Below are 72,089 nucleotides of genomic sequence, written 5' to 3' on the forward strand. Positions count from 1 at the left end.
CAAAATGTAGGTAAAAAGGATCTGACCAAAAGGCAATTCAAAAGAAACCAATGCCAGTCCTAAACCTTAAATGATTAAATCCAAAAACAGAAGCAAATGTCCAAATAACCTGAATAAATTCAAAACAATACTCACAAATAAAATGCATTCCACAACAGTCATTGATGCTCTACTAGAACCATCTCCATAATCTCAATATAAAGGCAGAGAACAGACATACAGAAGTAATTATTTTTTCATTTTGTAGAGATCTGAATTTTTAAAAACTTTGAATGATAGTATTTGCCAAGTAAATAATATTAATAATAATAAGAAGAAGAAGACAGGGAAGAAAACATGCAGGTCAGAGAAGTGTTCAGCACATGAATATCAAATCCAAATTATCAGTTACTGAAATAAAAAGGAGCACAATGTTTAAATCATACAGCTATGTGAACAGACTAATATAAAAGCAGAGGTCGGTCTTTTCGGTTTCTCTTAAAAGTTAGCATTTTTAGTCAAAGTCCATATTCCCTGATGGTGCCTTAATCTTCAGTAAACTTTCCCGGTTTTGTTTTGTGCACAATCAAAGTTGTGTTTTTAGCTTTCATTTCAAAAAATCTATAGACTTTATCTATGTACAATTTGTATATTAAAGCAAGTATGTTGCTAGTACTAAAAAAAGAAATGTTGGGTGGATTTTTATTAAATTTGAATTTCAGGGGCAGACAAACTTAAAAGAGACACTAGGATTTTTTTTACAAAATGTCAAACTTGAATTTAGAAGGATGCATAAAATGAAATACAAACTGGTAAGTACTTGATCAGAAAGTGATTTTTGTGACATTAAATATTGAGAAAAAAACTGCAGAAGGAATCAAACACATGTAGGTTTAAATCATTTGCCAGGAGTGTAAAATAAACACCAACAGGAGGGAGATTAAGTGCTGACCTGAAAATCGGAGACCCAGTAATCCTATTACAAAATTTACACTCAAAAAACTGTGAAATAGGACATGACTTTAAGATAAAACACTGCATTAAAATATCTTCAAATTCACTTAGCACCATTTAATTACGCATACCACTCCAAACACTACCACTTCCCAGTCAGCATCTGTATGTAATGTAGTAAAGCACAAGCAGACTGTGAGAACAGAAAGTGTTGGATTATATCTGAGTTACTTCCCCTATGGCTAACTTTATGTAGTTTTGATGAGGGTGAGCAGCAGCAGGGAACTGTTTATTTGTACTCCTAATATAATATGTTGTATTGGAGTAAACACTACACTGACATGCATTATCTGATACAGGAAACATTCCAGTATATAACTATGCTCCAGTTAAATACTGGAAATACTAAGCTGAATAGTCACATCACAATTAGCTGCACATTATTCCAGTGCATAAGAAATCACAGTCAGATGAGGCCAAGAGGAAAATTTCTCTAACAACACACATGGAATCAGTACTTTCTCAAACTGACTACTCTCTAAGGCTTGTCTACACTTTGATATTCCTTAAAGTCATGAGCAGAAGAGGAAACGTGACACACCCTAGGCAGAGACTAACATTCACAATGAATAAACTTCACTTAAGTATGTTAAGTATGGAAACATGATTGTCACAGCCCAAATACAGGGGCCATAAGACACGAGGTAGAGACCCCATAACCACAAATGTTTTAGGCATTTCCTTACAATAAAGCACAGGGTTACATATACGCATTTTACACATGAACAAAGTACATAAAGTACACAAAATACAAGAATTGCAAAAAGTACAAAGTACACAAATTTCCCTGAACACTGAAATATCTGTGCAAGGAAAAAGAGATGGTCCACTGTTCCACAGCCACATTACTTCCATTAGATGTTAGCTGTTACTGTTGGATATATTTTACCCTGGCATAAGCTTCCTTAGAAAGGCTAAAGATTTGTCTGTATATGGAGCATTCATTCTTGTCCATCATTTTAAAAATGGCAAGCACCACTCAAAAATATCTGTTGCCTTTAACATTCTCAGTTACCTCTCATGCACACCTTGCAGCCTTGCCACAGAACATTTTAAGCTTCACAGTGATCTTGACATGGATCCAACCCCAACCTTGGCTTCTGCCACTGCCTAGGAAAACATATAAATTGTTTTTCACATTTTTCCTTCCACCTCTTGACTTCTCATATGATGAGGTCTTTTTTTCCACAAACCTTAATAAGAACAACCAGAGCTATATTCTTCCTACCTTTCCTGAATTACTGACTTGCTTTGTAGAACTTTGTCATGGTCAAAAGAAAGTCATTGGTCATACGTGGTGCATTGGGTGAATAATAGTACTTTTGCACTTTGTTAAGTAAGACTTGTGATATTTTATTTGTGTGGATACTAGTGTAGCCCTCTTGCGCTGCCTTTTCTTCTCAAGCAGTGTGCAAGACCCTGAGTTCTTTACTTTGGTGTTGCCACCCAATAGTTACATTTACTTTCAACCATTTAGTTCATTTGGCTCATAACAAATCACACTTTTCACTCAGTTTAAAGAACAGAAAACTTTCTCTTTACTTGAAACCAAGAAACAAACAAACAAACATTTGCATATTATAACTATGTACAGCACGAAAAAAAACCACAAGAATGACAAACTATTTTCAAAACTATATGCCATACTTTCAACACTACTCGTGAGCTCACCATTAGTACCTATACCCTTTTAGAGCAATTAGTCACTCTGTTGGGGGCCCCAAACACAGCTTGGGTGTGTAGTGACCAACAAACAAAACAGCACTGGCCCTTTCACTTGAGCTTTACCTCAAGCCACAGAAATCAAACAAAAATTAAAAAAACACACAGACCTTGGGTGGATGAACTCTTCCCCCTTTCCCTCCTTTGGCCTTTCGTCTCACCCCTGTCTGGTATAGGGAAAAACTCAACAGCGGGTTGCACTTGAATCCTACCAACTTTCTCCTCATTTATTTCCTGCACGCTCCATTTACCCCTGCTGGACACCTTCTGTCCAATAGTGCCTGTTTGGGAATGGTGTTCACTTTCGTCCCACTAAATCGTTTGACAACTTCGGCTTTCTACCTCTCTCTCTCTCTTTGTGCACCAGGGTTTTGCCGTATGTGTCTTTTTTTTTCATTTTTCTTTTCTACGTTTCAATATAATATAGTTGCCATTTCACTTTTACTTGACTTCTTGCTAACTTCTTGCTAAAGCTGTCTTCTTATAGCTGTATCTCACTTCAGCTTTCTGCTAAAGTTATCCTTTCTTTCTTAACAGGATTCAACTCTACTTCATCGGTGTCCCCTCTCCCCTCATTAACTTCTGTTTTCCTCCAGTCATCCCTTTTTTCTCCAATCCCATCCCTGTATCTACCTGACACTAACAGGTGTTAAGCTAGGCTTTATGCCTCTGCTCTGTCCTGGGTTACAATTCGCAACCACACTTATTTTAATTATGACATTAATTTTATTAACAAAATACATTCTGCAAAATCTAACCTTCCCCTTCTAAAGTTTATATGTCCCCATCAGACTACTTATTTAACTTCTGCCAAGAGGGTAAGGCTCAATCCCAGCACAGCAACTAGCACACAAATGCACAAGTCGAGTTGAGCTTATAGGCTTCTGAGCTTCTGGTTCCTCCAATTCACCTCTAATCTGTAGAATCATTCCTTGATGTATCAAGGTTAAAAGCACATCGATTGGTTCTCCCATGTGTTCATAGATCAATTGAATAACAATTTTCACTACCCTTTTTGAAATACCGGTCTGAATATCTCCACCCCTAGAAACACTGGGAAGAAGGACATCTCCTCCTTCTAAATGATTGTTTTCCACAGCTTCAGAGACTGAGTGTGGGTCATCATCACTTTCCTCTTCTGGCAATGACTTTGGTTCTACATCATCCTCTGCTTCAGTAGAGGTATCTTTCGATGACTGAGACAATGTGCTTAGCTGTCGTAAACTATTCTGGAACCACTCTACATGGTTCATAATGCTCTTCCACAACTTAATCAGATAAACAATCCTCCGATTCGGAGTCAAATGCAATATTTGTACTAGCCATTTTCTGTACTGTGCTCTTGTCACAGGCCTCCGACTGATACTGTTCATTTCAGAATCTTTTAAGAGCCTCACTCACTGTCCTATAGGCAAAAGATGATCTCTATGCATGTTCTTCAGACCTCCACATTCTGTCTCAGGTTTAATGTGGTATACAGCTAAACTGGGTAACCTGTCCACCACTATATAGGGGTCAGTTTTCCATCTATCCTGTAACTTATGTTTTCCAGTGATGCCTACATTCTGAAGTAAGACTCTGTCACCTTTTTCCAGAGGGCGCTACTTCACTCGTTGATCATATTGGGCCATGTTTCAATGATGCAATTGATTAGCTGTTTTAGATGTGAGTTGGTACGCTTGCTGCAACTCATCCCGCATTCTTTGGACATATTTCTGATGACTAACATTATCCTTCTTATTCTTGGAGGTGCAAAAGCAAACATCTATCGGCAATCGTGCTTCACATCCAAACATCAGAAGGTATCAGAAGGAAACTCCTGTGGCATCATTTTTCATACAGAAATATGTGTGTACTAACTGATGTGCTAACTCCATTTCTCCTTCTAGAGTGGATCAAGTGTGCCAAGCATTGATAACAGAGTGCGGTTGAATTTCTCAGGTTGTGGATCCCCTTGAGGATGGTATGGAGTTCAAAATTTTTTTATTCCCATCATGCTCAAGATGCTTTTAAGTGAATAAAGTTGTGTAAACAAAACTATATTGTAAAGCTCATACAGTTAGGTCCATAAATATTTGGACAGAAACAACTTTTTTCTAATTTTGGTTCTGTACATTACCACAATGAATTTTAAATGAAACAACTCAGATGCAGTTGAAGTGCAGACTTTCAGGTTTAATTCATTGGGCTCAACAAAAAGATTGCATAAAACTGTAAGGGAACTAAAGCATTTTTTTAACACAATCCCTTTATTTCAGGGGCTCAAAAGTAATTGGACAATTGACTCAAAGGCTATTTCATGGGCAAGTGTGGGCAAGTCCGTCATTATGTCATTATCAATTAAGCAGATTAAAGGCCTGGAGTTAATTTGAGGTGTGGTGTTTGTATGTGGAAGATTTTGCTGTGAACAGACAACATGCGGTCAAAGGAGCTCTCCATGCAGGTGAAAGAAGCCATCCTTAAGTTGCAAAAACAGAAAAAACACATCCGAGAAATTGCTATAATATTACGAGTGGCAAAATTTACAGTTTGGTACATCCTGAGAAAGAAAGCAAGCACTGGTGAACTCAGCAACGCAAAAAGACCTGGACGTCCACGGAAGACAACAGTGGTTGATGATCGCAGAATCATTTCCATGGTGAAGAGAAACACCTTCACAATAGCCAACCAAGTGAACAACACTCTCCAGGGGGTAGGCGTATCGATATCCAAGTCTACCATAAAGAGAAGACTGCATGAAAGTAAATACAGAGGATGCACTGCAAGGTTCAAGCCACTCATAAACTTCAAGAATAGAAAGGCTAGATTGGACTTTGCTAAAGAACATCTAAAAAAGCCAGCACAGTTCTGGAAAAACATTCTTTGGACAGATGAAACCAAGATCAACCTCTACCAGAATGATGGCAAGAAAAAAGTATGGAGAAGGCATGGAACAGCTCATTATCCAAAGCATACCACATCATCTGTAAAACACGGTGGAGGCAGTGTGATGGCTTGGGCATGCATGGCTGCCAGTGGCACTGGGACACTAGTGTTTATTGAAGATGTGACACAGGACAGAAGCAGCCGAATGAATTCTGAGGTGATTAGAGACATACTGTCTGCTCAAATCCAGCTTAATGCAGTCAAATTCATTGGACGGTGTTTCATGATACAGATGGACAATGACCAAAAACATACAGCCAAAGCAACCCAGGAGTTTATTAAAGCAAAGAAGTAGAACATTCTTGAATGGCCAAGTCAGTCACCTGATCTTAAACCAATTGAGCATGCATTTCACTTGTTGAAGACTAAACTTTGGGCAGAAAGGCCCACAAACAAACAGCAACTGAGATCCGCTGCAGTAAAGGCCTGGCAGAACATTAAAAATGAGGAAACCCAGCATCTGGTGATGTCCGTGAATTCAAGACTTCAGGCTGTCATTGCCAACAAAGGGTTTTCAACCAAGTATTAGAAAATGAACATTTTATTTCCAGTTACTTAATTTGTCCGATTACTTTTGAGCCCCTGAAATAAAGGGATTATGTTAAAAAATGCTTTAGTTGCCTCACATTTTAATGCAATCTTTTTGTTCAACCCGCTAAATTAAAGCTGAAAGTCTGCACTTTAACTGCATCTGAGTTGTTTCATTTAAAATTCATTGTGATAATGTACAGAATCAAAATTAGAACAAAGTTGTCTCTGTCCAAATATTTATGGACCTAACTGTAAAGGAAAGCTAGCATCATATTTGACTGTGTGTATTTAAACAGGAGTTTAACATGCAACTACCTTTTTTGGACAGAAAGATGCATCAACAAGTGCATGATGAGTAATTATTTTTCTGAGGAAGATAACATTGGGATAGAAAGAAATAAACTGAAGGATACTGGGAGATATTAAAATATTAGGCTAAATATTAATATAGTGTTATAAATATTGTGAAAGCTTTAAACTCAGATAAACTAAACAGAGTTTGCATTCTTGTAAGACAATATAAAGTGCTTGGGACATTTTAATCCACGTGTTAAAAGTAGCCTCACTGACAAGTAACAAGGCCATTGGGGAGGATTTTGAAGCATTTCTTGGACATCTCTGTCATGGTAGTGTGAAGATGTGGGTTCTTCTTCATGCTCCCACTTTCCTTTTGGGAGCCTTTTTGAACCCGACACCATCATTAATGCAACCGATTGTGCTGAACAATGAGGACACCAATCTGCATATAGACTAATATTTGAATCATTCAGGTCAATTGTTTTATTCTGTTTTAACTTCTAGTATTTGATATGCCTAGTTTCCCTACAAATAAACATAAGCTTAAACCAAAATATTATTTACTGAGAGTCAGAAGTTCTGTAGGATAATAACCCATGGCTTAAGTTAATAGTGTTAAAACCTTTTCAGGGTAGCTAGTTCCAGTTATGTAGATAGATAGATAGATAGATAGATAGATAGATAGATAGATAGATAGATAGATAGATAGATAGATAGATAGATAGATAGATAGATAGATAGATAGACAGACAATGGGTCAGCCATTACAGTGGGGATTACTGAGAGCAAGATTAAGTGTTAAATCCTTTCAAAGGTAGCCAATATTTATTGAGGATTAAGGAGGTACATCTCACAGGATGTACATATAAAACTAGGTTAAAAAGCTCAAGAACATTATTTACACATTTTCAAGGATGACTTTTCCACCACTAAAAAGAACCTTATGAAGCTAAAGTGCCTTTCGTGGATGGTTTCACGATAAAACGTGATATAACCAAACTCTACTGGGCAATGGGCTAGAAGAGCTCTATAAAATAAAAATAACAATTTATTTGTTATATAGACCAGAATCACACAAGAAATGTCTCAGTGGGCTTTAACAGGCCCTGTTTTTTTGACAGACCCCCAGCTTTGACTCCATAAGAAGACAAGAATAAACTAAAAAAAAAAAACCTTGTAGGGAAAAAAATGGAGGAAATTTTGGGAAAGGCAATTCATAGAGAGATCTCCTTCCTGGAAGATTGGATGTGCCATGGGTGTACAATACACAAAGCAGAACACAAGTAATCCTCTTTACAGAACTAGATGGCCAATCCATCTTTGTCACCTCAGAATTACAAGTACATAGCAAAATGCAAGAACAATTTGTACTACTTAATAAATACATAAGTATCACATATGAGGATACAGATTTGTTCATCCATCCATTCATTATCCAACCCGCTATATCCTAACTACAGGGTCATATGACTGTTCATATACATCAAAAATAGAGTAGAAAGTAATTAACATAAATGAAAAATAATATCTGTCCATCAGCCAGTCGTAGAATCACTGCTAGATTATGGAAAAGGAGTCAGACAAGCCAGACACAGTAGGAGTGCTAGAGATCTCAGTCAGCTAGTTGCCTCCCCACTACTGGTGATTCCACAGCTAAGTTAGCGCTGGGCCAGTCTGTCTAATAAAAGGACCCTTCTGCCCCATGATTCCATTGCTCCTTAATCAGAATGGACTTTTCCAAAGGCAGGCAAACAACTTGACAATAGAACAGCAGCACCAAGTGCCACATGAGGGTACAGAGAGGAGAAACAGAATAGGGACTAGTTAGTAATAGTTTATAAATATAATACTATAAGGGGCTTCGCCACCTGCTCGCTTCGCTCGCCAACCCCATATTTGGTTTTCCAGATACACACTTTTACAACATTTTTTTTCTTTGAATTGTTGTTGGTTCATTAGTTTCACTTTTATTTCAGAACTTCTGTAAAAACAATATTTGAAATCTTTTGAATCCCAATATGCTGAATCTTTTAAATGAAGTCAGTGAGACATGTGTTTAATGACTTTGTACCATAATTCAGGATAGGTTTTCTCTGTTTGGAATTTCAGCACAGACAAAACGATCTACATCATCAGCAGTTAATCTTTTTTTTTTGCAAAGTAACCAATAAATGCATGTAAGGTAAACCACGTTTTTTGAAATTCTCTGACTTGAACTTCAAAGCCTTACAATATTTACATACTTCTGACATATCACCTATGTCCATATGTCGATTTCTATTCGCCTTTTCGTTATTTCTCCCAGTAATGATTTCTTTTTTTGCACTAATGCGATGCTTGCTTTCTTTTTTTTACACTTTCGTTTATTTCTGCTTTCATATTCTGTAACCTGCTCTGCATGTGTTTGCCCCCTTGTTTTTTAACCTCTTTATGACGTGTTACTTTGTTTTCTATTCTCTTTTATTTCTGATCTCGCTTTGTCCTGCTTTTTTTTCAATGGTGATTTTTTTCCCTTTTTCGAGTAATAATTTCTGTTTGTTTGAGCTACTGTGATCTTTACTTTCTTTTTTTGCACAGCTATTCATCAGCTCTAGTCAGGGCATGCAAAACGTAAGTAGTGAGTCTTAACCCTGGATTTAAAAGTGAAAGGGAACCTTTTACAGTAGCAGGCAGACCATTCCATAGTGTTGGTGCCCTGTAACTAAAATCTCAACCTTCCACTGTTATTTTTTTAATCCTTGCAATCATAAAAAGACTGGCATCTTAATGTGCACTTTGGTTTGTAAGTAATGATAAATTCAGATAAATAAGTAGGTCTTTAGCCTTTTAAGGCTTTTTATGTTAAGAAAAGAATTTTGAAATCTGTCCTAAACTTAACCAGGAGCTAGTGTAAGGACTTAAGAACTGGAGTTATGTATTCATACTTTCTTGTTCTTGTAATAGTTCTTGCAGGTGTATTTTGAATTACTGTACAAAGCACGTTTTGAGTAGTCAGTGAACACTGCATTGCAATAGTCAATCCTATGAGAAGTAAATATATAAATTATTTTCTCACTATACGAGTACTACATACTTAAAAAAGATCTTAATATCTTTCCAACATTTTTAAAATGGAAAAAAAAACATGTTTTGGGCAGTTTTGTAATGTGTGGTTTAAATGACATGCTAGTGTCAAAGATAATGCCTAGATTGCTGGCTAATTCAGTAAAACTAATAGTGATTTCAGCTGAGTTAAATAATGACAAAATATTGTTGCTATCAGCATCTTTCCTTCCAATATTATTCCAATATTATAATTAATATTTTTGTTTTATCTATGTTCAAAGACAAGTAGCTCTCATCCATTCACCCTTTTAACTCATTGATACATCTAATTAAGGACAACATCAGAATAATGACATTTGGTCTAAAAAAAAAACATAACAGTATCATCTGTGTACAAGTCAAAATGAATGTCTCTCTATTATAAAAGAAAATCTTTAGACAAGACAGGACTATTTCCAAGAGATTTTTTCAAGTCCTGCCCTCCTCTCAACCATTTACAGTTAACAGCCCACGCCACTGTCCTCTCACCTCTCATTTGTGAAAATGCTTTTGTCACAATTGACACAGTTCCTGCGCTCTCAGCTCTTATAAATTTTTACGTTTTCCTCACTTTAAGTTCCCAATTAAAGAAGACTTATTATGCCCAAAGCTTAATGAAGAATTTCATCCCAAAGGGTTATCAACAGAAGAAATGAGTACACAGGCAATCCTAGCACTGAGAAACGATGAAGTCAATCGTATTAACACAAAAAATGTCAATCCGTTACATGTCTCTTTTTGGCACTGAATCCAGGAGAACAGACATGGGCTGCACACTATGTCCCCCAGAACGCTTGGTGGCAGCCCCCCTGGGTTGCATCAGGGCCATAATCGTGGAACACCGGAGCTCATCTCTGTTGGTCTCCGTGGCCACCACCAGGGGGAGCTGCATGGCTTCCTGAGCCTGTGTGGGAGCTGTGATGCAGCCACACCTGGAAGTGCAGCCTGAATTAGGATAATCATCACCTGGAGCACTTCCAGGTGAGCTATAAGAGGAGCCAGCAGCCACTACTCTAAGCGCCAGAGTTGGGAGGAGGAGGACAAAGCTGCCTGAGAGGAGTGGAGGAAGAAGAGTGTGTTTTGGTGTTTTCTTTTTGTGTGTTTTTGAGAACTGTGTAGGGCCTGTGGGACAAGGGGAAGATGTGCTCTATGGCTGAAGAAAAAATAGTCTGTGTCGGGTCAGCACTGATATAGCGCCGTTTCCATAAGACAAAGAAACAATATTCACTCATGGGCAGTTATGTGTTGCATTGTTACAATGTAACTCCAAATACAGAATAAAAATTTAAAGTTAATGCCAAATATTGTTTTTACTGAAGTTTTACAGTAAAAGTTTAAGTTTAAAAAAGTATTTGTGTGTTAATTTCAAAGCCAAACAGAATGAAAACGTATAATGCAACGAATACCTCTAACGCAACATGAAACAGAATTTTCTTTCAATTTATTACGTTTTAAGATTTTTTACTATGGTTAATTACTCACTGTAATGTAAAATAGTTAGGTCAATTATGCATATGTAAAAATTCCCATGAAAATAACAATCTGTTTAAATTGTATATCTACTTCCCCATATGCGAGCAGCAGAGCCACAAAGCGAAGCGAGCAGGGGGCATAGCCCCCTAGTTTTCTAAAGATAGTTCCTATCTATTAAAACCTATAGATCCTCCTTCTAATACTGCACAGCAGGTGCCTTTTTCATCTTGACTACTTCCTTTGCAGCTGATGTCCACAAATGATTCCCAGTGTCAGGACAAGCATGACCAGCCTTCTGTGTACAGATGCACCTGTTGAGGTCTTGAACAGGGTTTTTCAGTTTATACATTCCTGACCTTTCTTTGAGATGGAGGAGATTCAGGAGGCAATAACTGAGCTTAACCCAAGCAGAGGGAAATGCTAATTGTTTCCAGCATACACTGACTGCACTTTTAGGTTTTCCAAGTCTGTCCAGCAGAGATGCCATGCATCTGAACCCCCTCAACCAGGAAACAGATCTATGATGATAGCTCTGTATCATATGGCTTCAGATCAGATGACATGACTTCAAAGTCAGTTATCAGCTTTTGACCCAAGGCACCATGTTATGAGGTATACATATTGGAGAATCCATGATTAGTATAAAATTACTCGCAATTCATAAACTGAATTCAAATTGGATGGGCTCATGTAGATATCTCAGTTGAAATCTCCCAATAGTACTACAGAGTCAGTAAATGATACCCTATAAAGCAACAAATCCAGTGTCTCTAAAAATAGCAAATACTCTGAATAGTTGGTTGGTGCATACACACATGCAACAAAGTTTTCCTCCATATATTTCTAATTCTTATAGAAGTGAATCACCTTGTCTACCAGAACAAATTCTAGTAATGCAGCACCCAAGTGGTAGCATGTAAATTTTCCTTTTCCATGAGGGAATTCCAGAGTAGGATGGCAAATTACCTGGGGCCTCATATACATACACACAAAAATGTTATGTACGAATGTTTCCACGCTGAAATTGTGGTGTATAAAACCTAAACTTGGTGTAAAGCCACACACATTTCTACGACAGCTAAATGCTTGGCGTATGCAAGTTCTCCGCTCGGTTTTGCAAACTGGCAGCACCCAGCGTCAAAGCAGTGCTACTGCTCCAGTGTGTTTTCCCTTTCTTTTTCAGATCCACATCCCTGACGCGGCTTTCTAAATACACTGAAATTAACCGCATATTGTTTATTAGTTTAATGCATCTGATTGTAATTAACCTGTAACAATATAATGGTCCACAGAATGGTCAAACTATTCCAAATACCATAGCTGCTTTAGCGTTGTTACTTTCACTCCACCTTCTTTTTCTTCTTTCAGCTGCTCCCGTTAGGGGTTGCCACAGCGGGTCATCTTTTTCCATATTACTCTCACTGCACCACCTGGAGTATTAATATCACTGTATCTCAGTGGGGAATCACAGCTGTACAGCAGCTGATCTGAAAGAGAATTATCGGTATACAGCATCAAGCATACACTGCCTTAGCCATGCTGTCTATTGAACTGCTCTCATATGGCAAACGCTTCAGAGCCTTTCCTCGCGGTTCAGAAACAGTTTCATCCAGAACTATAAACGCACTCAATCAGTCTGTTGTATTTATAAGTACAATTACCTCACTGTAAACTTGCGATACAGTTATAATATTGCACAACCTGAGCCACATTATAAAGCACATACTTACATATGATGATGATATTGTTATTAATTTGAAATGCAGCAAAATAAAATTTTAACTTAATTTAAATAATCTATATTGTTAATAAATAGACATGTGAGGACACGGTGTCGCAGCGCTAGCATGATACCTTTGGGACTGGGGTGATGCAAGATGTTTTTCAAAGCCTCAGGACTCTCCCCTGTTCCAGGCTCAGGTTGAAGATGTGCTGTAGAGGACTCCCCAGCTCCAACACACAGGCCTTAAGCAGTCGTGGTTATACTCCATCTGGACCCACTGCTTTGCTGGCACAAAGTCTCCTCAGCTCTCTGCTTACCTGGGTTGCTGTAATTGTGGTTGGGGGGAAACTCTCTTCTATGCTGGTATCAGCAGAAGGATGGGTGGAGGATGCAGTACTCTGAGGTGAGAGTGGGTTAGGGTGGTCAAACCTGTTAAATAAGTTACCCATCAGGTTTGATCTCTCCAGGTATCTCTCGATGATGGCACTTCGCTTCGAGCTGCAGCCAGTGATGATCTTCATCCCATCCCACACTTCCTTCATGCTGTTATTCTGCAACTTATGCTCCACTTTTCTCTTGTACTGGTCTTTCGCTGCTCTTAAAAGCCTTTTTCTTCTGGTTCAAAAGGCCCTTGATGTCACTTGTAATCCATGGCTTGTTGTTAGCATAGCAGCGTACTGTTCTTACTGGAACAACAATGTCCATACAGAAGTTGATGTAGTCAGTAGTGCAGTCAACAACATTCTCAATGTTCTCACTATGTGACCCCTGCAGGATATCCCAGTCCGTAGTTCCAAAGTAGTCTCTCAGAGCCTGCCTTGCCTCAGGAGACCACTTCCTGAATGAGCGTGTGGTTGTAGGTAGCTCCTTCACTCTTGGTTTGTAACAAGGCTGAAGCAGAACCAGGTTATGATCTGCTTTCCCAAGTGTAGGCAGTGGGGTGGCGCTGTATGCGTCTTTAACGTTTGCATACAGTAGGTCAATAGTCCTATTTTCCTGGATGTTACAATCCACATACCGGGAGAAGGCAGGTAATGTTTTGTCCAGCGTCACATGGATATAGTCTCCAGAAATTAGCACAAGCTCCTCGGGGTGCTGTGTTTGTAGTTTAGCAACAGCGGAATGGATGATGTCACATCTGCACGAGAAGGGATGTAAACAATAACAACAATGACATGTCCAAACTCTCTGGGCAAGTAATAGGGACACAGACTTACGGCCAACAGTTGGATGTCCCTGCAGCAAGTGGAGATTTTGACGTTTACATGTCCAGGCTTGCACCACCTTGCATTCACATAGAGGGTGAGTCCTCCTCCTTTCTGCAGGTTTTTGCATCTCTGTTCGCTCTAACTGTGCTAAACCCAGTTAGCTCCATGTTAGCATCTGGGATGCTAGTCGTTAGCCACATTTCGCAAAAACACAACAAACTGCATTCTCTGTAGTTCTTGTCATTTTTCACCAGCGCAACCTGTTCGTCGATCTTATTTGGTAGTGAGTTCACAGGCTTGTATCTCCACTTCCTCACTAGCTCTTAGCATTTAGCTTAGCGCCAGCTATGCTACCACGATATTGTCTTCTTACCTCATCAGGTAAATAGGGAACCACACCAGCATAGGCCTTTGTTCTCAGTGCTAGAAGTTGACTACCTGAATAGACGAGTCTCGGTATGTAAAAATCCATGTCCAAGTAATAAAAAGTGTCCAGGAAAGGAATCCACATAAAAGAAAGTGGTAGGAGTGATCTAAGAGATCATAGAGATCATAGAAATAGAGAAAAAGGTAGAAATATAAAGTCGTACATAGAGCTGCTGGAAAGGCTGCTTCTCACAGTGGTGCCTAATGACTGGTATTTAGCATGTACTACGAAGATATTTCAATGTCCCTTAAAAGTTTTAAAGAATCAGTGTTCTAACCTTACAGATGGCTTAACGCCTATTACGGAGCTGGTTGTGTGGCGATTGGGTATTTGGAGAAAGAAAAGTAAGGACAGGAATTGGGGGTTAGTATGTTTGAAAGAGATAGTCCTGCTGCAATAAATTATTTCATCGAAGGTAGCACATGGCACAGCAAGCATCTTGTGTGAGGCATGAAAATTCACTGCGCCACCATGTTCCCATATTTAATAACATGTTTTAACTCCTATTATCATGAAAATGATATCAAGTATACATATCAGTATTTTAATTGTTCAGAGAGCTGTAATATCATGAATGTAATGGATTCTGTGTCCTGTCGGAGGAAGAGAAAGACGGTTTAAGAAGCATGTAGTGATTCACACACATGGAGCACATAGAAGATCAAATACAAAACAAAGCATTTAACGTGCTATTTTAGTTGCGATGGGATTTTAAAAACTAGTAAATTAAACGATTTTAAGATGAAGTTTATGATGTTCTACTTTAATGACAAAATAAAGTACGTGATTAAAGTGGAAATTTAGAGATTAAAGTGCTTTTTTCCCACTGTGTGCCCATTTTTTTTCTCTGTACCCTAATAAGCTTTCATATGACACTCAGATGGTGGGCTACAACTCGCCTTTTCACATCGACTTTGATATCTGATAACTTCTTTTTTATTTCGGACACTGTATGACTTTGTGAACTTGAGCTTTCAAGTTTCTCTGACACACTAGGTCACTCCATCAACTTCCTTTTGTTGTTTATACCACTGTTTAAACCAAAAAATAGTATGTTTTTCATTGCCTCCACTTGGTATCCGCTGAAATTCTTCTATTGCCCCCCATTCTTTTGCAATTGCCTTTTCACAGAAGGCTGAGCTTAAGGGCTATTCATACTGATTTGCATATTCAAAGAGGCGTAATTCTAGGAGGAGACATGGTGGGACAGCGGGCGCGTGCACATGCGTTACTTTTCACACTGACCAGGATTTATGTAGAGGAAGAACGTGGAAGTGGGTGTTCGCACAGATTTATGCATCTGGGTTTTTTTTTGTGCGTAAGCACATTTCCGCTTTTGTCTGTACGCCATGTTAGAGTGTGAATTCTACGCACAGCGTTATGCATGAGGCCCCTGATGAGTATAAGTGCACTTGTCACTTCCTTGTGGCTTTTTTGGACTGAACACATGGGTTACTCAGTCACCACACACTCATCAGCTAAAACCACACCCAGACTTGGCATCAGGAGTGTGTCCTATTATCATTGTTCTATACAAGATTTTCACTCATTTTATTGAAAATACAGATGGGTTAATTTATGGATTGTTCTTTGCCATAGGTCAATGTGTAAGCAGCACATATCTATAGACAGCACAACTCTAACGATCACTGAAGCACACAAGCTCTTCTGTTATGCCAACATCACAATTCTAGGAAGGAAACTATGCTTCAGTTGCTTAAAATGTTTAAATTACGGATGTTCCAAAGGCACCGTTTACAATTTACAGTTTCACATTTATAATTCTAGTCCAAGAGCAGGATAATAACGCGCCTGGAACTATATTTCTTTAAGAATTGTTTTGATTTACATTTTTAATAGTATTTACAAGAGAATTCTATAACCTAAATGACCAATGGGTTCTTTAGCTGATGTGCATTTATTTGTGTTTTTAAAGGTTTAAGGATCAGATCTGTAGGTGCAGACAAGAGATGTGTTACAAGAAAAAGCCTTAAAAAGAAACTTATTTGTGACATATAACATGTGTGGCCTTAGACAACAGAAGTAATTATTCCAAGGCACAGAAAAAGAACAGTGGTGGCAAGGGTGTCCTGTGCACTATGCCTGGTCCCCTGGTATTAGGGAATTGCCTGGTCTTTTAAGCGTGAGATAATAATAGCTTCTATAACACTATCCTTCCAAGGGATTCTTTGGGGTATTTACCCATTTTGGGGTTAAAAAAACTGCTTCATCTACAAAGTCTAGATGAACTTGGAGTCAGGAGGTGAGCATAACAAGGGATTAAATGGAAAAAGTGGGCAGGTGACCATAATAAAAGTAACCCAAAGTTTGGAAGTTACATCTAAGGGAAATGAACCGGTCACCCACTACTGCAGTGGTTCTCAACCTGTAGGGGGGCGCAAAGTAACAAAAAGGGGGGAGCGAAGATGTGAAATAAGGAAACAAGAATCAAAAATATGAAAAATACATCTATTGAAACCAAAACAAATTAACTTAAACTACATTCTGATACTAGAAAAATAAATATAGAGTTAGATAAATGTCGATAACAGTTAAGTAGGTATAAAAAAATATGCATCTATGATATATCATTAATTAAAAAAGAATACATTGGTATGAGTGGGCTCCTTTCAAAAAAACATTAGGGGGGCGCGATTAAAACTTATGAAAACTCGAGTCACAAATACTTAAAGGTTGAGAAATGCTGTACTACTGTATATGGGTTATAAATTTGATGTTTGTAAAGAAAGATCCAAAGAGGGGTTAGATCTTTAATTTCCTTTTGTTTATGAGTGCACTATTATTTTTTCACCTGTGTATGCTTTATTTATAGTAAAGGCCCATTATTATGATTTTGTTTTTCATGACATTGATTCCAGGTTTGGAGAGGACTCAAATGCTTTAATGATACAGTGGTATGTTCTTGTAAATGGAAGTATGCTTTAAAATACTAACCTGAATGTAACTTTGACTTATCATTCTTTTGATGATGCCGCTTCATTAAAAATGCTGGCTGAGGGTGTGTTACTTTTTTTGAAGGAAATATTTCTTTATGTAGGAGGCAGAGTATTTGTGGAACAATTAGCCCAGTCAATTTGTTACCAATGCAAGCACACTTCTGACTGAGTTTCTGAACGAGACATTAGAACATGCTAGGTGTTAAGTTAGGTTAGCAAATTGTGATGCAGGATGACGTATATTGAAGAGTATCTTCTTGGTTTGGAAATTTTCCTTATTTTCTAATGTGTAATATTTGTTCTTGCACAAGATCTCATACCATGGATTCTACGAAAGGCAATTTTTTACTTGACAAATAATTAAAACATAAAAAGCCATTTCATGTGACAAGGCCTTTCAGCCAAAAATAGCTTGTCAATGCCGATTCACTTAACTTTTGAAAAAAGGAGATTTACAGGTCCCCAGTAACACTCCATCTTTATGTACAAAGATTTTTTTTTTAATATTTAAACAAATTGCATACTTAACCAGCTTATCAGTGACACAAGTTCTGTTTGAAGAGCTTCCTTTCATTTATTAGCTTGGCACACTCAACCTCAGTGTGCTTAAAATGAAAAAATTCAACTCCTCCTCTTTCCTTTTAGCTAATGCTTACTGTCCTGGATTAAGACAAGTCTCTATTCTCTGGACTTTCTTTGGCACTGTTAAATGTTTTTTATGAAATATGTAGAAAAAACTGGTTACCATTTTTCAATGTTTCCTTATAAAATAGACATTAGCCCACTGTTGTTAATTACTGAGATCATTTTGCAACCAGACTCTTTTAAGGTGCATGTGTACAGATCACTTGTTAGGCTGCCTTCTTTGGTTAGTATTAAACATTTGGCTGTGGTAAGAGATTTTTCTTTAAAAGCAGTTGCGCAAATAAATTCGCAGCATAGTTTCAGGGGTTCTTCTCTTTACCCTCTGAAAGTCTCTGAGGCCTCTGTTCTATACAGTGAGGTGGGGTAGGGTTGCTAAACAGAATTCATTTGAATGATTATTTCTCATATTTGAGCTAAATCCCCAGTGAGAGTCTAACAGAGATCTGCTTTCATGTGTACTCATTCATTTTGCTGCATGAGACTTCAAAGCAACTTTTGTTCTGCATATATCTGCCTGGCCTCCTCATTGCCTCCAAGCATCTATTTTTTCTCTTTATTTCAGCAACATGATTCTTTTGTTGCAAAAAATACCCCGCCAGCACACACACATACACACACACACACACATGCACACACACACACTTCCTCCCCCGCCAACACACGCCTTCGCTTTCTGCATATGTGGACCTGGGAGTTTATAATCCCTCCCCTCCCCAGAGTGCTGGAATGCCATCCAACAATTTAACCACAGCCCTGAAACAATTAAACATCTGTTTGGAAGGGAGCCTCGTCAGCGACTTCAGCGGGGAATACTTCACGGCGGCTGTAACCCTTTCACAGTGAGAGGCTTGGCTTCCTAAAGTGAAGCCACCATTTTAATTCTACTCAATTCCCTCCCCTTCAGTCTGTGGAATCTTATATCCATTCCCACCACTCCCTGGTGTCTGTTTCTTCACCACATTTTGCTTCTGATACTCCAGTTCTAAGTAAAGGATTCTCTACATAAATCACAAAACTAGAACACATATCTTTCCAGTCAATGCAATGTTTTTTTTCAGAATCATATGGCATTATCCTTTATACTTTTTTTTTACTGACCAAGTGTGTGATTCGATACAAAATGACACCCAAAGATCATGTTCTTTCTATAACTGTCTTCTTTTTTGTGAGAATGAATGAAACTTGTACAATTTTACTATCAGCAAGTTTAAAGAATGCACACATTTTCTTTTTAGCCACCAAGCAATTGCCACTCATGTGTCCAGGCATCAAACTGACTGCTTAAACATTTTAGAACATTGAGTCATTTTAGCTCAAGTTAGATGATGAAACAACTATTCTTGGTGTGTGAAAAATGCATACTGTACATCTCTGAATGTTGGCACTGGGCTATTGTCAGGTCCCTGAGAAACATAATATTATCAGCAACATACATCTAAAATGTTTTATGCAGCTGCATTGGGTGCCATGTAGCAACTAAATGCAACTGTCAAGATTCTGTCATATTCTCTTGAGGGTAGCTCTACCTGGCTCCTGGCAACCTTTGGACGTGCATTGACTTGGTATATGTGGCAAATAATGCACTTGTTTGCAGAGGTGTAAAATTTTTAATTTGTTATTGGCTGATTAGAAATCCTATTGTACTCAGAATGTTTTGGGTGTCCACTAGAAAAAGCATATCCATCCCATCGTGGAAGAAAATAGATTTTCGACAAAATTTACCTGGTAGATTATTTTACCAAAAACAGCTTAATCAAACAGTGTTATAATTTGTTAAAGTGTATTTTTTATATTTTTGATGGCAATGATAGATTAACTGTTTTGCAGTATGCATGGATATATAATCAGAAATCATTGCTAGTCTTGTCTCCTTTTAGGTACAGCTCTTGAGCCAATAAAAGGGGTTAGAAGAATCATCTTGACCATGAGATCATGAGACAGCACACATGGATTAGATGAAATGCTTAGGTTGACACATAGAGCCAGTTGTGGGAGTAACCTTGCAGTCTTTAAGGCTCATGTCTAATGTGCCACTTACCTAAACACATGGCATGCCTTAGAGCATTGAAATAAATCCAGTGTGTAAGGGAAAAGCTGTCCCAGGATGGTAGGGGTGCTTTGTGTAGCGATTGAGACTCACTTTAGCAGAACTGGTTAGAGAACATTGTCCTCTTACCTGCAGGTTCTTCTTCAGTTTATTATTGGTCTCAGGTCAAATCCTTTTAAAGAGGAGTGGTAATACTTATTTTTCTTTATATTATGGATAAAGAAAATGTGATATCAATGGAAATGAGATGATGCCATGTTTGGGCCTCTTTAGAAACTTTCTTTATAGTAGATACCAATAATTCCAATCATTTTCTCCCACAGTCACACTGATGATTTAAATATTTGAAGCTTCAAAGCTGAATTTTAGACACTTGTTTAGAAGGCCAGATACTTTGCACCGAATATGCCTTCAGCAATGAATACAGACATGACCTACTGGTTGACTGCCTTCATTGTAAGGAAGTAGACCATTTGTGTTTTACTTTTTAGCTTTTCCTGCTTTCCTGTAGGACACTGGGAATGTTAACACTCTCCAGATGTGTGAAGGTGCAAGAGGGAGGGCTGTTGTTACGAGCACCACTGACTCACACTAAAGGAATTTCACTAGTATGTTTTTAATTTTCTTTTTGGAAGCCAACAACAAACAGAAAAACTGAAAACACTCACATGCCCTATGGTTACCTTCAGACAAGAAAGATGACAAAGGCAATAGATATAAGTGCCCCCTATTAAAGTACTTATTATGTAATTCATTACAAATGTGAAACATTTGCAACTGGGTATTACTGATTGCAGATTAAGATCAGATATCTAATGAAATATTTTCACTAGTGGTGGCTGATTAATATATTGGTTAACAGCAGTCACAGGGTACTAGATCTGAATGTGCAGAACACTGCCAAATTGATGTTTCATTATTTATAAGTTACTAATAATGCATAATGTCTACATTGAGAAGAGAAGAGTATTTGGCAGGTAAAACAATACAAACAATTCTGTTTTATATAGGTTCCACTGCAGGAGATTTGTTTAAACCATGACTCAGACAATCAAGTTTAGTAAGACTAACCAACATAAAAAGTCTAAAAAAAAAACAAAAAGCCCCAGCATGATCTTAAGATTTGAAAAAAAATAAATGCCTAAGGACTTATGTGTCTTGACCAATCTAAATGTTCGTCAGTCATTAATGACCTTAACAATTCAGAATATGCACATAGCACACATCTCCGGTACACACTGGTGTCTTCAACTCTGTGTCATGTAATCCCAGTGTCAATTGTTGATTAGACACCACCCACCTGAAATATTGTGAACAAAGTTCATTATAACTCAGTAGTACTGATGTGGTGTGTCTAATACGGTGTACTACCAAAAAGCAAAGAAGCATCCTGGGAAAAAACTGTTTCAGTGTTTGCTGGTAAAAGTGTCTGAAAAGAAGCAGTTGTTTCATTGACAAGCCTATTGATGAATCCTCAGTTAGTGTATTTATGAATTTTGTGATGGGACTCTGAAGAACAATGTAAGTGGGACTGCTGGAAGGTCAAGACACTTCACCATCACCTTTGTGTTAGAAAGCTGACAGGAATATTTGGTGTAAAGCCTAACCATCTTGGCATGAAAAGGGCAACTGCAAACACCAGTGTTACAATTAGTGAACATTTCTCATACATAAAAATATTAGCTACAATAAAAATGTAAAAAGAAAAAATAAGAAAATAAATAAAGTTTTGCAGTACTTTTAAATGGGTTGTACAGTGGTGTAGTCAGTAAGAGACCACAGTTCACATCCTAGCTCCACCCTTCAGTTTGCATAGCCCTCAACCAGCGTCTGTGTGAGTTTCCATCCACAGTCCAAAAACATGAAAGATAGGTGAATTGACAGCGCTTAATTAGCAATGGTATGTGTTTTGTGTATAGGTATGTGTGATTGCCCTGCAATGGACTGGTTCCCTGTCCAGGGTTTGGTCCTGTGTTTTGCCTATGCTACCTGGGATATGCTCCATCCCCCCTGCCCATAACCCTGGGCTGGATTAAGCAGGTTAGAAAATGACATGGCATTACCTTTTAAATTCATAGGCATGTATTCTTTCATTTTTAAAGTTTGCTTCATTTAATGTTTGTATTTTCACCTCATTTATTTTTTGCCATTATAGTTTTTACTTGGCTTGCTAAAAATGCTCCTTCTAAGATTTTCCCGTGAAAAGGTATTAGCATCCATCATCTAGATCAGAATGGTGCTGCCAGTTACGTTAGGCATGCTAAACACTATGAGCACAAGGTCTCAGAGATTGTGTTTACTTTGTGATTACTATGTCTTCCGGAACGTTTTTTGAAAACTTCCTAAGGACTAAATTGCTCACCTTTAAGGCTTTGAAATCGTCTTGGTTATTTTGTAAGATCATCCTGTGTTGCACTTCTGATAACATTCATTTACCTTAGCAAGGTTTATCTCCTAATGTGTCTCTCCATAGTCTTCCTTTAGCCCCAACATTTATATCTTAGTTGCAGACTGACATTCAGATATCAAATATCATCTATGTATCATACCTCAGTGTGTGATCTATCTTTACATATATGTTCTGGTGGCTGCACATACAAGGACACTTCTGACTGACAGTGCTTAGCATTAACATCTTTACTTAATCTTTCTACAATTAAGTCAGTGCTATGTATGAAATATGGATTACCTGTCACTGAAACCCTCAACTATCCATCCATCCATCCATCCTCTTCCGCTTATCCGGGGTCGGGTCGCAAGGGCAGCAGCTTAAGCAGAGAGGCCCAGACTTCCCTCTCTCCGGCCACTTCTTCCAGCTCTTCCGGGAGAATCCCAAGGCATTTCCAGGTCAGCCGGGAGACATAGTCCCTCTAGCATGTCCTGGGCCTTCCCTCGGAACACCTCACCAGGGAGGCGTCCAGAAGGCATCCTGATCAGATGCCCGAGCCACCTCATCTGACTCCACTCGATGCGGAGGAGTAGCGGCTCTACTCTGAACCCCTCCCGGATGACTGAGCTTCTCACCCTATCTTTAAGGGAAAGCCCAGACACCCTGCAGAGGAAACTCATTTCAGCCGCTTGTATTACTTAATCTCGTTCTTTCGGTCACTACCCATAGCTCATGACCATAGGTGAGGGTAGGAACGTAGATCGACTGGTAAATTGAGAGCTTTGCCTTATGGCTCAGCTCTTTTTTCACCACGACAGACCGATGCAGAGCCCGCATCACTGCGGATGCCGCACCGATCCGCCTGTCCATTAGAATTAGAACAATCTAGACGAGAACAGGTCATTCAGCCCAACAAAGCTCGCCAGTCCTATCCACTTGCTTCCTCCAAGAAAACATCAAGTCGAGTTTTGAAAGTCCCTAATGTCTTACTGTCTACCACACTACTTGGTAGCTTATTCCAAGTGTCTATCGTTCTTTGTGTAAAGAAAAACTTCCTAATGTTTGTGAAATTTACCCTTAACAAGTTTCCAACTGTGTCCCCGTGTTCTTGATGAGCTCATTTTAAAATACAAGTCTCGATCCACTGTACTAATTCCCTTCATAGTTTTAAACACTTCAATCATGTCACCTCTTAATCTTCTTTTGCTTAAACTGTAAAGGCTCAGCTCTTTTAATCTTTCCTCATAATTCAACCCCTGTAGACCTGGAATCAGCCTAGTCGCTCTTCTCTGGACATTTTCTAGTGCTGCTATGTCCTTTTTGTAGCCTGGAGACCAAAACTGCACACAGTACTCAAGATGAGGCCTCACCAGTGCATTATAAAGGTTGAGCATAACCTCCTTGGACTTGTACTCCACAGATCGTGCTATATAACCTAACATTCTGTTAGCCTTCTTAATGGCTTCTGAACACTGTTTGGAAGTTGATAGCTTGGAGTCCACTATGACTCCTAAATCCTTCTCATAAGGTGTACTCTCGATTTTCCGACCACCCATTGTGTATTCAAACCTAATATTTTTACTTCCTATGTGTAATACTTTACATTTACTGACATTAAATTTCATCTGCCACAAATCTGCCCAAGCCTGTATGCTATCCAAGTCCTTCTGTAATGATATAACGGATTCCAAATTATCTGCTAATCCACCTATCTTGGTATCATCTGCAAACTTAACCAGCGTGTTACTTATATTCCTATCTAAATCATTTATATATATTAAAAATAGCAGAGGCCCTAGCACTGACCCCTGTGGAACACCACTCTTAACATCGGCCAGTTCTGATGAGGTTCCTCGCACCATCACCCTCTGCTTCCTGTGTCTGAGCCAATTCTTACCTCACTCGTGAACAAGACCCCGAGATACTTGAACTCCTCCACTTGGGGCAGGATCTCTCCCCCAACCCTGAGAGGGCACTCCACCCTTTTCTGGCTGAGGACCATGGTCTCAGATTTGGAGGTGCTGATTCTCATCCCAGCTGCTTCACACTCAGCTGCGAACCGATCCAGAGAGAGCTGAAGATCACGGCCTGATGAAGCAAACAGGACAACATCATCTGCAAAAAGCAGTGACCCAATCCTGAGTCCACCAAACCGGACCCCTTCAACACCCTGGCTGCGCCTAGAAATTCTGTCCATAAAAGTTATGAACAGAATTGGTGACAAAAGGGCAGCCCTGGAGGAGTCCAACTCTCACTGGAAATGGGCTCGACTTACTGCCGGCAATCCGGATCAAGCTCTGACACCGGTTGCACAGGGGCTGAACAGCTCTTATCAGGGGGTCCGGTACCCCATACTCCCGGAGCACCCCCCTCAGGATTCCCCGAGGGAAGTCCACAAAACACATGTAGACTGGTTGGGCAAACTCCCATGCACCCTCCAGGATTCTGCTAAGGGTGAAGAGCTGGTCCACTGTTCCGCGACCAGGACGAAAACCACACTGTTCCTCCTGAATCCAAGGTTCGCTATCCGACGGACCCTCCTCTCCAGAACCCCAAATAGACTTTTCCAGGGAGGCTGAGGAGTGTGATCCCTCTGTAGTTGGAACACACCCTCCGGTCCCCCTTTTTAAAGAGTCTGCCAATCCAGAGGCATTGTCCCCGATGTCCATGCGATGTTGCAGAGACGTGTCAACCAAGACAGTCCTACAACATCCAGAGCCTTAAGGAACTCGGGCGATCTCATCCACCCCGGGCCCTGCCACCAAGGAGTTTTTGACCACCTCGGTGACTTCAGTCCCAGAGATGGGAGAGCCCACCTCAGAGTCCCCAGGCTCTGCTTCCTCATTGGAAGGCATGTTAGTGGGATTGAGGAGGTCTTCGAAGTACTCCCCCACCGACCCTAGCGTCCCGAGTCGAGGTCAGCAGTGCACCATCCCCACCATATACGGTGTTGACACTGCACTGCTTCCCCCTCCTGAGACGCAGGATGGTGGACCAGAATCTCCTCAAGCCGTCCAAAGTCGTTCTCCATGGCCTCTCAAACTCCTCCCATGCCCGAGTTTTGCCTCAGCAACAACCGGCTGCATTCCGCTTGGCCTGCGGTACCTATCAGCTGCCTCCAGAGACCCACAGGACAAAAAGTCCTATAGGACTCCTTCTTCAGCTTGACGGCATCCTCACCACGGTGTCCACCAGCGGGTTCAGGGATTGCCGCCAAGACAGGCACCGACCACCTTACGGCCACAGCTCCGGTTAGCCACCTCAACAATAGAGGCACGGAACATGGCCCATTCGGACTCCATGTCCCCACCTCCCTCGGGGCGTGGTTGAAGTTCTGCCGAAGGTGGGAGTTGAAGCTCCTTCTGACAGGGGACTCTGCCAGCCGTTCCCAGCAGACCCTCACAACACGTTTGGGCCTACCAGGTCTGACCAGCATCTTCCCCCACCATCGAAGCCAACTCACCACCAGGTGGTGATCAGTTGACAACTCCCCCCTCTCTTCACCCGAGTGTCCAAGACATATGGCCGCAAGTCCGACAACATGACCACAAAGTCGATCATCGACCTGAGGCCTAGGGTGTCCTGGTGCCAAGTGCACATATGAACACCCTTATGCTTGAACCTGGTGTTCGTTATGGACAATCCATGACGAGCACAGAAGTCCAATAACAAAACACCACTTCAGATCGGGGGGGCCATTCCTTCCAGTCACGCCCTTCCAGGTCTCACTGTCATTGCCCACGTGAGCATTGAAGTCTCCCAGCAGAAAGAGTCCCCAGAAGGTACTCTAGCACCCCCTCCAGAGACTCCAAAAAGGGTGGATACTCCAAACTGCTGTTCAGTGCATACGCACAAACAACAGTCAGGACCCTTCCCCCCACCCGAAGGCGGAGGGAGGCCACCCTCTCGTCCACCAGGGTAAACTCCAATGCACAGGCTCCAAGTCGGGGGGCAATAAGTATGCCCACACCTGCTCGGCGCCACTCACTGGGGGCAACTCCAGAGTTGTAGAGAGTCCAGCCCCTCTCAAGGAGATTGGTTCCAGAGTCCAAGCTGTGTGTCGAGGTGAGTCCGACTATATCTAGCCGGAACCTCTTCACCTCGCACACTAGCTCAGGCTCTTTCCCCTTTAGAGAAGTGACATTCCACGTCCCAAGAGCCATTTTCTGTAGCCGAGGATCAGACCGCCAAGGTCCAATTCACACTGCACCTGACCTCCTTGGCCCCTCCCATAGGTGTTGAGCCCATGAGAAGGAGGACCCTCGTTACCTCTTCGGGCTGTACCCGGCCGAGCCCCATGGGTGCAGGCCCGGCCACCAGGCACTCTCCATCGAGCCCCACCTTCAGGCCTGGCTCCAGAGGGGGGCCCCGGTGACCCGCGTCCGGGCAATGGAAAACGTTTTCCAGAGTTTTTGCTTATAATTGGAGGTTTGTTGAACCGCTCTTTGTCTCATCCCTCACCTAGGACCAGTTTGCCTTGGGTGGCCCTACCAGGGGCATAAAGCCCCGGACAACATAGCTCCTATGATCATTGGGACAGCAAACCCCTCCACCACGATAATGTGACGGTTCAAGGAGGGCAACCCTCAACTAGATTGCTTGAATTAAGCCAAGGTTACAAGTAACCTGTCTATTATATGCAGATTATGTAGAATGAGTGACTGAAATTCTAAACTGTCCAAGAAGGTTTCTTCAGACTACATTATTTTATATTTGCAAGGTATCTAAGTGTGGCAGTATGGATTCCAGCCTACAAAATAGTGTTCACTTAAAACTTCTGCACTCAGAAAAAAAGAAACAAGACATCTGAGTATAACTCCACTCCCCAATCATAAAACTCATCCTGACACCCTTAACAGGTTTTGGTGACAATCATAAAGCAAAGCAGAGCTCAATTTCTGGGTCCTCTTTATGGCATATTGTTGGACTAACAGTTCAGATATATTCATTACTTTCCTCAGACATCCAGGAAGGCAGCAGGGGAGCTGATATCTTGCTCCCTCAAAGGGTAGAATAATACATATATGTCATGAAAGAGGACAAGATCATTTGGCTGTGAAACTGTGAAAATGAATCTTGATTTTTGTTGTTGCCTGCCTTCCTTTCGGCATGGAGTATTTTCGCAACACTGTAACATTGACGTGTTTTGCTTAAATTAGTTTCAGAAATGAGATGCCCCTTGCAGTGCTCAGATTAGTAGCTTATGGGTGGAGCTTCTAGATTAGGTGGGGAGTAGAAGCTGAGAGAGGCTCTTTGGATTTAAATATAAGATGCCTGTCCTGCAAACAGACACATAGTGAACCAGCTCTACTTTCCGGCCAATATTCAAAAGTACTGTGTAACACATGTTGAAAAGCAATAAGTCCTATTCATTATACAGGAATGTGGATCTCTAGCAGTCCTTGTTTTTTACAGTTGGAAAGGATATGATATTGGACAGTTTTATGTCTGTTTTTTTACCTTATCCATCCTATTTCATGTGAAATTTTCCTGGGTTGAATCCTGGTAGGCATAATCTAAAGCTCAAATTCTCATAGGCTGGAAAGAAGGAACAGGATCAACAAATGCAAAATAACAACTGAGCCTGAATCTTCTATGGAACAGCACATTGTAGAGTATAAAACTATTGCAGGGCACATTGTAGTGGTTTACATGAAAGGTTAAACATTTCATTTAGGGCTCAATGTAAACAAGTATGTTTTTAAAGGAATGGTAAATAGTGTCATTTAGTTTGGAAAACTTTTTAACGAGGGTTTGACACAAATGGCACATTTTTAAACTAATTTTGCCTGATAGTAGCAGCCATAATCCATATGGCCAAATAAAGAAATAAAATAGTTTTATTCTGATCATAGAAAGCTTGAGATGATCATAGAAAACAGCAAATGGAATAAAGGTGTGCTTAAATCTTTGTAGAAACACTTTGTAGTTTCCTCTGTAACTAGAAAGATCAGAAAGAAAGCACCTGCCGACTGAAACAAAAGGGTGCAACTGAAGTAGAAGCACCAGAAAGGAGTAGACAGAGCTGGGAATCAAATAAGCAGAAAACATTGAGCATCTAGATTTAAATGCAGAAACAGTATCATAGAAAATAAATATTGCAAAAAGGTCATAACAAGCTACCACATTTTTCCCTAGCTTACACAAAATGTAAGGTTCACCTTCAAATTGAACCTGAATACAAAGTTAATTTTCATTATCTTGAGGTTATAAAGACATCACACATCATGAAGCCATCCCAACCCATGACAGGCAACAGATATCATTTCCAAAAGCAACATGGTTGTGGCCTTCAGATAAAGATTACAAAAGGGCAGCACCCATGAAAATAAGTCCTAGTGCATCTTTTGGAGCAAAAATTAATATAAGACCCTGTCTTATTTTCAGGGAAACACTGTATTTTTGAAAGGTGAAACCAAATAAGGAGGTACTGTGAAGTGCAAGTTTGAAAGATGAACAGGAGGGCCTTGTTGTGGTTGAGGTATCATGTTTCTGAACATTGGGTGAATGGGGAAATCCTGTTTTCTGAGATTTGAATCTATTTATTGTGAAACAAACACAAAGAGCACAGATAAATGTTTCGGGTAGCCACCCTGTATACTTGGTATGCAAGTTGAAAATACAAAACAAAACTGAATGCAATAGACAAGATGGCAGTTATATGGTGAGTTGGAAGGAAGTGGTTGGTCTAATGGCATAGGAACCAGAAGCGACATCTTGTGATGTCAGATGACTCAAATTCAGTTTGCTGGTCTACAGAGGGAAAAAGAGAGAAAGGATTAGCTCATAGCACCAACCTGTGGTTCGGCAGGTAAGTACAATTAATCAAGCCCATAAGCTGTCTCCCATGCACACATGTGTGACAGTATCAAGACTAAGTGGGACTGCTAGGGTGCACATTATTGATGCTAGAACTCATTTTCTAGTTTCAATAGCTTTGTTATCCTTCCTGTGAGAAAGATAAAGTACCAAAAGTGTATGTTAGACTTTAAGGAAGGTACAAGGAATGAGTCATGCAATTAACCTAAAGCATCAGGATAGTATGAAGAGCAGAACTGGTCAGTACATTATGAATAGTGCAGCTGATGACTTCTGCCTAATCACTGGTGGAGAAAATGTTGGAATTCTTTGAAGAATACTATGTTTAATGGAGAGATGGGCATCGTAGAGAAACTGAAATAAAATCCTTAATGCATTAGGCAGGCCCTACAGTAGAAGCAGAGAACTAGGATAGAGAGGAAAAGCTGAGACAGATATGAAAGGGACTCACCAACCTGTTGTATCTCAGCTTTCATCTGTGAAAAGACAGACATATGCCTCGAAACGTAGGCAGGAAGACTTAAACACTGAAGGAAGAAAGGGGTAACCTCACATTCTGCTTTACCCAAACCATCAAATGAGCTTAGTATTCCACAAAGAAAACAGGGCACCACCTCTTCAGTGCAAGTTTACACTGGTGACACCACTAGTGATAGTTGGTGCAAACTCAGATACATCACCAATGGAAAGCTTTGTTTTTGGAGGGAGGTGCTACCAACAAGAGCCATTAAAATGGATTGACATTTCTGATTTCTCCTTTCTGAAGCATAGGACCCCTCTCTTGTTTTTCTTGACATTAAGGGAGATATTATTGTCTTGGAAACACCAAATTAGCAGAGTGACCTCTTCTCTAAAAACATCTTATCATTGCTGATGATCAAGCCTATGATTTTGATTTTGGTGTCATAAGCAAATTTAATGGTGGCATTGGAGCTGTTTCTTGCCACACAGTCTGAGGGAAACATGGAGTTCAGAAGTAAGCTCATTACAATATCCCATGCAGTACCTATGTTGAGAGTCATCGCAGAGGATAAGATGTTGCCAGTTCACACATACTGAGATCTATTGGTTAGGAAGTCTTAAAACCAATTGCCAAAGGTGGATTTAAATTCTAAAGTGAGGTGTTTGGTGTTCAACTGTGATGTTACAACGACAATTTATGTATTGTGTAGCCCAAAATCATGCAAGGAATGCCTCAATGGACTTTAACAGGCCCTTTTTTGATGAACACCAAGCCTTAACTTTCTAAGAAGACAATAAAAAACTCCCAAACCAAAAGCCTTCTAGAAAAAAATGGAAAGAATCTTGGGAAAGGCAATTCAGAAATAGTTCCCATTCCACATAGGTTGGATGTGCAATGGGTGTCAAAAAATGAGGTAAATTCAATACAAAAAACAGAACACACATGTAATCTTCTTCACAGAGCTAGATGCCTAATTTATGACTGCCACTTCAGAAATACAATACAATAGTACAAATCACTTTGTTCTTGCACAGCTCTCCTCACCAAGTGCAGGCGCAGTGTGCCGTGACATAACTCTCAAGGTAAAATGTAAGAACAGACTATACCGCTCATTTAATACAGAACTGTCACATATAATACAACTGTTAATTGTTGCTCTGTGGTTTATAAACAGAACTCCAGCATAGCAGTTTGTATAATCCAGATGTGCCAGGAAGATACAAGTACAAGGTATCCTCAGTGGACCAGTTGTGATTATACGCAAACTGAGGGTGATCAGAACTATCTGAAATATTCTGTTTAATGTGTACCAGTCTCCCAAAGCACTTCATCATGATCAGTTTGAGCGCATCAGTCTATAGTAATTTAGACAGACCACTTTTGTTTTCCTAGGAACAGAAGTAATTGTCCATTTTGAAGCTGGTGGGGACAACAGATTGTACCCTGCGAAGTATTTAAGATGTCACTGAAGACATCTGATAATTAGTTCCTGCAGGATTTTAAAATGTGCCCTAAAATTTCATTAACACCAGATGCCTTGTAGTTAGTTATTAACTCATTTTAAAGGTTCTCCTTGCATCATATATGCAGAAACTAAGAAGGATGCATCAAGTGGTGCTGTAGCCAATCAAATGGAGTGCTGCTTGTTGCTGCCCATGAAACAAGCATCAAAACCATTACATTGTCCTGGGAGGGAAAATGGCATTGGCATTACCCACACTCCACTAGACTGGTTCAGATCCTACCTCTCAGTTTGTTCATCTTAAAACTTTCACATCCCAACCCACCGCTGTTACTTCAGGTGTGCCCCAGGTATGAAGTACAAGGTATCCTCAGTGGGCCAGTTATGATTATACACATATGTTATTGTATGTTATTGTTATTAATATGTTATTGATAATTGTTCTTGATATAATCACAACTGGTCCACTGAGGATACCTTGTACTTCATATTTGGGGTACACCTCTGTCCTGGGCACACCACATGATAGATCATTTACAGAGATGTTGCAATGATCCAGAGTATCAGAACCACTCATGGGGCAGGTTACATGTCATTGAAACTTAAGATAGAAATTTCTTAAATTTGTTTTGTTGAATCCTTTAACAACAACAAGCAATATGTAATTCCTCGGGATGTAAGCGTTCCTATTCTTTAATAATACTGAACAGTTTGGCACTTTGTTTGTTTTGGCTTGTGGACTAATATAAAACAAAGGAGAACTCCCTTGGAACACATTACTCCTGCTTTGCTTTTACCTGAAAATTCCTTTCAATCTCCTCTAAATAAATAAATAAATAAAGCCATCTGACCATATTGCAGTATCTGGTGTTTCAGCGGTTAGCTGCATTTCTAAGAAACAAAAAACAAACCTGTTTGTGACATCTCTTTGCCAATATTGCCTGTATTATATCTAGTTTATGATTCAGTAACTGCATATTGGTGAGAAAAATGCTGGGCAAAAGAATTTGGTTGCTTTGGTGTTTTGCTGTCTCCTGGCTGCCTCCCCTTCATCCCTGTCTGGTTATTCTTAGTTGAGTTGTGTTGTTTGAGAAGGGCTGGCTGCAGTCATCTTCGTATGCATTTGTCTAAAAGTGAGATTCTGAATACTTAATTCAATGTCTGAAAGGTATTTGTTGATTATTATTAATAATCATAGTAAATAACTGCACAAACAACAAGAATAATAAAACTATATTCAAAATAGACATATCTCATATGTCTGCTAAGTTACACCACACCACCACCCTCCAAGGCCAATAGTAAAACAGCCATAGAACTGTAGATTTCGAGCAGCTTTATCTATGGGGTATGTAAGCACATCTTGTGTTTGTGAGTACTGTTGATGTTTATATAGTTTGTTCATGATGTGCAGAGTAATACAAAAAGTTCCTCTTTTTTAGGACCCCAAGCATTTTAAAAAACAACTGATCAAAGTAATGCAAAGCCTGTAATAAGTAATTTAACACAGCACCTTAAAAGTCAAATATACATTAATTCATCCTCTCCCTAAATCCACTTAATCCAGTTCAAAATTGTGGAGTGCCTAAGCTTATCCTACAAGGGCAGTGTGTAAGACAGGAACCAGTCCTAAGCATGGAGTGAATCAATCACAAGGGAACACTCTCAAACACACCCAAACTCACACTGTGCCAAATTGTTAGAAAGAGAGATTATATCTCTCAACTAGTCTGGCAACATCTGGGATTTCCCCAGCAGAAGCAGGAGGAAGATACTAGAGATAAGTTGACCTTGCCAGCCCAACTTAGTAATTTGCTGCTATGACCTTCTCCAGCAATAGTGGAATGAAAATGATGGTGATGATTAGACAACAAATATATGAAAGAAGGCATTGACTATACATTGTAATATTCGATGTTTAGTAAATACAGCAGAATTATGTTATGTGAAAAAAAATGTATAAAAAAAATAATAGCAAACCACTGTTTAAGGTGCTTGAAATAAAGTTCTTCAAAAAAAGAGAATTACACAGTATGGCTGCAGTAAACAGTATAGGCTTTGGACAGTCCTGGGAAAACATATACGTTATATGGTTGCACAGATTTGATTTTTTATGGCTAATGCAAGTTTTGGCCAATATCCAGAGGGTACATCTGTCAGAATGCCTTAAGCAGAGAGAAAGCAGAGAGGTCAAGTTCATTCTCCTAGTATTCCGATGCTGATCTTGCCGTATTGCAGTACAAGTCATGCTTAAAGATAAACAGGACATACTTTGTAAAAACATAAAGTCATAGATTTTGAGTGTTTTAGGTTATTTTAAAAAATAAAAATAAAATGGACAAAATTATTTTTGTATTGCTTTTGTTTATTTGAAGGCTACAGAACTTTCAGGGTTTGCTCTTCAGTTAATGAAAAGAATATAGTCAAGAAAAAGAAAGGCTTTCTCACAGAAAAGGTGTTGCAGCATACTATAATAATTATTGTTACACTAACAGTGTCTAAAAAAGAATCATAATTCTGGACTGGTCAATACCCCTCATTATCATGCTCATGCCCTCCTTGATTCTTTGACTAGAAACAGGCTTTTCCCTTATTACAGTATCTATCCTTTTCTCCTTCCAGTGTTTAGTTTCTGCTAAAAGATACTTAACCGGCTTTTCAATAAGGCCATTCATGTTAGACAGGTAGTGAATATATAAAAGCAGCAAGGCAAGCAGACAACTACCAGGGGATTGTGGCCATCACAAGCGACCCTGTGGTAATATGTTCAAGGGTGTAAATTGATTTAATTCATAGAGAAACAGTTTTTGAAAGAATGAACAGTCACAATCTCTGTTTTTTGTACCGACCCCATGAACATCACAGAAGGTGAACCTGCCCTTTCACATAGTCTGGAAATATAATATAATATAATATAATATAATATAATATAATATAATATAATATAATATAATATAATATAGCTGCCCAGGATTGGTTCCTGCCTTGTGTCCTGTGTTGGCTGGGATTGGCTCCAGCAGACCCCCGTGACCCTGTGTTCGGATTCAGCGGGTTGGGAAATGGATGGATGGATGGATAATATAATATAATATAATGCCTTCAGCTTAAATATGCTTAAATGTATGCAAGCCATGGTTGGGCTACAATGCTTGCAGTTAAACAAAATCAGTGTAAGTATGGGACCATATTTGGCACATTGCTGATTCTGAACCACAATGAATCTAGGAGAAGTCACCACAGTTGACTCGTGTGTTAGAAAAAGGTGGAGAAGGTGCTTGTGTATCCTAACAGTTTTGAGAAATGAGCATCAGCTTTTTAAAACACAATCTGCAGAGTCAGTATGGAGTCTGCCCCTCTCTGTACCAACCATATCTTGGACAGCTCACTGGACAAAAAGTGTGTATTTTTTTTAGAAATATGCAACACATGCTTTCAAACAAAGCTTGGCTGGGAAGCTTGTCTGTTTAATAAGGGGGATTTTCCCCATAGGATCTATGAATTATATGTTGGTTTTGCAAAACAAGATCTGATATTCCCTATTAACAGATTCCAAATCCAAACCATATTGCTGGCAGCAAAAGTCCTGTACTGAATTTAGCAACCTTTAAAAAATGCCCCTTGCAGAATTTACTACTTGGCAGAAAGGTGCAATTATTATCGCCTTACATGACATTCATCATTTTAAAATGTTGAACCAACAGGTTGGGGGTAACATTAGTGCTGCGGGGCGAAAAACATATGGCAAGCTCCCCAAGAACAGAAATGAGCTCCATTCTGAGTTTTGGCAGAAGGAATAAATACAGTACGCAGGACACCTCACTGTGAGAAAGAGAAGGGGGGACTGTGGGTAGATGAAAGGAGGCTTATACACGTAACGCTTAAGTAATAAGGGTACACCAACATCTACATTGAAAGCCTGAGTTTTCTAACAGATTTAAAATACCAGGTATCTCAAATATTTTAAATGATGGTCTTTTGTTGAAGGAGCTGCGTTTAAATCTATTTACCCAGAAAGGTGTTGCTGAAGTTACTTAAGTTCATAAACTTTTCTAATGGATTGTATAATTCATTTATTTTCTGAATTTTCCTAGTCTTAACTTGATTTGTGATGGCATTGCTAATATTTCTTTTTGTTATATGAACAGAGTTTTTGTGAGACACATTCTAATGTGCTTTTGAACAATTCCCAGTTTCTATGAACAAACCCTATTGCATGGACCACTTTAGGAAGCTGTGACTTGCTTGCCTGACTGGAGAGCCAAGGAAAGAAGAGAGTTGTGTTTACAGTTTGTCATTTCACCAGAAAAAATATGAAAAAGTACTAAAAAAAATCCTATAAGCAGAAAACTCTTAGTCTGTGAAGCATCTGGAAATACAATAATACTGCTCAAGAAAATTAAAATTAAAAACAAGAGAGAAAAGAAATTATAAGGAAAAATATTGGGATAAGAAAACTTGGAAGACAAATTTAAAAATGTTTTGTGAAACTTGCTAAAAATTTAGAAACACTGCGGAGGATGTTGCGCACTAGTGGATCATTGACAGGGCAATGGAGAAAGAACAGTAACATCATCTTCAAAGGAAATGCTGATTTCAGGTTGTCTTTTACTTTGTACGGATGGCTACACTGGGAGTGTGTCCATTGTCCTGTGTCTTTGGCTTCTTCATGTTACTTTTAACTTTTTTTTGCCATGTTTTGTTGCTGCCTTGTTGAGAAAATTATTCTTCCCCTCACAACACTGAAATAGATTGAGTTGGCTGTTTAAAGTAATTTGTTGAGCATTAACCAATTAAAGAATTTCAGGAAAGAACAATAAACAATATAATAATATTAGGCTTTGTTTGAATGAATTGGTCTAATTTATTTTCTACAAAGTACTTAAATAGTCACAGTAATTTTTAGCTTCTCATCATTCACAAATAAATAAAATATAATGTTACGTTGTTCTCTGCCTGTGTGGAGCTTACCATTCTCTTTGTGCTTGAATAACTGTGTCTCCTGAATCTATCAGTTTGAGCCATATCCTCAGTAACTACTCTGGCTCTAAGTTAGCCTGATAGATAGATAGATAGATAGATAGATAGATAGATAGATAGATAGATAGATAGATACTTTATTAATCCCAAGGGGAAATTCACATACTCCAGCAGCAGCATAATGATAAAAAACAATATTAAATTAAAGAGTGATAAAAATGTAGGTAAAACAGACAATAACTTTGTATAATGTTAACGTTTACCCCAAGGGTGGAATTGACGAGTTGCATAGTGTGGGGGAGGAATGATCTCCTCAGTCTGCCAGTGAAGCAGGGCAGTGACAGCAGTCAGTCACTGAAGCTGCTCCTCTGTGTGGAGATGATATTGTTTGGTGGATGCAGTGGATTCTCCATGATTGACAGGAGCCTGCTCAGATGTGTGATAGAGTGTGGGTGTGTGCATAGGCTGGTATCCTTTCTTGAATTGGTTATACCCAGTCCTGCCTGCAAAGGCTCCAACTTCTGTTTCCCTGGCTTAAATAGGTCCATAAAATGATAGCAGGATGATTGATAATTTAACTTTATTTATCCCGAAGGAAACTGAATAGTTACAGCACCAAACAAAAAAGGCAGAGATATACATTGTCACTGGACTCTGGCCAAGGGTTAACGCTCTGGTTTAATGTCTTTTCTCTTCCAACTTCTGCAGAAGAGAAGCATATCAGCCATGTCACTGCTGACATCACTTCCGTTGTCCTTCCTCCTGGATTTGCCCTTCCCACTGAGTGACTAATATAACCCGGGAACTGGTCGTATTGTTTTCAGTTCTGTTCTGAACTCATAGAATATTGCATGCTGCATTATTATGTAGTTCTTCAAATTATACGGGGTCAGCAAGGTGGTGCCCCAGCTCTTTTAATTTGTTGTGTCTCCTTTTTACAACATATTATAAGAACTATAATAATCTTAAGTATGCTAACAAGATGCAAACATAAATATAACAAGAATTATCAATAATTAACCAAGTGTAGGTAAAGTTTCACATGCTTACAAAAAGTAGCATAGCCAAAATTTTTACTAACATGGATATCAAAACTATTTTACATAAAATATACAGGGTGGTACAGATCTAATTATGCAATTATGAATAGGCGAACACATCGTACCCGCTGTTCTACTGACAACTGTCACCCCGCCATTTTGGAATGCAGGACTGGTGCTGCCATCTATCGGCAACAAAAATAATTTTTTGTGAATTCTCTATGTAATAAACTTAATAAGTTATAGTGTAATGAAAATTGCATAATTAGATCTGGACCACCCTCTATATTTGTATTTCACTTTGAAAATTTAGAATTGAATGTGTGTGTGGTGGCTCTGAGCGGGTGTTACATGATTCAAGTCTGTCTACATTTTCAGTACCTTGCACCATAATGTGGAGTACAGGAAAGACTGAAAAAAAAAACATGTTCAAATGACAACTCATGTTCAAATGGCATAGTGTTTTCAAATAGTAATGTTTTCATGTATGAATGTGTGTGTGTGCATTCAAGTGGTTACTGAAATATAAAATAAACACTTTTGCAAAGGTATAATGAAACAAGTGTGCTTTTATTCAAGAATATAATTGAATAACAATAAACTCAAGTGACAACAAAATACCAAGAAGACATGATTCACCAGCGTTTGTGTGTCTGCTTATATCCTTTCAGCGATATCTTTTACAGGAAGTAAAACTTTACACCGGCTGTTACAGACTAAAATCCAAGGCTTCTTCTTTTTGGGCACATACACTGTCAGCATGGCACTGCCAGATCTAAACACTAGCATGGTGAATTTCATGCTTACTAAAGTGACTACAGCAAGAGGCAAGTTCGTTGTACTACGTGAACGTTACAGAGAGAATAAAACTGATTAATTTTAAAAAAAAAACTCTAACTTTTACAAGTAGCCAAAATTTATGTTGGGTGTTTCAGACTCAAATCAAATGTATGTTTTTATTATATTATAGTAATAATAATAGCAGCTCACTACTCAAAACGCAAAGCGCCCATACTCAAACCGGCAACCTTTTGGTTGTAAGGAAGCAGTTCTTACCTCTGCACCTTGAATAAAAGTGCACGCTGTCATACACATGCATTTAGGAGACAGCTAAAGGGCCTGGGGGACTGTAATACTACACCAGACCAGGGGGTGGCAGGGTGTGCTGACTGTGTCTCTCAGTTTCTTGCAGACCATTCCCGGGAAATATCACCAGGTTCGGGGGCCTCTGATGACGTCACTTCCAGCTCCAGCACCTCTGATGATGTCACTTCCGGTTCCAGACTAGATGACATCATTTCCTTCCCAAGCCCTTATAACCGCCATCTTACCTCCGAATGATCAGTTCTGTTTTGGACTCAATGTTGTGAACATCTCTGTTGAAATATCTAAAAACTTTTTGCAGCTGGGAAATAACATACGGGTGGCTGCCCCAAACCTTTATGATGCCTAGAGACTCATTCTTGTTACAGTGGCGTAGCCTGCAGGATAGTGGTCCCCGAAAGAAAACGGGACAGGACCAAAGAATTATTCAGGTGAGAAAGTACTGGGGCCGAGTTTCCTGATGGGGAGTTCCTTCGGGGGTCAGGAGTGACTTGGTGCAGGCTCCGCTTCCTAAATACAAAACCAGGCTAGTATTTTCTCAGAGGAAGAATATGAATGAGATTTACAGACCTGCGCTGGTTCCTATGGAAGAAATGAAAGGGGCTCGTTATGTTCTCTTGGAGGAGAGAGCTGAGCCGCCCATTGGAATTAAGATCCCAGATAAATATAGGCTTTCCCCAGGCCAGCAGGCAAGGGTCTTAAAAAACTGGGAGTTAGATCCAGAGCGATCTATCCGGTAGCAGGCAGAAACTCTCTGGGAACAAATGTCCCATTGGTTAAGGCCATTTGAGCTGACAGCATTTAAAATAGTGCAGCAGGTTGCCTGCTTTTTGCTGTTAAAAGGACTCCCCAAAAATATTGCCCAGCCAGCCTGGGTAGAATTCCACAACATGGAAGAGCTTATAAAGCTCCTGGAAAAATCTAAATCGGCCTCACAATCTGAGGGAGCAGAACGGTCCTCTAGTGAATTCTGTAGGGATTAAGTACAACAAATCAGGTCTTTTCAAATAAACCGGAGCCTGTTCCAAAGTTCCCGGGATGCAGGTGGATGGGGAGAGGCTGTTTATGTGCATTTGTCAACCCCCTAACGCTAAAACATACGGGAATAGTAATAGTTAATGGACATAAAGTAGAAGCACTCCTAGATACCGGTAGTAACATTTCCATTGCTGCTCGCCGATATGTACTACTGAAACAGTGGATTAAAACAACGACCAGTATTACATGTGTACATGGGGAAACCCGCAAATATAAAACCGCCCAATGTTTCATTAGCTATGGAGGATCGCTGAAAAAAACTACCTTGACAGTCCTCCAGCATCCACCTTTTGCTATGATTCTCGGGCGGGACTGATCAGATAATAAAAGCGGTGTACCAACTACTACTCCCAAAAAAACCTAGGGACTAGCTATAGACGGGGATGACTCGTCTCCAGCTCTCTCCACGAGAGAGATACAGAAGGCCAAGAGGCAGATGGGGAGATTCCTGGCCCGTCACAGGCAGCACATCATCAACCCGTGCCTCGACGAGCCAGGAGGAATCCCCACCCCTTGAAGTCAGACCAGACCCTCTCTCTAAAATACACTTTCAGTTCAGAGAAACGCCAGCTTCTTTTATAAGGGAGCAGTGAATGAAGACTTCCTAAAACATAATAAAAATGTAACAGTACTTGTCAATGGCCAATGCACCCATCAGCTCTTGCCACAGGGTCCTCGCTTTGTGATAGAAAACAACCTGCTATATCGATAAGCTGAGCATGAGGGGGAGGTGCAATAGCTGTTGTTAATACCACAAACTTACCGGCGGCAAGTCTGTGAATTAGCACACGTCCACCTCCTAGGAGGCCATTTGGACAGCGAAAAAAGCGGATTAAGCTCCGATTTTTTTGGCCGCAAATAATAATGAGGTTCGCTATTTTTGCATCTCTTGCCCAGACTGTCAATTACGGCAAATTCCTAGAGGAGACCATGCTCCTCTCATTCCCTTTCCCTTAATTGATGTTCTCTTTGAGAGAATTGGGGTTGACATTGTAGGACCCTTAGAGCCCTCAGCCCAAGGATATAAATATATGTTAGTCCTCGTTGATTATGCTACTCGATATCCTGAGGCTGTTCCCCTGCACTCAGCCACGTCAAAAATAATCGCACGGGAACTAGTAGGAGTCTTTGTGCGTTTTGGCATTCCTAAAGAGGTCCTTACGGATCAAGGAATGCCATTTACCTTGGAGATGTTCAGGGAAGTTGCCAAATTACTTAAAATAAAGCACTTAAAGAACACAATGTATCATCCTCAAACCGATGGTTTAATGGAAAGGATTAATCAAACTCTCAAGCAAATGCTTCGCAAGGTGGTCAGCGAGGACAGGAGGAATTGGGATCAGCTCCTCCCCCTCGTACTTTTTGTCTATCGGGAAGTCCCACAAGCCTCTACGGGGTTTTCGCCTTTTGAATTATTATTTGGATGACAACCTCAGGGATTATTGGATATTTTGAAAGAAGGATGGGAAGAAGAGGCCCTTCCCTCTACCAATATATTGGAGCATATTGCTCAGTTACGCAATCGATTTGGGAAAATTAGACCTGTTCTAAAATGTCACTTAGAAAAAGCGCAAGCAGCACAGGCCCGTTATTATAATCGTGGTACAACCCTCCAAGAATTTCAGCCGGGAGATCGTGTCATGGTCTTAGTTCCTACCTCCCACTCCAAATTACTTGCCCACTGGCAAGAACCTTAAGAAATTAACACTAGAATTACCAGAGCCTATGAAAAAACTCGTAGATCCGTCCCACCTTAAAACGCTTCGCACCTCTCTGTCAGCATCTTTTGTCCTTTAAATGTGTTGATAAGCAGCAAACAGCAAGCAGTCTGCTATCACATCCCCCACCCCGCACAGTTTTCTCAGCTCAAGTCTGTTTATCGTTGCTTAGAGTTGTATAGAGTGAGAAGTCAAGCAAAATGACACCTTTTATAAATACTATATCGTTATTTGGAACACTTGCATTTCATGTGTGTTCCGTGTCTACAGCGATTTATGCACAGTAAACACATCGTTTAAACAGAAACATTTTTCATGTTTTAGTAATAATTGACAAAATGTAGACATGAAGTGTATAATGTGTGAAGCCTGAATTCCAGATATCAAAGAAACACTTTCACAAAAGGTACAAATATAACAGAACGTTTCCATTCAAAAATAGAACTGCAGAAAAACAACCCACGTTAGGGTGCGACATTGACACACTTTTGCTGTGATTGCTTCAGTGGCGCAACAGTATCAGCTGTTGACTGGTAATCAAAGCTTCATGGGCTCAATCCTGGAGGAGTACATTTTGAGAAGTGAGCTGCTTGTATTCTTACTATTTCAGAATAAAAACATACATTTGATTCCAGTCTGTAACAGCCGGTGTAATTTATGATATTTGTAAAGGTTAGCTTTGTTTTTTATTTATTCAGTTTTATTCTCTCAGCCGTGTTTATGATCCCAACTCTGAGCATTTGACACTGCTGTTTACACAAAGATGCTCTATAACAGAGGTAAACTAAATCATGAGTTAACATTCGATCTGGCTCTTACATACAAAGGACAGTGCATGTGCCCAAAACATCATCATTTACATGTTACTTACATAAAAGCCAGATCGAATGTTATTTACCCATTTACTGTCGTCATGATTTGAGTTTACCTCTGTTATATCATTGAACAAGGTAGGATCCAGAACACAACCCTGACAAACCCTGGAATCAACTGGGAAAAACGTAGAGGTTCTGCCTCCACTCTGTACAGCACTGACAGTACCAGTGTACAGGCCAGCCATGATATCTAGCAACTTTGAGGGGATCCCACGAAGTCTCAGGATGTCCCATAAGGAGGCTCCATCAACTGACATGCTTTACAAAACTCAACTAAGACTGCAAAGAAACTGTGCTAGTATTCACGTTTGCTCTCAATGAGAACCCTCATTGAGGATTGACCCTGGATGCAGTCAATGATAGACTTCTTTGGCGTAAATCCAGACTACTCCAGTTGCTGGTGGGTGAACAAGTGATCACAGATCGTACTGAGGATGACCCTAGCAATGACCCTACCTGCTACTGAGAGCTGTGCTATTCCCCTTTAGTTGCTACAATACAGGAGATTACCATTCCCTTTCCAGATATTTAACGTCCCATTTTCCAGTCAGTTGGGATGATGCCCATCTCCCAAATGGAAACAAAGATTGCTTGTAATGGTAAACGAACAGCCTTACCACCAGCCTAGACATGTTCATCCCGGATACCACAGATCCTTGCATCCTTCTGTATCCTCAGATGGTTCACCACCTGTGCAATATCAGTGACACTGTGTGGTTTACAGATAATTGGAGGATTACCCTCAAGAACTGTGGACGCAGGGATGTCCAACTTTCTAGGCATAGGTTCAGCTTTAAACAGCTTTAAAATGTGAATGTACTAGATAATGCGCCAAGTGAAGTGCATAGTCACAGCAGACATAATGTGAAGACTTCCATCCTTTATAAATTTGAAATATGGCTATACCTGTCTAAATATGATGAATTTATTACATTACATTAAACAAATGCAGCAATATTTGTATATCCATACATTTTCATAAAGTCTAAGCTAATTTGCCTTGCTACTGTTACAGTAAAGCCTCTATAAGATGCAAACAATGTTCCTAGATTGACCTGTAGAGGGTGATCTTCAGCTGATCCCAAGCCAATAAAAAGCCAAGTAGACCAAAGTAAATAACTGATGACTTCACAACAAAAATAAGAAATAAAAATGTACAAAGTAATGGAGACCAAAATATAAAAAAGAGCAAAAAACACAATACAACTATTGTATTCCTGGTGATTCCTAAACAGGGGCTTGAATTTAGTTTATTGACTAGGGGCTTGACCTAGCCTGTAAGGGCCAAAGTACAAAAGCAAAACCAAAATCAAGAAAAAAAAAGAATCAAAACCAAAAAGCACTTCTAACTGACTTAGGATTCTTGTCTTAAACTAACACTGATGAACTCTAATTTGAAAGAATCTTCAGTCCAATGCACTGGTGTCTGTAAAAACATGCCACCATCTTTAAATAGAAAACTCACCTAGCAACATTATGCAGTAACCACAGCCAGAATGGCTGTAGCTAAGCAAAATAAACAAAAAAAAATTGCACAGTAAATGAAATAAATAAGATTGCAGTAAAATTAAATGACTGAAAAAAGAAGAAAACATTTAAAATTGTTAAAAAAACAAGTAATAAATACACAGCAAGTACAAAAACATGTTTAGATGATTCTAAAATGCTGACTACAGCAGTGAAAATCCATGCAGGGTTGCAAAGAACCATTTATTATCTGGACAAAAAAAAGGAAACTCACATCCCCAAAATAACTACTAGATGATAAAGCCATTTTCCAGATTCGATTTCAAACTCTATATATAATCTTCATTTGGATGTTGATCTTTGTTTGTCCGCAAATGAATTAGAAGAAGAAGAAGCACTAGATGGCAGTAGAGAGACAGCTAAAACATTGGCATTGCATTAAGAATCTCCTCCAGGCTTATACTACTGAAGACTGTAGTACTCCAGTCACACCTCAAAACACAGACATTCAAACTAAACAAATTGTTGTGCTTTAAATTAACTAAAGAGATCTTCATTTAGATGTTGATCTTTGTTTGTCCGCGAATTCCACGCATGCGTAGACCACCTTCCAGTTTAGTACGTTGTTGTTACTCACAGATGTCAACAATGTGCCGGAATAACGAAAGGGGTGGTGGACAGTGTTACGCTGGTTAGCTCCTGAGGCCTGGTTAGAGAATGAGATTGCCGAAGATAAAAGGTACATGCCTACGTAACATATGAATGTGGGTTTAACAGTGGGTAAAATGAATGACAACGTAACAGCACTTTCCGGAAATTACTATTGTTACGTTGTAGCCGGCGAGTGCTGCGCGTCTCACAGTTGTACCATGGCTTGCTCACATGTCAGTGAAGTGATCCCTATTTATGCTTTAACGAGCCTGGATACCTATGTGTCCCCCTTTTATAACAATTGCTCCGTGTATATTGCCTTACTCTTTGGATTGCCAGAAAGCAACCTGCGAGATTGGAGAAAGGTTGATAAGACATCATGAGAGGAAACGATAACGTCGTGAAAACGAGACGGACTGTGAACGGACAGAAGTAGAAATGCTCCTACATCACCACATAATTACTATTCGGACCAGTGATTCCGAGTAGGCCATTCCTATTGAATCAATGTCTAAGGGTTTTCTTTTGTAATTTTGTTTCCCTTATAAAAAATCATAATGCTGTGCGACGAAGGGCCCAGTTCACAACTGGCAGCCGCGTTTAAACAGGGTGCCCTTCACAGACAACTTTAACACGCGCAACATAGTTGGGTGTACATGGCTAGTTTAATATAATTTCTACTGTTTTAGATTCTGGCATGCCTTTTACACTTAAGATCTATAGCACAATTGTAATCCTTGTGGCATGGAAGTTCTAATGATTTCTGCTTACTAAATTCATCACTACAACCTACATATTCTCAAGGTAGGATTTCCACTATAAGATGCTATATTTTTTTGTATTTTTTACCACAGATAAAACATAACAGAAGCAGTACAGACCTCAAGAAACACACACAACAAAGCTGCTCCTGCTCTTTATTTCTGGTCTAGGCATACTGAATGGGCTTCATCCCCAGCCAAACGTACCCCTCAAAAAGAAGGCTTTCCAGTCTGCACAGGCCCAGAAGGGTTTAGAACTTTTAAAGTTCAACTTATTTCAAAAGCACCCTTAACATTAGAATCCCTGAAGCCTTTGAAAAAACTTTTAATCCCGGCCAACCTTAAATTCCTTCACACTTCTCCATCAGCATCTTTTGTGTTGTAAATGTGTTCATCAGCACAAGCAGCAAGCAGCCTGCTAACCAAAACAGAGCTGAACTCGGGCAAATTGTTTCCCAGCTCAAGCCTAGGATCTTTATCTACATGTGAGGTGCCTGGCTTGTATAGGGTAAATAATATGTTGTCACAATAAAGGATGAAATGCGAGGCAGGAATTGTTGAAGACATACCTAAAAAAAAAAGCTTTTCAATTTTTTTGTAATAATTGACAAAATGTAGACATGAAGTGAATAAGGTGTGAAGTCCAAATATCAAATAAACACTTTCACCAAAGGTACAAGTATAAAAAAAAGTGCGTTTTTAATCAAGAATATAACTGTAGAAAAAGAAAAGTTTTGCACAAGTTCTGAGAAAATGGACATCATAAAGTGAGATATCAATGTCTCAAATAAAATTGCCTTGTCGGTAGGAAATTGCTTTGTCATATATGTTGCTTGTTTGTCTTTAGTTGCTTCTCCATTTTTAACGATTTTAGCAGATAGCACCTGCTCTGAAGCCGCTGTATTGCTACTTCCAGACTCTATATAGTTACAACCATTTTCTCACTGCACTGTCTGCATAACCTGCTTGCAACCGTTGCAATGATTCACCAGCATCAGCATTCTCAGTTACCATCACTGGTCCTAGCTCAGTTTTGAGAAAGGTAGAAATCTTGGTAAGCTTAGTGTTTTTCAAATCCTGTTGCAGGCGTGACTTACGTTTAGCAGCACCACTCTTATAATGTTTGCTGGATCCGCTGCTATTTGCCGACATGGCATTGTATGGAGACAGTATAAAAAGTGTCAAATTATTCAAATATTTGGCATGTGGCGACTAATGGGGAACATAACTTAACAAGAGAATTGCTATGATTTACTGTTTACGAGGTTGAATTTTGAAAACTGCTGACATCAAACCAAAATGTAAAAGAAACACTACTCATGTAATGTTCTTCAAAACTCCTTCTGTTCACGTCTGCTATAGTATACCAAAGGTCACCAAATTTGGGAATGTACACTTCTCTGTAAGGTGGACTAGGACATGCTGTGCCTCCGAACTCCCTAAGTCTAAATTTGTGTAAACTGTTAGCCTGCCAAATACTTAATATCATCATGAATTGGACTGGATTTGCCTGGTGATGGTGCAAACATGTCACTGAAACTGTGAATTAATAACGCAATGAACTGTGCAAGTGATTTAACTTATTTCATTTTTTTTTAAATGTATTGGGCTCCGAGTGGGCCTCCCAAACTCATAGGCCCTTGTGCTTTGAACAATCTGCACAATCCATTGCCATGCCACAGTTTAATACATAAAAGTGCAAAATGATTTACACTAATGCTTCCAAACAAAAATGAGGACAGTCACAGACATGCTGGTGATTCTTACTTTAATAATAGTGTGTCAGTTTTTTAATTCAAGCAACCAGCATTGCTAGTCATTGGTGTTAGAAAACTATTTACAATTACAGAAGACATTCAAAAGCAACTGTTATTTTTGTGTATATAGCAGAGAAAAATATATGAATAAATTCATGGATGGATGATATTGAGGAGAGCAATCATTATTATTATTATTATTATTATTATTATTATTATTATCTTTCCTTAAAGTCCTGCTCTATTCACTTATGAAGTCAAGTCAATCCCTTGAGCTTAGGACTGCCTTGAGGGTGTGATGGTTCACATGAAGGATAACATCCTCCTCAGTATATGAACAGTGCCAAGGAAGACGATCTTCTGGATCTCTTGTATCTTGATATTACCAGGGATTTTGTTGGTGTATTTTTACATCCCTTTCTTGACCAGCCCAAGAGCACATATTACTACTGGTATTATTTTGGTTTTCATATATCACATTTTCTCAGTTTCTATTTGTAGATCTGTATATTTGGAGAGTTGTTATGTAGTTTTTAGGGAGGTGTTAATTTCATTGAGGACAGACTTTTCAATGAGCAGACAAGATCTCTCCTTCTTGTCCTTCACTACTATATCACATCAGTTAGTCTTAATTTCTTTATCAGTTTGTATTGGCATATCCCATAATATAGTTGCCTCGTCATTTTCAGTTACTGTTGGCAGTTTATGTTCATATCATTTGCCTTTGACATAGATGTTGTAGTGTTTGCATATTGGCTGCTGCTTTGTATATTTTCCATTTTGGCCAATTCTCAGCGGCTAGAGACTAGATGGTCTATTGTCTGTTCTTGTTTGTTGCATATCCTACATATTGGGTAGGTGCTTTGTTTCAAGATCTTATTTCAGTAATAGTTGGTCTTGATGCATTGGTCTTGAGCAGCAATGATGATCCCTTCAGTTTCTGACTTTATACCTGCTGTTACTAGCCGAAAGTTTATTTGGGCTTGGTCCAAGTCTTTGTCATTTATTTGTTTTGGATTATTATTATTATTAGTATTATTATTATTATTGTATGGAAGAGAGTGATGACAGAAATTAATAACAATAATGATAAAAAAATATTGGGTGACAAGCTGGCTCATTGGTAGTGGTACTGTCTTCGTTGAAGATAATGAAGTTGATGCGTACATACAGTTTGTATATTCTTCCTGGGTGCTCTGGTTTTCTCTCATAGTCCAAAACACATGCAGATTAGATGGATTAGGATTGCTAAAATGTCCCTGGTCTATGTTTGTGTGTTGCCCTGCGATGGACTGGCATCCCACTCAGGGATTGTTCCTGCCTTTCATCCGTTGTTTACTGAGAAAGACTCCCAGTGCCCTGTGATCCTGCCTTGGATAAACCGGTTAGGAAGGTGGATGAATTAGGGTTGCCAGACGTCCCTTATATACGGGACATGTCTTAAATTTGATGATTTTGTCCCCTGTCCTGTACTGGCCTTTCAGGGACACCCAAAAATCCCGTATTTAGTTCATTTTCAAATTTCGTAATAAAAACATATTTTTACTTCCTTCTTACGGTACTTAGTTGTAACTTTATAAGTAATTGTACTTTCTTTTCTCAAAATCTCTTGATGAAAATAACCCAAATGTAATGAGGAAACTAGTGTTTGTTGCCTGTTTGCAACTTGTTCAGTTGCTATGGTTGGCTGAGGACAGCGACACTCTTACCGTTTTGCTCTCCAGCTGCGCTGCTGTGCAGTTCTGTATCAGTATTGCAACATACAGTGTCAACAAAGTGTGTTGTTACTACTTGCCATGGCCCACTTTTTTCTAATTGCCTGTATTAAATAATAATAATATTTCTCTGTTGTATGTATTAAATAAATATTTTCAAATGATTTCACTTTTACAGAATTTTTTTTAGCTTGTATTAAATAATTTTCAAATGATTTTACTTTTGTTTTCCTCATAACCTATTAAAATCCTTGCTTTATGTTTTTAACTTATGTCTCTACTTTTATATAATATATTGGTCTGGGTGTGTAGAGGGCATGTATACATTTATATACATAGCAAAATAGAGAGAGATTTTAAGAGTGTCCCATATTTCTAATTTTCTAATCTGGCAAACCTAGGATGAATGGAGGAATGGATGCTTATAAAGTCTATTCAGCTCTTATCATTTGATTACATTTAATGAGTAAGCTCAATATTACTCCTAACCAACATACACACATGTTCTATCAATTTAGCAGCAGCCAGCAATATTTTTCCAAAAATAAAGAAATAAGCTGAAAAACAGTGAAAATATTTGCAATCATATGTGTACCTTATGTGTATAGATATCTACAGAATAAAGACAGCAATTCAGGTCTGCACATTAACATTCAATAATGTCAATGTGAGTTGAATCCACACTCCTGTCGCTGAAAGGGTGCCACGGAAGTAGATGAACGGGGTAGCTGGCGAAGAGAAATGCATAGGCAGTCTCCATTAAAACCGGCTACATGTCACAGCAATGGTTTGCTATTTTCTTTTTTTTTCCTTCATTAAATGGCATGGAAGCACTGTTTTGCAATATGTGTGTGATCACAAGATGCAGATCAATACTTAATTACATTTTTGGCTTAAAAAATGGATGTATTCAGAAAGTTTTAAGACTTTTCTCTACAAAAGGGACCCTGTATCCATTTTAGAATGCAGTTTCACTTTAGAATGCAGTTTCTTCAGGGAAACTAATATGTACCATGGTTGTGAAGAAGTAACCTTGAAAAATATCAAATGTGTCTTTTAAAAAGAAGTGCTATTAAGTAGTCCAAGAAACCAGAATGGCAAAAGGGAGATCAAAGCTATAAAAAGGGCTGTCTTTATAGTAAATAAAGCACACAAGACAGGGAGTAAACAGAGGTGACGACAGAAGTATAAAATAGTAATAATAATAATAAACCGTAGGACTAACTGCTGTTGTTTACTATAGGTGCAAAATCATATATTCTCACACTTTCTAGCAGCTCTTTCTATAATTTTTTACCTTAAATTCTCCTATCATTTAAGCCCTTGCCCTTTCTCACATCCAGACTCCAACTCAATTGCCTTGGAGCACATCATGGATTACCACATGATCACTTCAGGACCAAGAACACCCTATAAAATGGTGGTTTTCCTCCTACAACTCCCCATTCAAGCCTGTGGTATCCCTGCAGTGCTAAGACTTACCTTGCCTTTAAATGGCTAAGTAGCAGTCAAGTATGCCTCTTCTTTCTGTCTCACAGAGAAATTATTATTGAATTGTTATTTCCCACTCCCACTAATTTTATACCACGGGAGAAGAAAACTTCTATTTTGTATAGCCCCTGATTTGTATTCTGTTATTGGTATGAGGATGTGAGTTGTTTGTATGGAACTATAAATTAATCCTGTTTTCAGGGTCACATAAGGCCTTACCCAAGGTGCAAAATATGAGGGATCCCGGGGGACTGGGCCCCCCTAAAAACCCTGTGGACCCCCTGAAAACCTGTAAATCAAAACTGTGCAGTGTCTTATTTCCAGTTTGCCTCAATTTTGGAAGGGTTTCCTGTGACTCGTAGAAATAGAAAAGTGGAATAATCATTCTCATTTGTATCTAAAGAATGCTGTGTTACTGAATATTGATCAAAAGATAATTTGGTTATTGGGATGAAACTGTGGCAGAGAAATTGACATCCTAGAGAAAGGATGTCAATTACACTGGGGCCAATACGATAGCAGCATGTATTTTAAAGGACGTTGGAATTCATAGGGAATAGTTGGAGCAGAGCTGCAGCTGTATGTCAAAAAAAGCAATTTTTAGGCGGTGCTGGCAGGGGCAGTTTTGTTTTCAGATTGCATATCTGTGCATCATTTGATAAATTACTTAAGGTATGCACATCCTAATGGACAAAATGCCCTTTATCTAATTTACTGTATATTCCATGATAAGATTTCTTTGTTCAGTAAATGGGATCTCTGTATTACCCCAGGTTACCTTAAAAATTGACCTGTTTCTGTCTTCTCTATCTTATAGCAACCCCTGCAGCCTGCAACCCTAATTCCAATGGTATATAATGTGTGTCTTAGTTACTACAGCAAACCATAAGGAAGAGTACAGCAATCAAGCTCTGCCTGCATGCTTCTCATTCAGAGATGGGTATTTGGTTTCCTCAGTGGATGAGTGGAGCTGCACTCAGACCAATCATGCAATCCCCCAGCAACTCACATGGTTTTATTTTTAGAATGCTGATATCCTGCCCGGTGGCTGATGCACTATTAGCAGCTTCAGATATAGAAACCCTTTACAAAGCCATAATTGGAAGAGCTATTGTGTCTTATATTTCATTCTGTTTGCCTATAATATTCAAGTCAATTTTCTTGACCTTTAGGATTACTTACACAAACAAATTCCAAACTGCTTTTAGTGTATATACTTCTTTAAAGTCTACAGTGTTCTTTGTGCAACCCTCTGCCCTACCAAGTAAAACTGGAACAGGTGAAAGTCATCTATATCTGTGCCATCCCATCTCTTTGCTGTGGGCTTTCACACTGGCTAGGAGACACACAATTACATTATGCATGGATGGGATGGTGCACTGCAAACAAACTTTTTTCAATATTGGAACCTATTCAGACAACACACAATTTCACAGATAAATCACCATATCCTGTAATCAAACTTGGGGTTCAAGGCTTTTATGGCAGTAACATTAACTCTGTCCATTGCATTTTTGCAGTTCTCAACAATAATATCAAAAATGTAAACATAATTTTCTCATTAATGATGTTTAGATTCCATGGTGAAGTAAATCTCTGTATATCCTCTCATATAGCAAATACTGAAGATGAAGCAAACACAATTCAGACAAAGTTGGGCATTCTTCAAAGCTGGGCAAACACTTAAATATTGAAATGAGCAAAGTGCTACACATTGGCAAAAGGAACTTTAATTTTAAATACCACATTCAAAATGTTGCTTTACTGGAAAAAAGCTTTGAAAGGAATTTAGGGGTATATGTAGATGCAATACTATTATTATCTGTAACTGCTGACAATTAACAAAAGCAACTTCATTCTTGCTAGGTGTCCTTAGTTCAATGAGTATAGTAAACTGCTCTGATTACTTTAGGAGAACCGGACACTGTTATAAATTGCTTTTTTATGTTAGCGTAAAAAATTTATGTTTTATGTACAGTATGTGCACACACACCATAAGAAAACTGGAAATAGTGCCCCACCAGTCCGTTAATGGTTTCCAGCACAGCAGGCATGACGGAGTGAAGCTTGTTTGACATATTTATAAGGTATTGTCCTGTTCACTGACAAGTGACAACAAGTAGCCATCATTAACGGATAAAAAAACAAAACAGTTCTTCAGTGCAAATAAGCGACATTGGTCCCCTTAAAAGGGAAGTAAAATACAGTCTGTACATCATATTCATCATTTTAAGGTGTAATATGTTTGTCAGGTCAACACACATTATAAGTGTGATATAAATTTTTATGTGTGCAAGTCGTCATTTAGCTGGTTTGGCTGCTTTTCCCTACTTAATCAAGGGTGTCATCCAAAATGTTTTGTACACACGGGTAAGAGGTGCTGTAGAAATATGCATGTTCTCTTGTACACAATGTGTAAACATTTCTTTTATAAATCCCAAAATTTGTGTGGGAAGTTCCATATGCACATTTTGAGGCTCTTTTTCAGTGTACAGAAGCTTTATAAATGAGGCCCCAGGTCTTCAGAATTCCCAAAGGCATTTTGATTAAACACAAAATCATGTACTTGAGGAGACCAATGAAAATTAAGGGAAAGGGCATTTAAGAATGCTAAGACAAAGAGCTATGGGAATTAAAACAAACTAATAAGTTATAAAGTTTAAGCAAAAGCTTTGACAACTGAGATGTTGGGACAACTAAGGAATAAGGAATAAGAGGGGTGCAAAGTTAGGGAGGCAGACAATGAAAAGTAAAGTTAACCTCATAGAAGGACAAACAACAGGTAGTCAAGGGGAAGAAAATTACAGGAGCTTAAGGGGTCAGGAGGTGTAGCATACTGTAGCAGTCTGATTTTTTTGGCTTAATTTGTTTTTACTTTTACCATTTAAAATAATCTACTGCGAAGGCTACAACAGACGGCAGCTGATCCAGCAACTCGAGTTTAGTGTCGCTGAAATAGAGGAATTGGCTGGAATTGGAGGTCCTGGCCCAGCTGTCCTTTAGAGAGATAGCGTGCACCCCTAAAGTGGTGCGGGAGGAGATTCCAGACCAAAGAGGTAAAACTAGGTCACCCTCACAAGATTCAAGGTAAATGGTACACACTATTGATAGTTAGGGACTCAATCATTAGATATTGAAGCACAGGTTTGCTCTTTCAAGGCATGTTGCCTTTCAGGTACAGAGGTGGGAAACGTCCCTAGAAGAGTTGATAGGCTCTTGGCCAGACTCTGGGTGGATTCAGTTGTCATTATCCATGTTGGAACAAATGGCATACATTTAAAGAATTAAGAGCCAGATTGTGGAACAGAACTGACAAAGCAGTCTTCTCTGAATTTCTGACTGTGCCACAGGCCAGCCCAGGTAAGATTAATGAGTTTAGAAGGCTTAAAAGAGAAGTGTCTGAGAATTAGTACAGTGGATCTAGACTATTATTTCAAAATGACTTCATCAAGAACATGGGGACACAGCTGAAAACGTGTTGTCCTGACAGACAGGATAATGAATTTGAGAGTAAACCTGGAGAAGCAGGCAAAAGTCAAAACAAAAGAAAATAAAATTAAACCATAGTGACTGTAACCCAGATAAGAAGCCAAATTAAAGTAAAAAAAAAAAAAAACAGGCAATGAGTCGAAGACCAGGCAAAACTAGAAGATTAAATAAACAATAAATCAAAAGGAAGCAAGGATTTATCCGATGATCGAATAAGGTTCACAGCCAAGGCTTAACTTCTATGACGATTGCTAATTAAATCAAGGTCACAACCACGGAGACTCCACCCCATTGAAATGAGGGTCATGATCCTGACAACAGTACACAATATGGCTTCTCATAAAGGCAAAGCATCAATTTCCAGCCTAAATCATAACACTTGTTAAGGGTAAATTTCAAAAAAACATTAGGAGATTTTTTTATTACACAGAAAACCATAGATATTTGGAATAAGCTACCAAGTAGTGTTGTAGACAGTTGGACTTTAGGGACTTTTAAATTAAGGCAATGTTCTTTTAGAGTAATTGAGTGAATAGGATTGGTGAACTTTGTTCGGCTGAATGGCCTGTTCGCTTCTAAATTGTTCTTATGTTCTGAGCTATTATCTAACTAAACATTTCATCTCATTACATCTCATTTTATTTTTGTCTTTGAAGAGAAACAAAGACAAGCACCAGTAAAGAGTTCAGTATACAGATTTAAAAAAATGTCATGAGGAAAATAAGACCTATTACCCCTTGGAGGAAAATGCAGTGATGCCCTTTGCGTTGACTTAGGCCAAAAAATTTCTTCTCTGTGAAAAAAAAAATGACTGAACATCTGGAGCTTATGTTTTCTTGGCATCCTCCGTTTATCCTACCCCTCCACCCCCCTCCCAGTTCTCTCTCTTCGTTTTTCTCTGAGGTACTCTGAGGCCCTCCTCTGACTCAAACCCCACTGACTGTATTATGTCAAACCAGCCAGGCTGAAAGCTGCTTTCCATTTAGCCCTATAAATCTTCTGCTGTGTTTCGAACTGTCATGTTGGGGGGTTAGGCATTGAGAGTTAGAACAGAGGAGTGGCTGCTGGAAGAAAAGTGCACATGTCTTCCATACCAGCAGCAGGTTTTAGTTTTCATTGAGAGCAAATGGAGCAAGCAACATTTCCTCTTGCAGCTTTTTCTAATCTGACTGACATATTAGCACATGTAAGAAGCCAATTGATAGCTGCCCAGTCCTGTGCTGTGCTGTTGCCCCAGGGCATTAGGTTATCACTCAGTCAGTTTGTTCTTTTGCAGCACTTCTGTAGCAGACATTTTGCCTGCCATGAACTAGACAGCAAAGCATTTACAAATGATATTCACCAGAAAAAATTAAACAAATGCTAAAGAAATAAACATTTCCCTGGGGTAGTTTTTTAAAGAGTGAAGAAAATCAGGGTATAATGACCTTGTCAGAAAGAAAGGGTTAAGAGAAATGAGATTTAATGGGGCTGTAGGGTTTTAATACAGTAGTTGCCTTTGAGGACATTAATTGGTGGGTCAGAGGGTCAGATGCCATGGTTTGCTTAAAGGTTTTCCTATGCAACTTCTGTCAACATCAGCATTTCCTTGAAATGACTCTCTACTTGCCGTCCAGGACAGCAGAAATAACCCTGTTATCAAATATGGGAACAGACATCAATATTTACTGTATGAAGTGACTGTCACAGTGAGACTTCCTACAGATCCACAGCTTTCTTTAGTTTCTGACCAGTTTTAAATCTGTCACTTGAACATTTATAGTATTTTTCTGCCTATGTTTGATAATTCTGCTTTGGAAAATGGCGTACCATTGGGTATTTAGATGTTTTCCCATCTTGTGCCAGCATATGTTTACACAGTAACATTCATTTAGGGATCCTTTGGGAAAATCAGGTAAAAATAGGCAGGTCGTGTAACCATGGAGTCTAATGGGGTCACCTGCCTCCCTTAACTCAGATGCCTAATACTATATACAGTAGTTAAGTCAAGTTTATTGTTATGTGTACATTGTACAAAGTTTGCACAATACAATACAATTCTTACCTGCATATCTCCTCATAGAAGAATTCCTCAACATGTGGATTCTCCAAATCCCACTGACACTGTGGAGTTTCATTTACAATACGCACATTATGTGCCGGAGAAGAAGACAACTTTATTAAAGGGATTAAGAAAAGACCAGGGGCCTCATGTATAATGGCATGCATAGAATTCACACTAAAACATGGCTTACCGGCAAAAGCGTAAATGTGCGTAAGCACAAAAAAATCCAGATACATAAATGTGTGCATTCTCCAACTTCCACATTCTTCCGCTACATAAAATGGTCAGTGTGAAAAGTAACGCACGTGCACGCGCATGCACCTGCTGCCACTCCTAAATCCTCCCAGAATTTGAATATTGAAATCAATATAAATAGCCCTTAAGCTCAGCGTTATGTGAAAAGGCAATGGCAAAAACAGAGGGAAAAATAAAAGAATTTCAGCGAATTCCAAGTGGAGGCAAGGAAAAACTTACTATTTGTTGGTTTAAACAGTGGTATAAACAAAAAAAGGAAGTTGATCGAGTGACATAGAGTGTCAGAGAAACTCGAAAGCTCAAGTTCACAAAGTCGCGCAGTGCCCAAAATAAAAAAGACGTTGTCAGATATCAAAGTCACCGTGAAAAGGCAAGTCGTAGCCCACTGTCTTCAAAGACTTCAAAGACCCATGATATTCTATATGGTGTTCCACAAGGCTCTATCCTACGTCCGCTGCTCTTTTCAATTTACATGCTTCCGTTAGGTCAGATTATCTCAGGGCATAGCGTGAGCTACCATAGCTATGCTGATGACACACAACTGTACTTATCAATAGGGCCTGACGACCCCGACTCTCTTGATTCACTGATACAATATCTTACTTGTGTTTCTGAATGGATGAGTAGTAATTTTCTCAGACTAAATAAAGAGAAAACAGAAATTTTAGTAATTGGGAATAATGGATATAATGAGGTTATTAAAAATAAACTTGATGCATTCAGATTAAAAGTCAAGATGGAGATAAAGAATTTAGGGGTAACTATTGACTCTGGCCTGAATTTTAAATCACATATTAATCAGATTACTAGGACAGCATTTTTCCACTTAAGAAATATAGCAAAAGTTAGACCGCTTATAACATTACAAGATGCTGAGAAATTAATCCACGCTTTTGTTTTCAGTCGACTAGATTACTGTAACACTCTCCTCTCAGGACTACCCAAAAAAGACATAAATCGATTGCAATTAGTGCAGATTGCAGCTGCTAGAATCTTAACTAGGAAAAGAAAATCTGAGCACATTTCTCCAGTTTTGATGTCACTACATTGGTTACTTGGTCATTTAAAATTGACTTGAAAATCCTGCTTATAGTTTACAAAGCCTTAAATAATCTTGCTTCATTTTATACTGTATTTCGGAATGTCTTACAACTTACATTTCAAATTGTAACCTTAGATTTTCAAATGAGTGTCTGCTTAGAATTCCAAGAGCTAAACTTAAAAGAAGTGGTACCTAAAATCTGGAATAGTTTGCCAATAGGAATTCACCACGCTAATACAGTGGAGCACTTTAAAAAAACTGCTGAAAACACAGTACTTTAACATGGCTTTTTCATACCTTCATCTTAGTTTAATCTGATGCTCTGTATATTCAATTAATTATCATTATTATTCATGGTATTCATATTCAAAATCCATTAACCCCTACTTTCTCTTCTGTTCTTTTTCCAATTTTCTGGGGTGGCAACCTGCACCACCACCACTTGATCAAAGCACAGTGATGTCCCTACATTGATGGATTAATGGCCAGAAGTCATCATCAAGTCATTCCATGAGAATCCTGAATACATTGAGGACTGATTGAGGTAATTTATGTTAGGTAGAATGCCTAGACGGGGCTGGGCAGTCTCATGGGCTGGAACCCCTGCAGATTTTATTTTTTTCTCCTGCCATTTGGAGTTTTTTTTGTTTTTTCTGTCCTCCCTGGCCATTGGACCATACTTTTTTATGTTAATTAGTGTTCCCTTATTTTAATTCTTATTTATTTTGTCTTTTTTCTCTTTCTTCATCATGTAAATCACTTTGAGCTGCATTATTTGTATAAAAATGTGCTATATAAATAAATGTTGTTGTTGTTGTCTGAGTGTCATATGAAAGCTTATTAGGGCACAGAGAAAAGAAAAAAATAGGCACACAGTGGGGAAAAACAACGCTAAAGCAGCTATGGTATTTGGAATAGTTTGGCCATTACGTGGACCATTATATTGTTACAGGTTAATTACAATCAGATGCCTTAAACTAATAAATAATAAGCGGTTAATTTCAGTGTATATGGTAAATCCACGTCAGGGATGTGGATCTATAAAAGAAAGGAAACCACACAGGAACAAAAGCACTGCTTTGATGCTGGGAGCCACCAGTTTGCAAAACAGCAGAGAACTTGCATACGCCAAGCATTTAGCTGCCGTGAAAATGTGCGTGGCTTTACACCAAGTTTAGGTTTTGAATCATCGAAATGTGAGCATGGAAACATGCTTACTCAATATTTTTGTGTGTACGCACCATTTATATATGAGGCGCCAGACGACTAGATTTTTAATGGCAATGTCTATGATAAACATGCCCAGACAAAATGGAGATTGTGATAATGAGAACTTAAAAAGGTTTGGAGCAGCCACCCGTACAATATTCCTGGCTGCAAAAGGGTTTTGAATATCACAGAGATGTTCACAATACTGAATCCAAAACAGAACTGGTGAGGGTTTGCAAACATGGCAGCTTTAAGGGATCACACCGGAAGTGATGTATGGGAGCCGGAGGTGATATTCTTCCAACGTCAAACTGTGCACCTGAAGTGACATTCTTCTGGGTGCCTGGAACCGGAAATGATGTCATGCTGAGTGCCAGAAGCAATGTCATCAGCTCTGAATCAGACAGGTTTTCCCGCAGCTGGTCTGTAGAATTAACAGGAGAAGGTTTAGTGCACCCCGCACCCCCTGGACTGGCGTGGAAATAATTTTGCTTGGTCCATACAACGTCCTCCTACTCGCACGTGTGTGACATTATAAAATGCCATCTCACAATTAATGGAAAAATATAAACAATTACAAATAAACATTAATAACATGTTTTATAGAGTTCTGAATGTTAGAAATGATTTATGTACACTTTCTTGACACAAAGGATCGCTCAGTAGTGACTTTCATGGTTTATTGCCCACCACAGAAACCTGGGTAGAAGCAGAAAGTAAACACCTGAGAATCCAAAGAAGGGTTGTGTGGAGAGACAAGACAAAGTATGAGGGAAAGAGAAGGGGTGTCAAATTATTGAAAAGCACATTCAAATATTAAAGCTTGGGCACAACCACAGTACTGAGGAATTATCAGGTTTGCTGACATGTGATCACACTAAAGAAGTAGGTGCCATAGTATTGTTAGTCCTGGTTTGCTGATCTGATTATGAGTTATGAAAAGGGAATTACATGTCACTTTTTAATCTAAAGGAACACAACTTCAGATTTAGATAATGTCTAAATGGTTAGATAAACAGCTAACTAATAACTCACTGTCCACAGAACCTTCTTTTCCAGCTTCACCAGAATCAATGAATGGAAACTGGTACTGAGATCTAGTTTACTCTGTCCTTAGGGCTTTAATTAGTGCCCTTTGAATTTCACCCAGTCAGCAACACCATAAAAGTAATACCAGAGGAAAGGGAGGCCTGTGCAAATGCAGAAGCTCTTTCATATTTTTAAATGTGTCAAGCTTCCCATCTACATCGTGCTGGGAATTCTTTTCCAATATCTTCAATTCCCTTCATCTTTCTTAAGTGTACACTTTCCTTTTCTGTTTTGCTTCTAAAATTAATGTTATTCATTTATGGAGTGCCTATCCAATCAGCATTGTACAAGAAACACACAAACAATCTTTGTTGTAAATAAATACAAACGTTCAATACTCATATGATACTTACATAGTAAAGTACATTCAATTAACTTAGACCGATGGTGCATACCTCAGTTCCAGTAAATATTTGCTGTGGGTCAGATGTCTACTTTCATGAATGTCCTATGAATTATTCTTCAAAGTGATCCAATAAATATAGTGCTAAAAATCATCAGGAAAGGAAATTCTGATAATGTAGGGACTGAATTTTGCCTTTTTAAAGCTTTAAATGAGATAGTACAGTGTCACAGTCTTGTAGCTCCAGGAGACTGGGCTTAAATACAGGCATGGTCACTGCCTCAGTGGAGTCGGCACGTTCTCTGAGTGTCTGTGTGGGTTTTCCTCCCACATCCCAAAGAAATTTGTCTTTGTCTAAGTTTAATGTAAAGGAATAGCACCCTGCACAGGACTGGTTCTATTCTTGTGCCAAGTGCTGCCAAGACATGCCCCCAAGACCCTAAAGTGGCAAAAGCATTTGTGAAAAGGGTTGGAAAGATGTTTTACATTTTTAGCAATCACTTTGAACTGGTACTGGTACTGTAATTGCTTTGTGTACTGCACGCAGGACTGACCTGATCTCTAGATTGGATATCATAGATAGTCATACATAGCACCTGTACTGTTGCCCAGATATTCAGTGTTTTTCAAGATACTGCAGCTATTGGGAGACTTGAATCAGCACATGTTATAGCTGAAGGTCATATTAAATACAGCAGCTGGAATAGTAGGAATATAACTATTAAACATCACAGAAGTAAAGAAAGTGAGCTGTAATATTTATGCCTGCTAATAAGTGATTTCTGTGTACGTTCACACAGGCAAGTGTATACACTGTATAATTTATTTGTAAAGATGGACAGGTTTGCATTTACCTAAAGAAATAAAAACAGTTGTTACAAATTTTCGGAACTTTGTGAGACTAAGAAAACCATCGTCATTATGAGAGCACACAATGTACATAGTATCTCCTTTTTACTTTAAAATCAAAGTTTGATATATTAATTTCCATTGTTACATCTACCTTTTGTAAACATTTCCTTTAAGACTTTAATACATACAAATACATAAGTATTTTACAGTTATTTTTTCCTCCACCTACACAAAAACACACACATATATATTGACTGTGCAAAAAAAGACGGAAAAATATATTAAATTTCAACAGATGTCACTGAAATTAAATCTTCAGATATTGTCAGGAAGCCAGGAATGAAATGGAAGCAGGCCTAATTGTGAACCACACACACACACACACACACACACACAAACACAACATATATATATATATACTGTATATACTTGTCATGCCAACCTGGAAACAGACAGACAGGAGACAGGTTTTGCCACAGTACACCCATTTATTTACATAATACAGTGCCCAAATTTCCAGTCCTGCAACACATCACGCCATAATTCCTCCTTGCCGCCAGTCCTTCTGCTTCCACTCCTTCTCAGGCTTTTCTCCTCCTCCCGACTCTGGCCCTCAGAGTGGTGACTGCTGGCTTCTTTTATAACGCCCAGGGAAGTGCTCCCAGTGCTTGTTGACCTACTGCCGTCAGCACTTCCAGGTGTGGTGGAAAATCCATCCAAGAGGGCTCAGCAGCTGTTGCAGCACCCCCTGGTGGCAACTCCCAGATCCCAACCGGGCTGTGGATAACTCCAACTCCCATGAAGTCCTGTAGGAGTCTGAGGCACTGCTGCAACCCAAGGGGGCTGCCATCTAGCGTTCCGTGGGGAAGTAACGTTCTGACCACACTTGCTCATCGGGTCCTCCCAGCATAGACACACCGCTGTCCACCACAATATATATATAAACACATATACACTGTATATATTAAATATATATATATATATATAGTGGAAAGTCCAATGAAGAAGAAAAAATACTGCACAAAAACAGATAACGGTTTGGGGCCCGTCCCCATATATTATCGTACAGATAATAAATAAAGAAACTGATTCAAAGTCTTTTCGGGAACAATGAACATTTTACTGATGTAAAGATGACGGCTTTATAGACAGAGGGTTTATGGGACAGGAAATGGTTGACAGGTTGAGACAGGAACTGGAAGTGAGGTGATCTTGTGGAACTGGAAGTGATGTCATCGTGTCTGACCAGAAGTGATGCCGTCACAGCCATTTTGAATCTGGAAGTGGAGGCAATTACTTTTCCTCTGATTTTCTGTTAATGAAAAGAGATTTAGGTAAGTACCACGTGACAACCCTCTATCTCGCGATATTTCACTCACCTTTAGGCTCTTTGACTGCCTCCTAATCAAACGTGTGTGACAATATATATACTGTATTACATTTTGCATATATTACTTGTGAATCACAATCTAATTATTTATGTGGTTACCTAATAGGTAATGCTTGTGGTTGTTTGGCCAGTCAGCAAACATCTGCTACATCCTCTCAGTTGTGAGAAGCAGAGCATAGATATGCGATAAAATACCTGCCAAACAATTCAAACAGTACACAACATGTGTTTCACCTTTATTGGGACTTGTCAGGTGTATACACTTTTTCATCCCCTTACAGGGATCAAACCTCGGGTGTCAGCACCTTAGGTGAAGCCTCCGACGTTGTGCCATTGCGGCTGGTTTGCTTATTTGATAGGGTGAAAATTGGACTACAGTTACATTCATAGTTTTGAAGTGCAATCTGATTATGTATGTGGTTACCTACCAGGTAATACTTCATCCATCCATTTTCCAACCCGCTAAATCCGAACACAGGGTCACGGGGGTCTGCTGGAGCCAATCCCAGCCAACACAGGGCGCAAGGCAGGAACCAATCCTGGGCAGGGTGCCAACCCACCACAAGGTAATACTTGTATATATACAGTTTTTCCCCTGGGCCAACAGAGGACAGACCCCTGGTTTCCAGCAGGGCCACGGATCATGAGCATAGGAGCTCAGCCCTATTGGAACCCATGGCCATGGCCAGAGGGAGCATGAAGTTTTCCAGGGCCTTATTTGGCCACACTTCCCGCCACACCCGGAAGTGTGGCCGAAAGCAGCTCTTTATGCACCTCCTTCCAGGTGCCCTATAAAAGGGGGTCAGTCCCACCATTCAGGGGCCAGAGTTGGGAGGAAGAGGACAAAGCTTGAGGAGTGGAGGCGGATGGACTGGTGGCAAGAAGGAACTGGATATTGGGGTGTTGTGTTGTTGGTGATTGGTGCACTGTGCTGTGGGGAACAGGGTGAAATGCTGCCCAATTGTAAATAAATGTGTGTAGCGTGGCAAAATCTGTCCCCTGCCTGTCTGTGTCCAGGTTAGGGCTGTTGTACACACCCTGGTGGTTTCACAATATATACAATACACACATAGTTTTCTAAGGTGGAAAGTACTTGGGCAAATAAGATGAATGGAAAACAGTTGGCTAATATCGTTTCATTCTGTCCTTAGCCAAGAAAACATCAAGCTAACTAAACATGTGTCACATCATCCCTGCCCAACCCACAAGCCTATCTCTTCAGTTCTCTTCAAAATTCCAAATTTACCCTACCCAGAAGACATGGTTAGATATTGAAGACCAGCTAGATCTTTTCATGTTAAGAGACACCATGGTATTGTTATTATCTGCACTTTTTTAGAAAACACATTATTAAACAGCTGTTGCACCCTCACTCTTAAAACTTCCTTTAGGAATTCTTTCACTAGATATAGCTGTATTTATTTAAGCATTTCTTTTTTGTTTTATTGTGCAAAAGTCTTAGAACACACAAAAAGACTTTTTTTTAATGCTAATTACTGTATATGGCGCCTGCATTCAACCTTCTATGAAGCAAGGCTCTGTCATGATCTGGGGTTCATTTCAGCCAGCAGTTATGGGGAATCTGGTCAATATTAATGGAATGATGACATGAGAAACATAAACAGAGTTCGACTCATCATGCTGTACTGTCAGGCAAACTACTTAATTATAAAAGTACTTGCTGTGTGTGGTCTTCAGGACAAAAAGCAACCCAAAGACTCCCTAGCAGTTTTACAATATTCGTGAACTTGGAGAGGCACCAGTTAACTTCTTAAGAATCACCCAGTGCAGAGGATGTGGACCCACCTGCACTTGCTGCTCCACTGGCTTTCTTAGGGAGGACACTACCACTATCTTAGCCATATCACTGGAATATGAGTGCTGTTAATCTTTGTCTCGAGAAAATACCTCCATATAGATGATGTTTTTAGTGAAAAAAGTGTTTCACTTGCACGTTGTTCAACTGTGGCTTGGGTTTCATTTCGAGGTTTTGTCTCTTCATCTGTGTTATTCGCATGGCATCATTGTTTTTTGCTGCACATAGTCCTTTCATAGTGAGAAGTGAGGTGCATGCAAGTGCTGAAAAATTGTAAAAGTGCATGCATGCACCATCTAGTGGCCGTGGTTGAGCGTGAGCAGGTTTTTCATTTATATATGTCTAATTATATCATAGGATTACATGGAGCATATGTGAATGGCATAAGTTTTGCATTCTGAAGGAGACCTCGCAGAATATTGCCTGTAAAGCATGTTCTGTAGTTTCTATTAATGCTTCTTTGTGGTTGCTTATTCTTACTTAATCTTTACTTACTTTTTATATAATGTGGAATGTACTGAAAAACAAGACAGACACACTCAAAAAGTTTTGGGGTGGTAGTCCCATATACTGTGAATAAATTTAGGTGAGTTCGTTTTTCCATAAAACATAAAAGACATTCAAGGTAGGGAGGATGGACAGTTTATAGGGGAGGTCCTGAAATTAGAACGTGGGATGCTGGGTAAATCGTGATGGATTGTGGTAGTCTGACGTCATCGATGGGGAAGTAGAGGGAAGAAAGGGACCCGAAAGTGTTGTCGCTCTTCGAGTCATCCAGGTGGTTTTAGGGCGGCAGTGTCTGTTTTTCTGAAGAAACAAAGAAAGAAAGGTTAGTATGCTGCCGTTGTCCCCTGACAGGACTTGTTGCGATGCAAATCGTGTCCTTAAGCTGCTCCCCAAGCGCCTGTGCTTGACAATATGTAATCTTTACCCACTGTTTGTTTTCACTTACTCTTCACAGAATACAGTCTTGGAGATTTGTAGCAAGGTTACGGGTAAAAAACTAAGTATAAACCTTACAAGTTACATAAAACACACACAAAAAATGCAGTTTAAAATACTGCAGAACAATACATGATGACTGACAATACAAATGAAAACTCTTTAACATAAAATTATCCTAACAATATATGTCAGCCAGTCATTTTCTAACCTGCTAATTTCTGGGGAGTGCTGGATCCTATCCCATCTAGCATAGGGCACAGGGCAGGAATAATCCACTGAAGAGGGCACTAATGTGGGATGTGGGATGCAAACCCAGTTTTCCTTTTTGAAAAGCACTAGCACTACCACTACACCACCATAATATATGGTCATTTGACAACAGAGAAAAGGAAAGCAAAAAAGTACAGTTATAAGGATAAGAGTGGCACCCTTGTAGAGATATAGTATATATAATCACATATATGCATCTTAAAAAAATTCAGATCAGCACTTAACCATAGGTAACACTAAAGCAGGACTTGACCAGCTTGTCATATATCTTGCCATTTATCAGTGACATTTGGCAAAGAAAATCAGAAAAAGTCTTTGTTAATACTTTATTATTTGGCTGTTAGATGCATTTTAGGCAGAACCTATTGCGTAATCTTGTCATTGGTGCTCTACAAGTCTTACTTAGGCAAAACAACCCATTTGTTAAGATATTGTTACATAGTAGTAAGTGATTGACAGTGTTACCCAACTATCTCGCACCACGGAAGTTTGAAAATATTATATTATGTAATATAGTAAAGGGGTACCCATCTGGCAAGATTTTTTTTTTCGGGGGAACAGCATCATCAACCTGGCATGGAGCAGGGAAAGGTCTGACCAAGGAGATTCACCCTACTATGGAAAAAGCAACCACAGAGTAACAAGGCATGCCAACATTTGAAAGCTGGGGTCACTGGAGGGCAAATCTTCTGGTTAGGCACTGTGCTCTGTAAATACAACAGAGAGTTGCTTCCTGGGAGGAAACATAGACAATAGAAGTCAGGGCATCCACCAAATGCTGAAGAGTCTGGATTCTTTTCAAGGAGGGCTGGTAAGGGACTGTTAAACTTACTGATCACTACATGTCAACCCAGCCCAGGAAACCCCTTTTAACCCATATACCCTGCCTCATTTCCCAGAGACACATACTGTATATTATATTAACTGAAAACTTTGTTCACCCAGTTTGGTGTTTAAATGCATATGCCTTGCAATGGACTGACATCTACACCAAGACTGGCTCCTAGTTTGCACCTGATGCTGCTGATACAGGCTCATCTAAGAATGTATTGGATTAATGAGGTTGAATGTAGGAAATACTATTATTTCTCCTTTTATATCAATCAATCAATCAACATTTATTTATATAAATATTCATACAAAAAAATGTAGCTCAAAGTGCTTTACAAAATGAATAGAAAAATAGAAGACACAATAAAAAATAAACATAAGTCAACATTAATTAACATAGAATAAGAGTAAGGTCCGATGGCCAGGGTGGACAGAAAAAACAAAAAAAAAACTCCAAAGGCTGGAGAAAAAATAAAATCTGTAGGGGTTCCAGACCAAGAGACCGCCCAGTCCCCTCTGGGCAATCTACCTAACATAAGTCAAACAGTCCTCTTTGTATTTAGGGTTTTCATGGAAGGACCTGATGATGATGGTCACGTAGACTTCTGGCTTTCAGTCCATCAATGTTGGTGCATCATGATGCTTTGAGTAGGTGGCCTGCGCCACCACAAAGAAAACCGGAAACCGGAAAAAGAAACAGAAGAGAGAGTAGGGGTCAGTATGGATTTTGGAGCCACTGTGAATAGTTATCATGAAGACTATTATATACTTTTATAGTTTATAATATCTTCACCAGTGTTCACCATTTCCTCTGGTGTCTTCACTGTTTTGTACACCTTTTTCATTTTATATTTTTCAATATATTGCATTTTATAGTGCATAATAATTGCAAAAATCAGTTCCTGCCTTGCAAATGATCCCGATATACACCACAACCACTTAATCAAAGCACCATGATGTCCCTACATTGCTGGATTAAAGGCCAGAAGTCCATGTGACCATCATCGTCAAGTCCTTCCATGAAAACCCTGAATACAATGAGGACTGATCGTTTATGTTAGGTAGAATGCCTAGACGGGGCTGGGCGCTCTCATGGCTAAGAACTCTTGCAGATTTTATTTTTTCTCCAGCCGTCTGGAGATTTTTTTTTTGTTTTTTCTGTCCTCCCTGGCCATCGGACCTTACTTTTATTCTATGTTAATTAGTGTTCTCTTATTTTAATTCTGACTTTGTCTTTTTTTTTCTTTTTCTTTATCACGTAAAGCACTTTATTTGTATGAAAATGTGCTATATAAATAAATGTTGTAGTTGTTGTTGATGAGCTCTGGCCCCAACAAGAACTAGAATAAGTGGCTTCAGAGATAAATGCTTGGTAAAATGCTTGGTGAAGATGCTTTTAATATTAAAAGTTCTCCTGGATCTTAAGATGGTAGAGAAGCTTAAATATTTGGGGTCAATTATTATACACAAGGCATTATAAAGAAACGAAGGGAGGTGTTAGGTTAATACATAATAAAAGAATGACAAAAAAGAAAGGTTCTACAGTGTTTAACAGTAATAAGTCCAGTGTTCATGTATGCTGCTAAGGCATAGGCATAGAGAAAGAGAAATTTGAAAGAACTGAAACCAGAATGCTGAGGTGAACTATGTGTGTCTTATTGATGGGCAGACTGAGGAATAAGGAGGTTAGTAGGAGAGGAGTGGAAGTGGTAAAGATCAATCACAAAATTAGATAAGATAAATGGAGATGGTATGAGAATAGGGATAGGAGAGAAAAGTTGGAGATGATTGAAAGAATGTCAAGAAGGCCTGTCCAGGAAGAAGACTGAGGAGGAGACAGAAGATCACGAGATATTATTGGAGTTGGGAGGGGGGATGACTACTTGTGAAGGGATGAACATGATGCAGAGAGGATTGAGGGAGGAGGATCAGGAGGATAGACAAAGATGGGTAAGTCATTAGGACAGCTATCCCCTAACAAACAAACAGCAGTGGGGATGAAGAAGAAATTAATGGATTCAGAAAAGCAAATCTCCACTCCATTTATTGTATTTCATAACAACATCTCCACTTTTAGTATTTTACATTGCAAAACATATGTTCCAGATAATGGTCAAAGAATTAACAAGAACCTGAAAAGTTTGAAGGTAAATTATAAACATGAAATGGAGCATACTGCTGGTGTACTGGTGTCGATATTTAAGAATAAGGGGGAAGTGTAGGACTGCAGGGGAATAAAAATGATGAGCCACAACATGAAGTTATGGGAAAGAGTAGTGGAAGCTAGGTTAAGAAGTGAGGTGATAATTACTGAGCAGCAGTATGGTTTCATGCCAAGAAAGAGCACAACAGATGCAATGTTTGCTCTGAGGATGTTGATGGAGAAGTTTAGAGAAGGCCAGAAAGAGTTGCATTGCATCTTTGTAGACCTGGAGAAAGCATATGACAGGGTGCCTCGAGAGGAGCTGTGGTATTGTATGAGGAAGTCGGGAGTGGCAAAGAAGTACGTAAGTGTTGTACAGGATATGTACGAGGGAAATGTGACAGTGGTGAGGGCTGTGGTAGGAGCGACGGATGCATTCAACATGGAGGTGGGATTACATCAGGGATCAGCTCTGAGCCCTTTCTTATTTGCAATGGTGATGGACAGGTTGACAGACAGGAGTCCCTGTGGACTATGATGTTTGCTGATGACATTGTGATCTGTATCGATAGAAGGGAGCAGGTTGAGGAGACCCTGGAGAGGTGGAGATATGCTCTAGAGAGGAGAGAAATGAAGGTCAGTAGGAACAAGACAGAATGCATGTGTGTAAATGAGAGGGAGGTCAGTGGAATGGTGAAGATGCAGGGAGTAAAGTTGGCGAAGATGGATGAGCTTAAATACTTGGGATCAACAGTACAGAGTAATGTTGATTGTGGAAGAGAGGTGAAAAAGAGAGTGCAGGCAGGGTGGAATGGGCGGAGAAGAGTGTCAGGAGTAATTTGTGACAGACGGGTATCAGCAAGAGTGAAAGGGAAGGTCTACAGCTATGTTATATGGGTTGGAGACGGTGGCACTGACAGAAAGCAGGAGACAGAGCTGGAGGTAGCAGAGTTAAAGATGCTAAGATTTGTACTGGGTGTGACGAGGATAGATAGGATTAGAAATGCGTACATTAGAGGGTCAGCTCATGTTGGTCGGTTGGGAGACAAAGTCAGAGAGGTGAGATTGCGTTGGTTTGGATATGTGCGGAGTAGAGATGTTGGGTATATTGGGAGAAGGAAATTAAGAAAAGAGCTGCCAGGGAAGAGGAAAAGAGGAAAGCCTAAGTGAAGGTTTATGGCTGTGGTGAGAGAGGACATGCAGTTGATGGGTGTAACAGAACAAGATGCAGAGAACAGAAAAATATGGAAGAAGATGATCCGCAGTGGCAAACCCTAACGGGAGCAGCCGAAAAAAGAAGAAGAAGACTCCCTGTGTATATGCTGTTTTGATTTCTCATCGTTAAAGATCATTAAAGATGGTGATGTTAACATTTAGCTGCATACAGTATTAGCAACTCATCTGGTTCTGGATCCTACGTTCTCCCAGAATCCTGACAGAATCGGCTGCAACTCCCTTCATCCCTGTGTACTGTATGAAACAGCTTTGTAAAATGGATGGACAGATAAACATTAAAAGAAAACAGATTGCTTAAGGCCCAAAGCATTTTGTGCATTTTTAGTAGAAGTAGAATCATCACTTTAGACTCCAGTCATTATGGCCTGTGAAAACAGGGGTTGAGCACATCTGTGAAAAGCATTGATTTTAACTTCTTTCATGGCCCTGAATGACATCATTTTAATTTAATAAACCGAGTCTTATTTCTGTCTATAGAACTAAACACTAATGGAATTGGAGGTAACTAAATCTGCCAAATAAAGTTATTCCAGTGGGGGGAAAATGTGCACCAATTTCCGCAGCTGCTAATGAAGTTCAAAAGTCAGATATGTGCTGCAATCATGACGCCAGCAAGGCTTAATACAAAGGTAAAGTCTATGCAAAATTTTAGTGGCTCCTCAGACTTTCCCACCCTTCATCTCACACACCATCAACCCCCACCCATCAATGTTACAAAGCACACAAAAATGACATGTGTTGCCCTTTGGTCTAAAGCTCATTACCCTCACATCAGCTGTTTTCTTTTCCTCTTATCTTCGCTTCCTGGCGTCTCATGGGTGAAAACTGAATTTCAGCAGTCTGCACAAGGACAGCAAACTGACTGCTGGTGTTTTTTCAAGCACTTTGACTTGGAGGCATTTCTTTGCGAAGTCAGGTGATCTGAAGTGATAATGAATTGTACTAATATTAGAATATTATATGGGGTCTAGGTTTGCTGTTTTCACCTGAAAATTGGTGCTGTTTTCCACAGTACAGTTTTTATTAATACTTTTAATTGTACTTTCCAAGCCTGATTTACCACCCAGGAACACAAGGTTGGCTGAGAGGATCAAATATTCGATTTCCTTTTTGTTTGGTGGAATGACCTTCGATCAGATGCTTATGAACTGAAATTGTTCTTAGTGGCAAACATCTTCTTGGCTCAAATACAAAACCAAAGCATCTGAATAATTTGGAGGAAGATATTGAAAGACTAAGATATAATGCAACAAGAAAAGGAAGTCTAATAACAAATCTTTCACACTCAGACAACTTACAAGAAAAGACAAAAGGACCCACATATTGCATTTTATTATAAAACAGAACACAGGGAAAGGGCTGAACAAAGGAAGAATGGAAACATGCAAAATAAATGCAAAACAACAAAAACACTATTGCCGCCTTGGCTCTACAAGCAAAGGTCTTGCAGTCATGCCTACCGGGTAGGATGGCTCACTCAAAAGGACTTTGCTCACCTCATATCTATTGCTCTCTTCCTCTCTCACACTGTATAGCCAGGCGTGTTTTCCTACAACCAGTCAGCCTTTGCTCCAAGTAACTTCCATAATAAACACAGTGAGATGTGACTTGAGCTGGCATTAAATGCCCTTTGGAAAACACTTTTAGAACTTGGTCTACAAAATCTTGAAGCTACCAGATTACAGTGCCCTCTGTTGACCTCTGTGACCATTGCACCTCTGTGCCTCTTATATAAGTTAAAAAGATGCATACTCTCATTTCTTTCAGTCAACAGTCATGACCTCTTACAATTCCTGCTGGTACCCATCTTTGAAGGTGCAAGACTGTCCTTCCTCTGAACATCCACCATGTAGTTTGCATTACTGTATCAACCTTCTGCCAGTTCACTGATGTCAAAATCTTAATTTAGGCAAAGGGTTGAGTATTCGTAGCACCATTTGAGTTACTTAAAATGAGAGAACATTAACATATTCTTCTCAGGTTGTATTTCATTTTTTCCTTCACTGTTGTCACTACTTGTTTACCTTCAGGAGCATTCAATACCTTAATAGGGCTCTGGCAGACCCCATGTTTTTTCATTGGCATGCAGATATGTAGATTATGTCATGTCTTTTTCTCACTGTCTTTCTTAGAGATGTCCTAGGCTCTGTCCATGTCTGTTCAGTCTGACAACTAAGCAACTTATTGAAAGAATTGAAAAAATCTTATGGTTTTTTTAAACCGTTGTTAAAGAAGGAAACCCTCAGCAGCTTTGATCATGTACAAATTCTATAAGAGCGAATTGGCAGCTTGTGAAATGCGTTTCTGTTTCAAATAAATTAATTGCAAGATTCCTAGGAGAAATACATGATCAGCAAGAAAAGTGTAAGCTGTGAAAAAGTATATTATTATGTAATTTAAGATAATGTTTTAAATAATTACTTAACAGATGCAATTAGCAGGATTATAAAGGTTGTTTCTTGTTATTGAGCCTGAATATTCCAGGAATTTACTATGAGCACTCTGCTTCAGAAAAACAATGTAGTTTACTAACAGAAGCAATTTAAGGGTTAACACAAGACTTGCAAGTCCAAAGGAGAGAGCACATGAATGTTTTATGATGCTGAGCACAGACTTCATCTGTGTAACCCTCACTGCTGGGTTTCTAGCTTGCAGCTAAAAGCAAATCACCAGATAGGATCGTGACTGGTATAGGTTAATGCACATATGAACCAAATCTTTAAGTGGAAGTCTGAGAAATTCTAAAATGTGTCATAATTGGAAAATGGACTGTCAGTCACCAACATACCTTGGCAGGAGACTTGAAGAGGCATTTTAAGAACACAGTATATGTGACTTGGATGCTTTGCTGTGAAATTGTGCTCAAACTAAATTAATTAATTGCAGCATAAATGACTGTATATAGTACATGCAGTTAATTCATCTTTTTTATGTTTTGTGAATTTCATGTTTAGCCATCCTGCAGTCAAAGAGCATTATTTGCAGTGTTAGAAAGATTCCAGTTTTCATGAGCTGAGAATCAGTGTGTAATATTATACAATGAATTTAGCAAATACCATCATAGCTAGTTTGAAGTGCACCATATCTGTTTTATAATACTGATTTTTTTATTCCATCTTGAAAACTATTATAAGCCTTTTAATTCAGAACAAGACAAAGGTATTCTGCTTTGTTCTGACTTTTCCTGACACGGTTAGAAACTGACCCCTGCCTAGGGAGGATGATTCGTAAAAATTGTGCATGGAGTATGTTTACTAGCTATTCCCATTTTCCACATCCTTATAAGGTACATTTAGACAGTAGACATGAAGTATGAAGCTAAGTGGAAGTCAAGGAAATTGAGAGATAGGTGTTACAGAGCTGAGAATAGTTGTAC

Source organism: Polypterus senegalus, chromosome 6 (assembly GCF_016835505.1).
Source record: "Polypterus senegalus isolate Bchr_013 chromosome 6, ASM1683550v1, whole genome shotgun sequence".
Taxonomy (NCBI): domain Eukaryota; kingdom Metazoa; phylum Chordata; class Cladistia; order Polypteriformes; family Polypteridae; genus Polypterus; species Polypterus senegalus.